Here is a 72,089-nt window from a genome sequence, read left to right on the forward strand (position 1 = left end):
TCCACCCATTTGGTGAAGTAGTCAATAAACCAGGATGAAGCGATGTCCATTCGAAGCAGTAGGCTCAATCTTCCCAATCATATCAATGCCCCACATGGCAAACGGCCAAGGCGAGTTCATGACATTCAACGGGCTTGGTGGTACATGCACCTTATCAGCATAGATCTGGCACTTATGGCACTTCCGAGCATACTTGAAGAAATCGGACTCCATAGTCATCCAGTAATAACCGGCTCTTAGCAGTTTCTTCGACATTGCATGACCACCAGCGTGGGTACCAAACGAACCCTCGTGCACTTCCTGCATCAACATGTCTGCTTCGTGTCTATCCACGCATCTGAGCAAGACCATGTCAAAGTTCCGCTTGTACAACACATCATCCTGATTCAAATAAAAGCTTCCAGCTAGCCTTCTCAGGGTTTTCTTGTCGTTCTTCGAAGCACCTTCAGGATACTCCTGAGTCTTGAGGAAGTTCTTGATGTCATAATACCACGGTTTCTCATCAATCGCAACAACAGACTCGGCTGCAAACACATACGCAGGCCTCTCGAGTCGATTCACTGCAACATGTGGCACATGATTCCACCAATGAACTTTTATCATAGAGGATAAAGTAGCCAAAGCATCCGCCATCTGATTCTCATCCCGGGGGACATGATACAACTTCACCTTCTTGAAGAACGTCAGTATTCTTCTGGTGTAATCTCTATACGGAATCAAATGCGGCTGGTTTGTATTCCAATCTCCGTTGATCTGATTGATCACTAGGGCTGAATCCCCAAATATGTCAAGAGTTTTGATCCTCAAATCAATGGCTTCTTCTATCCCCATGATACAAGCCTCATACTCCGCTTCGTTGTTGGTGACGTCAAAAGTCAATCTGGCAGAAAAAGGTATATGAGCACCTTTGGGATTGATCAGCACTGCCCCAACACCATTACCATTCACATTCACGGCCCCATCAAACATCAATGTCCACTTGTCATCAGGATCCGGTCCTTCCTCGACAAGAGGCTCTTCACAATCTTTCATCTTAAGATACATGATGTCTTCATCAGGGAATTCAAACATCATAGGCTGATAATCATCGATCGGTTGTTCGGCGAGATAGTCTGACAAAACACTACCTTTGATAGCCTTCTGAGACGTGTACTGGATATCATACTCAGTTAAGATCATCTGCCAACGGGCAACACGTCCGGTGAGAGTCGGCTTCTCAAAGATGTATTTCACTGGATCCATCTTAGAAATCAACAAGGTAGTATGGTTCAGCATATACTGCCTCAGTCGGCGAGCAGCCCAGGCCAAAGCACAGCAAGTTTTCTCAAGCTGTGAATATTTGATTTCACAGTCGGTAAACTTTTTGCTAAGGTAGTATATGGCATGCTCTTTTCGACCAGACTCGTCATGCTGTCCCAATACACACCCCATCGAGTTCTCGGTAACTGACAGGTACATTATCAAAGGTCTCCCCGGAACTGGAGGGATCAGGATTGGAGGTTTCTGTAAATACTCTTTAATCTTGTCAAAAGCTTTCTGACAATCATCATTCCACTTGATAGCCTGATTTTTTCTAAGCAGTTTGAATATTGGTTCACACGTGGCGGTTAGGTGAGATACGAACCTTGCGATATAATTCAATCTCCCTAAAAACCCACGAACCTGCTTCTCTGTTCTCGGTTCAGGCATCTCTTGAATAGCTTTGACTTTTGCTGGATCAACCTCAATCCCTTTCTCACTGACAATGAAGCCTAACAGCTTCCCTGATCTCACTCCAAACGTACACTTGTTCGGATTCAGCCTCAGTTTGAACTTGACCAACCTGTCAAACAACTTCTGCAAATTTATCAGGTGCTCTTCTTCTGTCTGCGACTTCGCGATCATATCATCCACGTACACTTCGATCTCTTTGTGCATCATGTCATGAAAGAGAGTCGTCATTGCCCTCTGATAGGTAGCACCGGCATTCTTCAGCCCAAATGGCATCACCTTATAGCAAAACGTGCCCCAAGGTGTGATGAATGTCGTCTTTTCCATGTCCTCTGGCGCCATCTTGATCTGGTTATAGCCCGAGAAACCATCCATGAAAGAGAATACCGAGGATTGAGCCGTATTATCTACCAATACATCAATGTGAGGTAATGGGAAATCATCTTTCGGACTCGCCCTGTTCAAATCCCGGTAGTCGACACACATTCTGACTTTGCCATCCTTCTTCGGCACAGGAACGATGTTGGCTACCCACGGTGGGTAAGTTGTTACTGACAAGAAACCGGCATCGAACTGCTTCTGAACCTCTTCCTTGATTTTCACTGCCATATCAGGACTCGTTCTACGAAGCTTCTGCTTAACCGAAGGACAATCATCTCTGAGAGGTAGTCTATGAACCACGATATCAGTATTCAGCCCAGGCATATCTTGATAAGACCAGGCGAATATCTCCACATACTCTCTCAGCATCTCAATCAATCTGCTCTTGACCTCTGGTTTCAAAGCAGCCCCGATCTTGATATCCCTTCTGGCGTCCTCAGTACCAAGATTCACAATCTCCAATTCCTCCTGGTGAGGTTGGATGACCCTTTCCTCCTGCTTCAACAATCTAGCCAATTCTTTCGGGAGTTCACTGTCTTCATCACTCTCCTCTTCAGCTTGGTAGATGGGATTGTCGAAATCATACTGAGCCATAACAGATTTGTTCACAGTGGATGCCATAAGATCAATTCTGCATGTTTAATGCTTTATTTTAGAAAAAGAGTTCAAGAAAGTCACAAAAACAAAAACATTGCCATATTTATTTTTTTGAAAAGTGAAAAACAAAAATAGAAAGACAGGGATCACAAAATTGTTTGCAAAACGTCCTTTATTAATGATAATCATTGAAAACATGAGGCCCTACAATGAACCACTACGCCTTGGGCAGAACGTAGGGTTTTATGCAGAATGAAAAAACAAAAGAAAATTACTCTGTCTGAAGAGTAACTTGGACTATATCCTCGGCAGTCCAGTTGTTGATCACTTCCCCTGGCGCACTCGGGCGGACCCAGCAGTCGAGATCAATATCACTGTCGACATCTTCACCCTCAGTAGCAAAGACATCACCATGGTTCATCAGCCCAGCGCTGGTAAAAGTACTCGGACCTGCTGCCCCCTGCTCTGCTCGGAGAGGCTCATAACCAATGCCAAATTTATCTTCTTTGACAGGCAAGTCCACCATCTTGCCCCAGCCCTCGGCCTTACCAGAGTTAACCACCTCCTTAGCTTGCTTGTAAGAAGTGATCGAAGCACCTGGCTTCCTCTGCTCAGCATAGGCTACCTTCTCAAGAGCCACAGTCTCAAACGCCTGGCATAGAGTCTCGTGGATCTCGCCATCCACCTCGACATATTTAAACGAGGACAGATGACTCACCAGGATGTCCTCTTCACCGCACACGGTCACAATCTGACCGTTCCAGACGTATTTGAGCTTCTGGTGGAGAGTCGATGAGACTGCTCCTGCTGCATGGATCCATGGACGCCCCAGAAGACAACTATAAGCAGGCTGGATGTCCATGACATAGAAGACAATGTCAAACTCCTCAGGACCTATCTTTATAGGCAAAGTGATTTCACCAAAGACAGAGCGCTTGGATCCATCAAAAGCACGAACTATCAGGTCACTCGGCGTCAGCACAACCCCTTCAACCGGTATCTTCTTCAAGATCTGCCTAGGCAACACGTTCAACGAAGAACCGGTGTCAACCAAGACATGTGACAGCACAGCCCCCTTGCACTCCATAGTGATGTGCAAGGCCTTGTTGTGATTTCGCCCCTCAGGTGTCAAATCAAGATCTGTGAACCCCACGCCGTGTCGGGTACTCACATTAGCAATTACACCTTCAAGTTGATTGACAGAAATCTCCTGAGGTACATACGCCATATTTAACATTTTCAGCAAGGCGTCTCTATGTGCCTCAGAGCACAACAGCAGAGAAAGAATGGAGATTTTGGAGGGAGTTTGATTGAGCTGATCTACGATCTTGTAGTCACTCTTTTTGATTATCCTCATGAATTCCTCCACATCCTTCTCAAACGAGCCACCAGGCACATTCGCTTGAGCAGGAACTTCATCAACAACGGCTTGTTTGCCTTTAGCCTTAGCAGATGCCTCAGCATTGGCATCCCTCAACTGTTGAGGCGCAAACAGCCGTCCGCTACGGGTAAAGCCTCCTGGTCCACCCACATTGTCCACAGCTGGACTCACGACCACAGGAGCTTTACTGGCAGGCACACTGATGGTTACGGGCGCTTGATTCGAAGGCTTGACCCTGTTTTCAGCCCTTCTGTTGCTTCGGTAGGCATCGTCATACTTCCACGGCACAACATTATTATTCACGGCCCTTCTAACCGGAGCAACAATGGTTGTCGGAGTGTTGGTAGAAACCGGTGTAAAAATGGTAACTGGATTACCACTAGTTGTAGGCGCACGCCCTTCAGATGGCTTGAAGAAGATAGTGACAGTAGACACTGCCCCATGATCTCTATTGTCAGCCCTACCAAACTGAACACAGCCTCGATCCATCAAACCCTGGATACCAGCCCTCAACAGATCACAACCGTTCTCAGCTTCTGCACAGCCCACACAGTCTTCATCACAGCCCGGATGAACACCACCACTCAGCAGACGACCCTTAACAACCAACAATGGAGTCTGAATCTCATTGACATCAACAATCAAATCCTCAGATTCAACTCCTTCAATACAATTTACCCGGTGAGCACCATGCGCGGGCATGGGATTATTCACAACATTGGGCACGGGAGCAAAATTGATCGTCTTGGCGTCGATCAGGTCTTGGACTTTATGTTGGAAGGGCCGACATTTCTCAATATTATGCCCTGGTGCTCCAAAATGGAAATCGCACCGGACATTTGCATCGTACCCTGGTGGCAAAATAGTTGGCGGAGCCATGGTTCTCAATTCTACAAAACCCAATCTGAGCAACTCAGGCAGAAGCTCAGCATACGTCATGGGCAACGGGTCAAACCTTCTATCAGGCTGCAGCCTCTGCCTCGGCTGATAAGGACGTTGTTGTTGTTGTTGTTGTCTTGGTTGTTGCGGAGGTTGACGTTGTTGCGGTGCAGGAATGGTCACTGCAGCAACATGTCTATACTGATGCTGATTTCTGTTCTGACCTCGGCGGTGCTGAACAGCATTGGTTTCACCTTCTCTACGGCGAGGTGCCCCAGAGAAAGGTTTCTTTGATGAAGAGGAACCCACATCGTTGATCTTCCCAGCTTTGATCAAACTCTCGGTTCTTTCACCGCAGATCACGACATCAGAGAAGCTTCCGAATGGGCAACTCCCCATTCAGTCCATGAACACTCCCTGAAGTGTGCCAATGAACATATCCGTCAACTCCCTTTCCAGCATAGGGGGTTGAACTCTGGCAGCAAGCTCACGCCACCTCTGGGCGTATTCCTTGAAGCTCTCGTTATTTTTCTGGCACAGACTCTGCAGCTGAGTCCGACTAGGTGCCATATCCATGTTGTGTTTATATTGTCTGAGAAAAGCTTCTCCCAGATCCCTCCAACACCGGATAGAATCCCGCTTGAGTTCCATGTACCAATCCAAAGATGCCCCAGATAGGCTATCTTGAAAGAAGTACATCCACATTTTCTCGTCATCTGTATATGCCGAGATCTTCCGATAGTATGCCTGCACGTGAGTGCGAGGGCAAGAAGTACCGTTGTACTTGTCGAAGGTGGGCGCTTTGAATTTATGGGGGATTCTCAGACCTTCCACTAACCCCATGTTCGTGACATCGAACCCAAGAGAGTTCTGGCATTCCATCGCCCTTATTTTTTCAGCTAGGGCATCGACCTTACGATCCCTATCCTCCATTCTGGCAACATCGCCATCGTCCTCACTCATCATCGTGAACATGTCCTCTTGTCTGTCGACAAGAGGAGCTGGATGACGCACCGGAGCCCGGGTAGCTCTGGCATTGACCTCTGCAGCAAGAGGCTGACCATTGATTCTTATACCTTGGAGTTCTTCTCTCGTAGCATAACCATGACCGGGAACAGCAGCAACATTAACAGTCTCATAACCAGGTGGAGCAACAGGTGAACCCCGGTTAGACGCATGAATAACCGTTTCTTGTCTCTGGACCAAAGCACGGAGCTCCTCCTGACCCTGAGCAACCCCTTGCATCATCGTCATGAATTGGGCCATGTTCGCCCTCATCTCAGCTAGTTCAGTCTGAACCTGATCCATGCTTCTGCGCTGATTAAGTCTTGTAGAATACCGGTGTGGTCGCTGATCCGCTATCCTGCCTCACACAGGAACCAGAGTGAGAAGTTGGCACAAGAACACCTGTTATGCAAATGTTATGATTATGATGCTAATGCATATGATGCACATGAAATGTTCATTTCTCAGGCATTCAAAGAGCCTGATCCATCTCAAGAAATAACAACCTGCAACAACACAAAGCAACAGGGAGATACAGAGACAGCATACAACAGAGCAAGGAATACAGAGAAAATCTCATCTATAAATGAGCAACTGGATCATACAACACAGATCCAAAATATCCAACAAGGTACAACAAAGAATCCCACCCAACAAGCCTGGGGGTGATTCTCAACATAAACATCAGGAAATACAAGCTAAGACAAGTTACTTCTAGGAATGAGCGTCTTCAAGTAGTGACACTGGTCTATCAACAGTTCACACTCTGAACATTCTGGCAAGGGAGTGATCTTCTCCTTCAACTGTCTTCTAAGCTCGACAACTTCTGCCCCAAGCTGGGTCTCTGATGCAGATCTCTGGTCGACTTCCTTCTTCAACTGGATATCTTTGTCTCTGAGTTGCTTCTCCAAGTCTCTGATCTTCTTCAGATAACTGGCTTCGGATCTCTGCAATCTCAAACACTCTCTGTGCTCTGCGTCCAACAAATTCTCCATCTCTGAATAAGATCTCTTCTTGCTCCTTACACCACCAACACCTGCACTCTGGGCATCTCTGAGTTGATGAGTCAAATTCAGCCTGTCAGCTTTGGCTTGATATAACTCCATCTGGGCATCTTGCTCTTTCTCCTTCAGGCGGCGATTATCCATCAGGGCTTGCTTATACTGCTCAGCAGGCACGGTATCAGCAAGAATCAAGGGTGGTTGCACTTGCAACGGATTCATCCTATCATAGGACAACAGCAAAGTTTCCACTCTCTTCTTCACCCAATCAGTGTAATCAGGCATAGCAATGGCAAACTTCTTCCCTAAAACGGATCCATCTCTGACACCAATAGATTTCCAAGCTCTTCCAATCTGCTCCAATCTGACAGGGTCAGTACGCTTCTCAAAATACACACTCTCAGCTATCTCAGCTTCAAGCGGCCTTCTACTCATAATGAACTCCAACTGGCGAAGAGAAAGAACCGGGTTGTAATTGATGCAACCCTTGGTCCCCACAAGTGGCACGTTCCGGAATTCTCCACAACTCATAATAACATCTCGCACATCCATCCGGTATGACTGCCATCTGATGTCATATGAAGTAAGAGACATCACCCTCTGAGTCCACCTATAAGTGCTCTGAGCATCAACAAACGGCCCACTGACTGGCAGGAGAGACATGAACCATCTGAGCAAAAGTGGGAGACAACACCTGATAGCCCCACCCTTACCATGCCTACTATGGATAGCATAGTAAGTGTCAGCTAACAGAGTAGGGACTGGATTCCCTCCAATGAAGATGCAGGCTGCAGCATAGTCAACAAAGTTGGGCATACTTGGAAACAGGACGATCCCATAGATCATGACAGCGAGCTGGGCATGAAAAGTTTCCCAATTCCCCTTCTCTGCTTCTCCTCTGGCAGCTCTCAACAGAAACTTCAAAGGTAGGCCCACAACATCTCCACTGGTCTTCCAACTATCACTGATCTCTCGAATACTCAGATGAAGAGCTCTAGCAATAACCCTGAAGTTGACTTCCTTCGGGACGTCCAGGAAAGGAATCTGATACTGAATCGGGACACCCAACAGAATGGAGTACTCCTCGAGAGTAGGCGCCAACTGATAGTCCTGGAAAGTGAAACACCTAAGCTCTGGATCATAGAACTGAAGAAGCGTCTGCAACGGCACCGGGTCAACTACCATCTTCAACAAAGTCAACAGATCCCCATACTGGTCAACGAACCCCTTCAGATGATCACTGGTCACAAAACTGCTCAACTCAATCAGGGACGTCAGAGGCTCACGGTGAAAGCTATAGGAACAGGTCTTCCGCTTCGGCTCGGGAACTGTTGCCATCTCTGTCAATGAATCAAGCTCTGGAATGTACCTGAGAAATGATATGCATGCAGGGGTTAGTTTTTTTTCTTTTTTTTTATTTTTTATTTTTTCAATCAATTTTTTTTTTTTGCATTTCTTTTGAAAAATAAACATGCTATGATGCACATGATGCAGACACGACTGGCAAGCTGTGCATCTCTGAACACAGGATCGAAACTTCGGCTTGAATTCTGATCACAATCATCTGAAACCCAAAGTCAACTGGTCAACTGTTATCTGAACCCAATCTGAGAAACTGAGTCACCAACAGGAACACACTGAGTCACCAACAGTCACCAACCGGTCACCAACAGTCACCATCTGTACCTGTTAAAATGATCATTCCCTCCCCACTCACGGGTGTCATCTAGGCCAGGGTAAGGTCGAAAGAAACGCAGCATAAATAACCTTTCGCAGAATACCATCATATACACACCTGAAGTATGCAACGATGATACCCCACTAGGGTCTGAACTGCTCGTGACGTCGATGTTCCGCTAAGTGGCGCATACCACCCGCTTCCCATGACTCACTCTATTCCTAGGTTTCCTAGATTGCACTCATAGCCTGGGTATTGGGCCTTTTACCTCGAGTAACACCCACCCCCAAACAGAGAAACACAGCCAGCACAGCAGATGAATATGAATGAATGCAAACATTAATGCAAACAATAAATGCAAACAATGAATAATGAATGCAATAAATAAAGCAGCAAATAACAACCAAAGCCCTAACCTAGAGAGCGCTAGGAGAGACTCGCTTAGGGAAGGAGGACCAGCACAGGTCAACTTCTCTATGTGTCCCCAGTGGAGTCGCCAGCTGTCGCATTACGCGAAAAACCGGCGGGAAACGAAAACAACAGAGCCGCCACCGTGCGTTATTTATCCCAAAAGAGGGAAAGGAAACGCTCAGAGTAAACCTGGAAAAAAGCATGGTCTCGCGACCAAAGAGAGTGGGATCGGGAGTCGGTTATGCGAAGGGAAGGTATTAGCACCCCTACGCATCCGTAGTACTCGACGGGATCCACGCACAATAGGAAGGAAAATGGTTGCTAAACACTGCTCAAACACACACAGATACGGGCTGAAAGAGACACAAGAAAACATACAAGGCTGACTCGGCAGGATATCGCATCCTGGGCCTACTTAGTCTATCAGGCATAGACATCAGAGTCTAAGTAGTTCGGACTGGGGAAACGACACATGCTCGCTAGGATATCGCATCCTATGCATACGTATCTCCTTTGGACGAAGGAGAATCAGAGCATCCGTAGCTCGGCTAACACGCACACAAACAAACACAGGCAAAGGCAAACGTGGAGCCTGAATGCCAATCACTGGACTTACATCAGCATCCGAACCAAAACACACACAAGAAGGCAAACATGGAGCCTGAATGCCAATCACTGGGCTTACATCAGCATCCGAACCAAAACGCACGCACACTGGAACCCAGATGCCACTTGATGGACTTACACCGGCTTCCAAGCATACAACAAGTGCGATTAAACATCATCAGGATACGGACAGCCAATCGCTGGGCTTACATCCATATCCTGACACACAAGCTTTAACAAGCAAACACACACAAAAAAGGAAAAAAAGTGCCCGGAGAGACCTCGCACGGTCTCCTGCCTACGTACCTCATCTGGTATAAGGATCAGGGCGACGTAGTTCCCCTACGCAGGGATACAGGACTAGCTTAACCAGATAACAAAGGGTGACACAACTAGGGAGACTACGACTCGAGCCTAGATGTTATCATGCAAAATCGTCCCTAAGTCAAGGTTTCTAGCTAACTGGCACAGGGAGCCAACCTATCCTAAAGCACAAGCAATATCAAACAATCAATCACAAACAGCACACACTATATGCACACAAGTGAGGCTCAAACAAAGGGTAAGGCTGCAGAGGCAAGCCAACTGTACAGGTGAGGTTTCGCTCTTAACCTTGCCATTGAGGGGCTAAGGTGAAGCAGATGAAAGGAGAGTGAAGATAAGACTTCACAGCTCTTATCCCTAACCAGGGAGAGCTTCAGACAAAGGAGCGTGGATCCAGAATGGAGGGACCCTTCTACGCTCAAAGACTCTGACACAACTGTACAAAGTACAAGATCTTGGGTTTGTGCCCCGATGCATCAACACACAGCCGTGTGAGCAGAGGGACGACTCAACAGAATAGTGGGGGATAGATTGCATATCCCTTGGCTTCCACCAATTGCCTTAATCAAGGACTTTACCTGCATGGGCACAATATTAAACAATCACAAACATCGCCTCTTAAGGAGGACTTCAGACATTTGCCCGGCCGAGTAACAGGCCGGGTCTCCCAGACTACATGAAGAATAGAAGTCCTACCTCAAGTGGTTTAAAAACCAAGCAGCAGCAAGCAAGTTCTTAAAGAACTGTAAGCAACTAAATGTACCTGAAATCAATCAAGTATCATCAGTACTCAGACAGACAAACAATAAACAGCAAATGTTAATCAGTTAATCTGTACAGACAACACAAGTTAATGCACACAAATGCAAGCTATAAGCTCAAGCTCAAGCTTCACAACCTACAAAACAAATTCATGTTAGTTTTCAACATCAAACAATCTCAATTCAAATTGCCTTGAAGCAATCTCCTTAAGCATTGTGCATTTCATCCTGAAAAGTCAAACCAAATGTGAGAAACTAGACCACTAGGCCAAGCCTAGGGTCCAAAAGGGAGAAAAAATTCTAAACAGCAAGGGATTCTCAATCAAAATCAAATTCTCACAAATAGAAAGCAAATGCAATTGATCCCATACTCATATCATTCACCATATTCATTTCATGACCAAAACAAGTCAAACTAGGTCAAATGCAACACCAAATATCCAAACAGAATAACTTTAATCAAAAGCATACCAAAACAATTCCAAAAATCCTCAAATAATTCACACCTAAACAGGACATATTCAAGGTATAGCATGTCAATTTTCAGCTCAATTGGACAAAAGGAACTAGGTCAATGAAAATCAAGAAATCCAGACACAATTATTCAAGCCAATTCATAGCATCAACACATGCATTCACTTCAAAAATTCATAACAGAGTGAAAACAACTAAGAAATGAATGGGACCAAAACAGTGATGTCCTACAATGTGTCTACAATCAGCATACCAATTTTCACATTCATCCAAAACCATATGAGAATTTCACACAAGATATACAAACATGTGTCACACAAGCTTGCACAATGAATCAACAGAGAAGAAAATTATCAATCAAATGGAAAATGCCACAGAAAATTCCAGCAAAAATCACATGTTATCTTAACATCTCAATGATCATTCATGCAAAATTTCAATCCATTCCAACAATCATAGGCCAGGCAAAAGAGTTCATGAAGTTGACCTAGCTAGGTGTGACACAAATTGTCACACCTAGATTCAAAAAATCATATCTCACTCCTCAGGTATCCAAAAATCACAAACCTTACATGAAAATCACCATCAACATGTCCAGAACAAGCACAAAAATTTTCATTCATTTATTTGCAAGCATCATCATTTCATGGAGTTTTTGGCAAAACATGTACAAAATGACACATACAATCAAACCTTAGGCATTTTAATTTTCTACACATGCAAAAAAATCCACAAAAATCATCATAAAATTCTACACCTCATCAGGAGTATTATGAAAAAAAGCTCACCAAAATTGGATAAAAAATGAGTGAGTTATGAATTTCTAAAGATCAAGCATCAAAATGAAATGAAATTGTGAACAAAAAAATGAAATAATTGGTGCCAGTGGCAAACTCGTAAATCCGGCGAAATATTTGAATCTGGCGCCTCTACGAAACGGTGCGTTTCGACTGGAAACCTTCGCTAAGCGAACCGGAAGCTTCGCTAGGCGAGCACTCATCTTCTTCACCTTCGCTAGGCGAACAGATCATTCGCTAGGCGAATGCGCGATTTCTTCGCGAAAAAGACGACGGAACAGTGAACACAACACACACTTACGAACAAATTTTCACAAAATCATGCAAGCAATATACCAATCGAAACGTCTCATCATGTAGAACATCGAAACAATAAGCATTCATCCTAAATCTACTCATGCTAACCGGATCAAGCAAAAGAAAGTTTATCATCAAAAGTTCAGATCTACATATCTCATTCAATTCTTAACGAAAACGCATGATTCAAGTTGCAGTGTGTTCTACGTTGCAAGATCTACCTAAACCACATGTCAATTTCAAGAATCGAAAGGTTTGAATTCTGACCTTATGAAGCAACAGTTGAGAAATCGAGCTCCTCAAGGCTCCAATGGTGAAAACAGATGGACTAGGATAATGCAGGAGATGAATAGAAGTGATAGCTCAGCTCAGAAACGCTTAATGATGGAGAATTCTCAAATTGCCATGGAAGCTCAAAGTTGCTACAGTCCGGATTCTTCACGATTCTTCCGATGATAGCTTCAAACAGTTCTTCAATATCACTTGTTAATGCTAATCAACACAAGAGAAAGCAGAAAAAGTGATGAATTCTTGATGAACAAGTGCAAAAAAGTGTGAGAAAAGTGTGAGAAAATTGAGAGAATTTGAGAAGTTTTTGAGTTTAGATCTGAAAAGTGAATTGTCATTATCAATTCTGTTACAATTAACCTCTTATACCAATGCTTAATCCACTTACTAATCATAATTAGCAAAATGGAAAGAGATTAGCACAAATGCAATTTTATGTGAAAGTCCAAAAAGTCCTTTTGCAAATTAGGCCAATGTAACAGTAAAGACCAGCTGGAGTAAGTCACTTTGATCATTTGTGATGTGTTGGAATAGGCTTTGTATGCAAAATCCATGTAATTTGAAATTTCACCATTTTTCCCACCAATTTTCAAATAATCCACCTGAAAAATGACTTTCTGCCATGATTATTTTCGATGAAAGATGATGATGCATCATGAAAGTATATGTCAAATGGAGTTTGTACATAAAAAGATCACTCAATTTGGACACTCCATGTGGAAGTTATGCCACTTTGATTATGGGCATTTTCTGAAAATGACTGGACCATATCTTGCTAACCACACATGGGAATTTCAAGTTCTTGGACTTTTTGGAATGGTGAGATCAATATCTTCAACTTTCATGTTGGACAAAATTCAATTTGAAGCTCGTATGATGAAGTTATTTTGAGGAGAAAAAGTTTCCATTTTGGGCAGTTGAAATTACAGGTCACCTGCCATTTTAGGAAACTTCTTGTCTGACCTCCAAATCTTCAACCTTGGTCTTTGATATGTCAAATGAGACTTGTACGGACATGAATGAGGCCCTTCAAACCATCTCACACCTTCCAATCCATAAAATCAGGCACAGTTGACCACAGTTGACCACAGTTGACTTTCTATGGTTCCAGCTGAACTTTAGCTTGACTGATGACTTCTGAGCATCCAATCTTTGGCCAAACCACTTCAAAATGATCCTTGGACCATATGAAATTGATAAATCAACCATAGGGCTTTGTCTCAATGAAAATAGCACATGCTTGCTGGTTTAACTGATTCTCCTGACCAGTTTGACCCAATTTGTCTGTTGAGCTTGCACCTGGGCAAATGGACAATGCAATGTTATGCAGTGGACATTGTTAATGCTATGACCTAATATGAAATGAATGTACAAAAGGTAGGGTGCAAATTTGAGGTGCTACAGTAATCATCAACAGTTTTCTCAACTTACTCAGTATCTTTAGTATCTTGTGCTTCTTCTTTGAATTGGTCTGGGATAAGCAATTCAGCATCGACATGCTGCACCTCAACAGGAATCTCTTCACGTTCAAGCTCTTCTTCAGATATCTGTGCACTTCGACTAACATTATCAGTTCTCTTGAAAGTCATCTCAGCTTAATTGAAAACTACATTTCAACTAGTGATACACCTCTTGTGACCTGGCTCTAAGCACCATAGCCTATAAGCTTTGACTCCTTCAGGGTATCCTATGAACATGCATCTCAAAACTATAGGTTCGACCTTGTCTTGCCTAATGTGAGCATAGGCTATGCAGCCAAATACGTTAAGTTTGTCGAGATCTGGTGGGTGTCCCAACCAAACATCTTTAGCTTTTTTCATATCTAATGCAGTCGAAGGACATCTATTTATCAGATATGTTATTGTCGAAACAACCTCTACTCAAAACACCCTTTTTAACCCAACACTAGTCAACATACATCTAACTATTTCCAAAATGGTTTGATTATACCTTTCAGCCAAACCATTTTTTGGGGAGTACCTACAGTAGTTCTTTGCCTTGCAATACGAGAGGCTGCATAAAAAATTGTCGAACGCCTCATTGTAAAATTAAAGGCCATTGTCGGTTCTCAACCTCTTGACCTTTCTATCAGTCTGATTTTTGACCAAAGTCTTCCAACTTTTGAAGTTCTCAAAATTTTCATCCTTAGTCTTCTGTATGAATACCCATAACTTTCTGGAATAATCATCAACTATGGATAGAAAATACCTTTCCCCAAAGATCAGCATGGATATAATTAAGGGATTCATGTATTCTTTGTTTTCCTTTATTGAACTTCACTCTGCAAGATTTTCCAAGTACATAGGGTTCACAAAATTTCAGCTTTTCGACTTTGTCTCCACCAAGTAGATTTTTTTCCCTAACTCGACCATACCGCTTTCACTGACATGGCCCAATCTCATGTGCCAAATTGCTATCTTCGACAAAGGTTTCTTGGATGCAACATGTGCATAACCACTGACAACTTCAGCCTCAAGGGTATACAAGCCTTATTTCTTCACGCCTCTTAAGACTTCCTTCGACCCCTTCATGACTTTTAAAATACTTTTCTCTCCTTGGAAAACATAACCTTTCTTGTCGAATTCACCAAGAGAAATCGACAAGAAAGGTATTTAAATCAGGTATATAGCTAACTTCAGTCAACAACCTTATTGATTCATCATTGAGCTTGAATATCACATATCCAACACCTGCATCTTGCAAGCTTTATTGTTTCCAAGCAATATATATCCACCATATTGATCACATAGTTCCTCAAACAAGTCTTTATTTGGTGTCATGTGCCAGGTGCAACCTGAATCTATAATCTACTATTTACTTGAGTCGCCGCTTGAAACCACAAGAACATCAGATGAGTCGAAATTATCTTAAACAATGGTTGTGTTTCCATTATCGTTACCTCCACGATCTTTCAGGCATTCAGGGTACACTTTCTTGTATGACCTTCATTCTTACAGGGATAACATTAAATACCAGATGCATCACCACTATAAGACTTTTGCTGACTTTTACCCTTCTTCTTCTCGAACTTGCCATCTCTCTTTGTGAATTTTTCCTTAATCGACATGCCTTCACCAATCGAAGATGGCTTGTGCTCCTTTCGTTCATTCAAATCCTTAGAATACAAGTTTGATTGAACTTCTTCAAAGGTCACAACTCTCTTCCATACAAGAGAGTTTCTTTGAAGTGAGCATGTGATATGGGCAAAGCATACAACAACAACAATGCTTGATCTTCACCCTCGATCTTGACATTGATATTTTCAAGATCAGGAATCAGCTTGTTGAACATATCCAACTTCTCAGCCAGAACTTTTTCTTCACTCATCTTGAATGAATATAGAGCTTGCTTCAGGTAGAGGCGATTGACCAACGATTTGGTCATATACAAACTTTCGAGTTTCATCCATAACCCCAATTTTGTTGTCTCCTTCGAAACCTATTGAAGAAACTTATCATCAAGGCTCAATAAGATGGTGTTGTAGGCTCTCTCTATCATAGTCATTTTTTCTTTGTCCGTTAACGCAACGTCCATGGCTTCGGCTCCCTTCAATGCTTATAAACAACCCTGCTAAACCAGTAGGGCTTTTAGCCATAGACCGAAATTGTTCACTCCGGTGAACTTTTCAATCTCATACTTTTTTTACAACATCTTCTCCATACTCACCGCACAAATTTTTTGTAGTAGTGGATAGTTAATTGAGTTTTGCTAAGTATAATTTGTGTAGACATATATTTCCTTTTGCTTACATATTCACATATAGCTCAAAAGGGTAGTTTATTGTTAAATTGTATTTCCTAGCTCATTTAATATGATATTATTGTGAAAATGATACCGGAATAACAAAGTATAATCAGTTTCTTGATCGATAAGAAACCCATAAGGGTAGAAAAAAGGGAAGCAAGAATAACATAACAAGTTCGTTATAACTTTCATTCTTTACTTTCTCCTTGAAACAAGATTACAAGTGCTACAGAATAACAAATAACTTTTCTCACCCTAATTAGGACTTGTGTTATATAATGATGAGAGACTAGTATGCTATTTATAAGAAAAATAACTCACTAAACTAATATGCTTTTACACACAGGTCCATTACACAAGCTAACTTAGAGAATAAGCTAACTTAAAATATTGGACATAATAAATAGGCCCAATTCGACATGCTAACATTCCTAGCATACGAATACAACATGTGAACAGATTTCGACGACATTCTAATGATCTTGTTGGATTGTCGAACCAAGAAGCTACCCTTCGACCATACTAGAGTTCGATCCAATATCATACAAGTGAGAATTTTGTTTGAATTTCTTTTTATTATTCTTCAAGTGGATGATGATCCCAAGCCTTATAAAGAAGCAGTAGCTTCAATGGACTCTATTTTTGTAAGGATGTTATCTAAGGCTAAATGAATTCAATTGTGTCAAACCACATCTAGGAACTTGTCGATCTAGCTAAGGGATCAAAGCCCATTAGATGTAAGTGGGTGTTTAGAAAGAAATATCATAGTGATGATACACTAAACACCGACATGGCTAGATTAATAGAAAAGGGCTTTAGAAAAAAAGAAGGTGTTAATTATTTTGACATATATGCAGTAGTAGCAACAACGATAATAATTATATAATTTTTTGCATTATCTTATTTGCATAACCTTATAGTTCATAAAATAGATGTCAAAATGGAATTCTAAATGTAGATCTCGATGAGGAAATCTACATGGAGAAACCAATAGGTTACGTGCTTCTTGAAAACGAATAAAAGGTATGCAAAGTTTTCTCATCCTTATACGGATTAAGATAAGCACCGAAACAATAAACATGAAAACTTTGACTATTTCACACTTTCAAATGGATTTGTTTCCTATTATTGTGACAAGTGTTTGTACATAAATGCGCGTGAAAACTGTTGGGTTTGGCCTCCATTCCTATGTGGAGAAAAACCCAAATATGATTAACCTATTTTTTGCACTTATTTAAGTGGAGAGGATCAATTTATGGTTGAGAGAGATAAAGAGAAAATAACGATTCAAAATAGAGAAAAAAGGAGAGAAACTCATTCCCATTTTTCTGCAATCAATCTCACTAAATCAGTGATCCCCGATTTGTTAACCGTCAGATCGAGCTCAAATTTGGAGGGAAGGTTTGTAACACATATATATAACTTTTGGTCGTTCGGAATTTTAAAACAACGTCTCAGGTGTGAGTTATCTGCTTCACACTGAAGCTGCATATTTTGGAAATGTTTCAGTTTTTTTATTCTTATTTGTAAGCTAGTTTTATTTGTGATTTGCAGTTGTTAGAACTAGTTTGTGAATCAATTTAAGACTCTCTTATACTCTTAATTGATTATAGTGGAGTTATTTCTTTGGTCTGGACGACTCGTGGTATTTACTCTCATATTGAGGGGTTTTCCACGTTAAAAATATTAAGGTTCTTTTGTGCCTTTATTTGTCGTCTTATATTTGTTGTTGGTCCTCAAGGTTCCTACAAGTATGGGGAATTTTATATCAGCTGTATATTGGTATATTATTGTGTCTTAATTTTCCACCTGAGTGGCATCAGAGCTCTTGGTTAAGGGTTATTTTACTTGTTTGAATGATGGAGTCAAATACAAAGATGAAGATGGTATTGTTGAATGGTTTTAATTACCATTTATGGAAGGACAAGATGAAAGACTTACTATTTGTGAAGAAATGACATTTACCGATTTTTAGTTCCCCAAAGTCATATTCTATGTCTGATGAAAAATGAGAGTTTGAACATCAATAGGTATGTGGTTTTATTCGATAATATGTAGAAGATAATGTTTATAATCATATTGCTAATGAAACACATGCAAAAACTTTGTGGGAGAAGATAGAGTCCTTTTATGCCTCTAAATTAGGGAATAATAAATCATTCCTTGTTGAATAGCTTCATACATTTGAAGCATAAGGAGGGGACTTCTATTTCATGTCACTTGAGTGAATTTCAAGGGCTCCTTGATTAGATGTCAGGAATGAGTATTAAATTTGATGATGAGATTTTGAGACTATTTCTATTTTTATCTTTACCATAGTCTTGGGACACGTTTCGGGTTTATATCACAAGTTCTGCTCCAGGAGGTGTTGTTTCTTTGGAAACGACTAAGGGTGGTATTCTCAATGAGGAGATGAGAAGGAAGGCACATGGTTCTTCATTTAAACCTGAGGTACTTGTCATTGAAAATAGGGGGATAAGTCATAAAAAGGAACCAAAGGGTGGTAGAGAGAATAGCAGAAGCAAGTCTAAGTTGTGATACAACAATATGGAATGCCATTATTGTCACAAAATAGGACACGTACAAAAGTATTGTTATATGTGGAAAAGAGATAAAAAAGGCAATACAGGTAAGTCTAAACAAAGAGACCATGAAGATCATAATGATGAGCGTGTTACTACTGTTACTAGTGATGATCTTATTATTCTCCGTAATCATGTGCCTGTTAATCTTGTATCAGACGAGAGCATGTGGATAGTTGACTATGGTGTTACATTGCATGTTACACCAAGGAATGATTTCTTCACATCTTATACTTCTGGTGATTTTGGAGTGTTGAAGATGGGTAATTATTTTGTATCTAAGGTAATTGGTGTTGGTGATGTTTGCTTGAAATTTAACATGGGAATGCAATTGTTGCTTAGAGGTTCCAAACATGTTCCAGATGTCCACTTTAGTTTGATCTTTATGTATATGCTAGATGATTATGGTTATGATAATCACTTTGGTTCTGGAAAGTGGAAACTCAAAAAAGGTAACTTCGTTGTGGCTAGAGCGCAAAATCTTTCTAAACTGTATTAGACAAAAGCTTTGGTTGCTAGGTACGGTGTGAATGCTATCGACATGGAAGCATCTTTGTGGCACTAAAGACTTAGTCATATTAGTGAAAAAGGACTGAATGTTTTGGCAAAAAAGGATGTTCTTCCTGGATTAAAGAATGTAGATTTGGAGAAGTGTTCTCATTACATGGTTGGTAAACTGACTAGAGTATCTTTCATGAGACATCCTCCCTCAAGGTAGTCAAAATTGCTTCAATTGGTGCATTATGATGTTTGTGGTCCATTAAAGGTAAAATCCTTTAGTGGTGTACTTTATTTTGTCACCTTTATTGATGATTTCTCCATGAAACTATGGGTTTATGTCTTGAAGACAAAAGACCAAGTGTTGGAAAAGTTCAAAGAATTTCATGCTTTGGTTGAGAGGCAGACAAGCGAGAAGATGAAATGTGTTCATTCTGGCAATGGTGGAGAGTATTGTGAACCATTTAATTCCTATTGCAAGTAGCATGGTATTGCACATGAAAAGACTCCTCCTAAAACTCCTCAATTGAATGGTTTAACAGAGAGGATGAATTGGATATTAATTGAGAGAGTAAGGTGTATGCTCTCTGAAGCTAAGTTGCCTAATCATTATTGGGGCAAGGCACTTTACACGAAAGTACATGTTCTTAATCTCACTCTTACTGTTACTTTGAACAGTGAAGTTCCGGACAAAATTTGGTTTGGAAAGAATGTCAAGTATGATCAAATGAGAATCTTTGGTTGTAAGGATTTTGTGCATATTCCAAAGGATGAAAGATCCAAGTTGGATGCAAAGTCAAAACAATGTATATGCGTCATCTATGAGCAAGATGAGTTTGGTTACAGATTGTATGATCTTGTAGGGAATAAGCTTATTCTAAGTCGCAATGTGGTGTTCATGGAAGACCAAACTATTGAAGACATTGATAAGGTAGAAAAGGCTACACCCAAGAAAGATATAAATTTGTCTAATGTTGATCGAGTTCGGTTACCTAGTCATAATCTAGATGATATTGGTGGTGATGATCACAATGGTAAGCCATATGATTATGTTGATGGTGAAAAACTTGAAGATGAGGTAAATATTCCAACTAATGATGGTGAGTGGAAAGCGGTATTTCACAAGATGAGAATCTTGGTGAATCTCTAGAATCATCTCAAGTTCAACTTATGAGGTCTAACAGAAAGAGACAACCTTCTACAAGGTATAATTTTAATGAGTACGTGACCTTGACTGATGAGGGTGAACCCGAGTGTTTTCAAGAGGCCATGGAAAGTGATGAAAATCAAAAGTGGATGGATGTAATACATGATGAGATGAAATCATTGCATGATAATCACACTTATGATTTAGTGAAGCTTCCTAAAGGCAAAACGGCTTTGGAAAACAGATGAACTTATAGAGTTAAACATGAGAGAAACTCTAAGTCTCCAAGATATAAAGCCATATTAGTAGTGAAAGGTTTCCGTCAAAGAGAGGGTGTTGATTTTAATGATATTTTCCCACCTTTTGTAAAGATGTCATCAATTAGAACCGTGTTGAGTTTGGATGCTACTCTTGATTTAGGAGTTGAGAAAATGGATGTGAAATTAGCTTTCCTTCATGGTGATTTGGAGAAAGAGATCTACATGAAACAACCTGATGGCTTTCAAGATAAAAGTAAAGAAGATCATGTGTGTAGATTGAGAAAGGGTTTATATAAATTGAAGCAAGCTCTAAGGCAATGGTACAAGAAGTTTGATTTTGTTATATGTGATCGAGGATACTAGAAGACTACTTCAGATCATTGGGTCTTTGTTAGAAAATTTTCTAACAATGACTTCATTATCATGTTGTTCTATGTTGATGATATGCTTATTGTAAGGAAAAGTATTTCTAACATTAACATGTTAAAGAAGCAATTAGGGGATTCATTTTCCATGAAAGACATGGGAGTAGCTAAACAGATTATTGGCATTAGAATCATGCATGATAGAAAAGAGAAGAAATTTTGGATGTCACAATAATACTATATCGAAAGAGTGCTGCAAAGATTCAAAATGAAAAGTTCTAAGGCGGTAAGTACTCCTCTTGCTACTCATTTCAAGTTGGGTTCTAATCAAAGTACTTCAAGTGAAGAGGAAGCGTTTGATATGAAATGTGTTCCTTATGTGTTTGTTGTGGACAGTTTGATGTATGTAATGATGTATACAATACCAGATATATCACATGATGCTGGTACAGTTAGTATGTTTTTGTCAAATCCAGGTAGAGAGCATTGGAATGCTGTAAAATGGATATATGATATGGCTAGAGACATTGATTATATAAAGTCCACTTCAAGCTACATGATTAAATTTGCAGGGGAAGTTGTGGCTTGGCAGTCCAAATTGCAAAAGTTTGTAGCACTGTCTACTACAGAGACTAAGTTCATTGCAATTAATGAAGAATACAAATAGTTATTATGGTTGAAGAATTTTTTGCATGAGCTTGACTTTGTTCAATACAAATATGTGTTATTTGTTGATAGTCAAAGCGCTACTCATCTTGGTAAGAATTTGACTTTTCATAATAGGTTCAAACACATTGATGTGAGATATCATTGGTTACATGATATTTTGGATGCTAAGTTGTTGGAGTTAGCTAAAGTTCATACAGATGACAATGGTTCTGATATGATGACTAAAGCATTACCAAGAAGGAAATTTCAAGCTTGTTGTGATATTGCCGGTTTGGTGATTTTTTCGACATAGTTGCAAGGGGTAGATTTGTTGGGTGTGGGCTCCCTTCCTATGTAGATAAAGACCAAAGTATGATTAACCCACTTGTATCACTTATTTAAGTGGAAAAGATCAATTTAGGGTTGAGAGAGATAGAGAAAAAATAAGGATTCAAAAGAGAGAAAAGAGGAGAGAAACTCATTCCAGTTTCTTTGCAATTAGTCTCACTAAATCAATGATCCCTGGTTCTTCAACCATCAGATCGAGCTCAAATTTGGAAGGTAGGTTCGTATCACATATATGTAACTTTTGATTATTCAGAATTTTAAAATAACTTCTAAGGTGAGAGTTATCTGCTTCTCACTGAAGATGCAGATTTGGGAAATGTTTTAGTTTTTTTATTCTTATTTGTAAGCTATTTTGCTTTGTGATTTGCGGTTGTTAGCACTAGTTTTTGAATTACTTTAAAACTCTCTTGTATCCTAAATTGATTATAGTGGAGTTATTTCTTTGGTCTTGACGACTCGTGGTTTTTACTCTCATATTGAGGGGTTTTCCACATTAAAAATATTAGTGTTCTTTTGTATCTTTATTTGTTCGATTTGTCATCTTATATTTGTTGTTGATCCTCAAGGTTCCTATAATTTTTAGGAATCTTATATCCGCTGCATATTGGTCTGTTATTGTGTCTTAATTTCCCATCAAAAATATTGTAATATTTCTTTGTCTTTTTGTTGACGACATATTGATCATTAGCAACGAGATGAATGCAGTTTTATAAACAAGGAGGTTTCTAACATCCACATTCGAGATGAATAATCTTGGACTAGTTGACAATATTTTGGGGATCAAATTAAATCAAAATAACGGGGGTTATGAACTTAGTCAAACACATTATGTTGAGTAAATGCTTGATAAGTTCAGACACTTACGTTTTAAGAAAGTGAACACTCCATTTGATCCTATTATCAAAATTTAAAAGAAAAATGGAAGAGTTGTGACTCAATGAAATATGCAAGTGGAATATTAAAAATATATAAAAATGATATATTTATTATCTAACTAGCTATTATTGTCTTGTTTTTTCATTCGTAAAAATTTTAATTTGTTAGAAAAGTACTTATTTATTTCAAATATATCAATATATTTCTTTGGCTTAATATCTTTTTTGGTCTTGTATCTTAATCTCGGGGTTCATATTGGTCCCTTAACTTAAAATATGTCCATAGTGATTCATTAACTCTTCAAAACATATAATGTTAGTCTTTTTCATCTAAGTAACAACAAAAAAACTCAAAATTTAGTCGATAAATTTATCACTAATTTGACGAAAATGACTAACATCATATGATACGTTCAGAAGAGTTAAGCGATAAATATGAACATTTTTTAAGTTAAGGATCAAAATGAACCTCAGGGTTAAGATAATGGACTAAAAAAATATATAAATCATTTATTTTTATCTCTATAGAATAATGAACACAAATTATAATTATATTTTAAAATATTTTAATCAAAAATATTTGTGTTTTTAAAAAATTATAATAGTTGTTAAATTAAAAAGGTTAAATACTTTATATATTTTTTATAAATATATCCGTTTGTATTTTTTAATTATAAAATAATTATTTTTTAACTCTTTAGAATACATTATAAATATTAAACATATTGTTGTGTTTAAAAAAAAATAACAATACTGATTAAATAAAAAAAATGACTATGTTATAAGAGTGAAATCATATAACTTATTTGATAGGTAGTCGACCATATAGAGTTATACTAAAGCTTTGTTTGGGAATTTGAAGGAGAAAAGAAAGGAGAATTCAAAACACAATTTTTAAAAAAACACAAGAAGGTTTTAACGCATGGAAAGCATCAACGAAGCTTAAAAAGTAAAAGACTAACCTACGAATATGAGATTTTCTCTGGCACAAAAAGGTAAAAAAAACTCTCCTTCTTTCTTTCGCCTTCTGATTCCGCTTCAGACTCTTTCTCCTTCCTTTAATTCTTTGCTTTTTTTGTTTGTGGTTGTGAAGTGCGGTTTGAGTCGGTGGTTGGACTTCACATATGGAACTCAGGATTTTAGGCTTTAGTTGTTGTTGTTCTTCGATGTGAAGAGCAACAATTTAGGATTGTAAATTTGTGAGTTGTGGATGCATTTTTATTATTATTTAAGATCCAAATAGTGTAAATATTAGGTCAAGAGTTAAATTGGATTTGTCGGAGGAAGATTTGTATGTGATTTAATCTAATTTGATATGATCTATTTCTTTGTGACCAAGCTAATGAATCCGAATGGATTTACGACCTTTATAAAATGTAACAGTAAATATTATATTTGATTTTTTAATATTACTTTTGGTATTTTATGTCATAATAATAATAATAAAGTAATAATTAAAAAAAAATCAGAACAACTAAACTTGAATAATAGTAATAACAACAAGAATAAAAAAAGTTTGACTTTTTTTTTTATTTTTTTGACTAAAATACATTAAAATAAATAAAATACTAGTTTTTATAATAATTTTATAAAAAAATTGAAAATAAATATATAAAACTAAAAAGTTCAATTTTTAATTTAAAAATACACTCCGGTTAAACACATTTACTACACTACCAACTGAGCTATCTTGTTAATTCGAAATAGAAAGCTCCTTAAAACCATACAACGTAAATCAGTCAAAAATTTGAGTATGACAGTTGTCCCTATTTAATTAACTTTAACTCTAGGGCATGATTGACAATGAGTCATCATGTGACTGTAATAGGAGATAATTAAATACAAGAAAACACAAAATTTTGCCTAATAAAAGAGTTGTGCAGGTTTCTAGGCATGTAGGAAATGCAGACTATGCTGGGGTATGAAAGAATTCAAACGTCACTGGTATAAAAACTAATGTCAGATAAATCATTATTGATAAGAAAACAAATGCTAAATGATAGCGGTGTAAGAATCGAAACTAACGATAATAGTATAAGAACTGTTGAATAAAAATGATAAAAGGTGTAAGAAGTGTGAAGTAAAAACGAGAAACGGTGTAAGAACCGGAAAATAAAAAATGGTGAACGGTGTAAGAACCGAGAAATAAAATTAAGAAGAATATATATAAAATAAAAAGGAAACCAGAATCTTGGATGGACTTAGTCCATATTCAAATCAAATTAAAAAAATAGTTAACATAAAATTCAATAACACATTTCAAATAGACAAACACAACAAAGTCTTAACGCATGCAAAGCATCAACAAAACTTAAAAAGTAAAAGACCAACATATGGAGAACAAATTTTCTCCAACACAATTTTTTTAAAAAAAGACTATACTTTAATTTCTCATTTTTTTCTTTTCCCTTCTGACTCTTTCTCTTTCCTTTAATTCTTTGCTTGTTTTGTGTGTGGTTGGGAGGTGCGAATTAGATTGGTGGTTGGACTTCACAAATTCCGCTTAGGGTTTTAGGCTTTAGTTGTTGTTCTTTGATGTGAAGAGCAACAACTTTAAGATTATAAATTTGTAAATTGTGGATGCATTTTAATTTTAATTTTAAGTCTTATTTATAGTGTAAATATTAGGTCAAGAATTAAATTGGATTTGTCGAATTAGGAAGATTTGCATGTGATTTGATCTGAATTGATATTATTTACTCTTTTGTGACCAAACTAATGAATCTGGATGAATTGATGACATATGTTAAATGTAACCGTAAAGATTGAATTTGATTTTTTAAATTATTTTTGGTATTTTATGTCATAATAATAATAAAGTAATATTTTTAAATGATAATCAAAATAACTAACCTTGAATAATAGTAATAATAACAAGAATAAAAAAATTTGATTTTGTTTTGTTTTGATTTTTTGACTAAAAATATATTAAAAAAATAAAATACTAATTTTTAAAAATAATTTAATAGAAAAATCGAAAATAAATATAAAAAATAAAAAGTTCAATTTTTAATTTTAAAAATACTATAAATGAAAGTAAAACAAAAAAAAACTCAAAAATTGGAGAAGGTGGGATTTGGACGAGGGACCTCATGCTAACACACTTACTACAATACCAACTATGTTATCTCATTCATTTAAAATGGAATGCTCTTAAAACCATACAAGAAAATAAATCAAAATTTTAGATATGACAATATTTTTAAATTTTCCTCTCTTTCGGTTTCTTCTCGGTCAATACCAACTTTTGTTGTTGTTTGGCTTTAGAGATATTCCTAACCTATAGAAATTATGCCTCTATGGGTACCTTTTCGGTTGATACTGACTCTCTTTAGTAATATGGCCTTAGGGTTTTTCATGACCCATCTAAATTGTGCCTCTTAGGACGACTTTTCTATTAATACCTATTTTCTTTGTTAATTTTGCCTAAGGTTGTTCCTGGTTCATAGATATTATGCCTCTTTTAGTTTCTTTTGGTTATTACTAATTTTCTTTGTTATTCCACAATAGGGATGTTCTTGGCCTAGGTAAACCTTTTGCATTCCCCATTGTGATATTCTCATATGAATTTTCTTCTCCTTGGTAGAGAATAAGGGAGTGAGGTCTCTTAGCTATTGATGGTGGCTTTGACGTCGCTTTGCATTTTTTAGGTGATGGATTCTTGAAGCATAATTTAGGAAGCGTAATAATTGATGCATTAGTAATATTTGGTGTTTAAACATGAGATAGTTTCGCATGACCTATGTCATCTAGTGACTCGTGTACTTATTCAACGAAATACTAACTGTGAAGAGCTTTTGAAGGATGACATGGTGTTCATGTGGATTCTTACTCATAATATTCAAACCATTGGGCATATGAACTATCATATGGACATTTGATCACAAAAATCATGTTGAATACTAGTTTTAACTTGGAAGGTAAAATTTAAATTCTCATTCTCATTATAATTATAAAAAATTCTCTAAGTTTGATAAAGGTTTGAGTTGTTAATGGAGACTAAGAGCATAAGCCATAAAACTTGGAAGAAAATGATACTAATTTCTTCAAGATCTATCATCTGAAGGAATGTTATCCTCTATCCTATCCTCTCAAGCTCTCAAGAGAATGCAAAGCTTTGCGTATATTATCCAAGCAATTCTACTCTCTAATAAATTTTTCGGTTAAGAATGGAATGCCTTATGTTACTGATGATAGTTACAACGAGTAGATGTCTTTGATCTATGTCTCGTTTCTTGATGAAGAATATTTTTTAAATCTTTTGCTTTTATTAGCTTATTGTAATAAAAAAAATTCCGTATGCTTTTTCATTGCAAGTTTGTTTGCTTTTAAATGTACCCTCCTTTTTTATTGTGATCTATGAGCTTGAGATATCTAATTATGTAGCCACCTTTTTGAAAATGTCAATGGGAAGTATACTTTCAGGGGGAGTAAAGTGTACCCTCTTTATCTGTGAGGGGGAGTTTGATCACTTCAAATCTTTATCCATCATTTTGTTTGTTTACCACCTCCTTGAGAGATGTCTTGCTATCGTAAACAAGGAGGAGAATTTGCATCTATGTGCTTGCATGTATATTCCTCAGTTGATTTTAATGATGATAACTAATGAAGCAACTTTAAAGATGACCACTCAATAAGTCAAACATATTTTAGATGTTGAGATTTCTTTGGGACATGGGAGTTAGTATCAACTATCAAGTAAAACTTTTTATGATGGATCCTGACCAAGAAGATATCTCAAGCTTCATTAGTCAGTCTATTCAAAATATCCAATTGAAGTGAGAATCAGTCATTAACTCAAGAAGTGTATCTTGAAGTATCAAAGAGAGAAAGTGTGAAATCTTGCATGGTCCTGCGCTTAACGTCTTATAGTGATTAATTTAAAAATTATAAAGGAAATCGCACACACATAGAAAAGTCTTAAAACCTTCTCCGATTTCATATATTTTTTTTAAAACCAATCAAAGCTTGAATGGAATTGACTATGAAGTTTTTTTAATCAATAAAGGAAGTTTACACACAACCTAGTCATTTAAGGATTTGGTACCATTGATAAGAGAAAGGTTAAAGACCTATTAATCCATTACAGTCGTATTAGGGTTCCATTTTTTGAAAAGGGTTGGCGTATTTTGAAATCTTTTAATCGATTACTAGCTAGGGTTAATTGAATAAATCAATTCATTTGCCCATGTATCATTTTGTTTTTTGAGCCAAAAAATTATTTATAGAAAGGAGGTTTCTCCTCATTTTTATTTACACCAAATTTATTAATAGAAATCTCTCTAATTTTCTTCTACTCTCTTTGTTCTAAATTTTCTTTTTCATGAGAATTATCATAGTGCCAATAGACTGAAAAAGTTCTTGTGAAAGTTGTGTTGTAATCAATGATGCGATTAATTTTTATTATTCAATAATGTTATTATCTAGTTAGTTTTATTTGTAAAGTACTTAAAATGTTGGAAGATAAACTAGTTAAAATCATTGTTGCGGTGTCTTGAGTTTGACTTGTGTAAAAGCTTTATTTCAAGGTTCCTAGGCTAAACTCGTGTAAATGTCGTGTCTGTTGGTTCTTGTGTGAAGAAGAGTTCTTATTGTCCTTTTTTATATTTTGATGAAGACAAACACATCAATAAAAAGAACTCAAGACTTGAAGACTAGAACAATCAAGTTTAAATTATCAGAGAATCAAGATGGTTGAAAATGCATTGCAATTCAAGTATATATATCTTAATTGATCATAAATATCATGCATATTTATCTTAAAACTTTCATGGATCTTTTAAAATGATTTTGAAACTAACTATTCTATTTTTGGTAAATTGTGGCATTTTAAACCACCTTAATAGTACCTTAAAACAACCACAATTTGCGCCGGTTACTCAAAACATAAAAATACCTTAATTTTTGAAAAAGTATCAGGTGTAACTGATTACACCGTTTATGGTAACCGGTTACACATTCGAAAATTTCAAATTTTCATGAAAAATTTGATTCCAACATTTTGCATCTTTCATACATTAAACATGGCAATGTTTCATGAATATACATTCTTTCAAAAGGGCATATTGCATGTATATAGACATGTGGTTTTAGCTTCTTTTTTTTAAACTCTTAGACATAAAACTCTCATATTTCAAAAGAGATTCTTTGACATACAACTTTCACATCTCATAATCCAAACATGTTTCTAAACTTTCAAATATGAACTTTCATACATATTCATTAAAGTTTCATTCATATTAATTCTGAGCACTTAGGCTTATATGTTTGGATTGTGATCAATACAAAGTGGAAACCAATTAATACATAATTGATTCAAGAGTTATAACTTTTGTTACAAACTCAGATTTGTGTTTACCTTGTTGTCCAGGATTGTTAGAAACGAGTGAAAAATATTTTTCTTTTTCTTTTTTCACTTGTGTTGCTTATGTTAGAAGATTGTATGATTGGTCTTGGTTGAATACTTGTACAAAGATCTGACATAATGGAAAATCTCTCATGGGGACTGAGGGAACTAGAGTAATCTCGGATTGTGAGGGGAACCAGTATACATCATTGCGTCCTTTACTTTCTACATTTATTTTTCAGTATATTTATTTTCATATCAGTTCTGAAAATTAACAAAATCAGTGTTAACGCTGCAAATTGAGAAAAATTCAATAAATCTAACTCACCCCCCTCTTAAAGATCACACATAAACTAACAATTTGTATCGGAACAAGTTCAAGTAATCTGCTCTTGTGATCCATAATGGCTTCTACAAACCCGGTGTACAGAGATGGTGCCAGCAATAACAAGCCTCCATTGTTCTGTGGTGAATACTTTTATTTTTGAAAAATTCTCATGAAAATAAAGTTATATATTTTGAATGTGGAAAAAGGGGACATGTCAAAAGTGAATGTCATACACTTGAAAAGAAAGATAAATTCAAAAGAAAAAATCACAAAAGGGAAAAGAGAGCATATGTAGCATGAGATGAGAATGAAATAAGTTAATCTTCATATGAAGATCATACAACCACGACGTTGATGGTCTCACATCATTCAAGTGGTGAAGAACATGAGGTTAGTAATTCTGAAACTGGTGATATTCCATCTTATGATGAATTACAAAGTATCTTTTATGAATTAAATGATGAACTTTTAAAACTTTCTAAAAAATGTTCAAGTCAAAACAAAACTATTTCAAATCTAGAAAGAAAAGCTAATAACTATCAAGTGGAGTTAGACTTAATCAAAAACTCAACATGCAATAACCGTGCATCTCTAGAGTTTAAAATTGTTGAATTAAACCAAATAATTATGAATTTTGAAAAGGGTCAAATTGATTTAGAAAATGTGTTAAGTAGTCAAAAAATTTCAAATGATAAATGTGGTTTTGGATTTACTAACTTTAACAAACCTAGTACAAGTCAAACCATATTTGTAAATGCTACTAACAAATTCAACAATGAAGAATCAAAGATAGAATATGTTGTAAATGATAATAAAAGTACTTATAAAAGTAATCATGTTGGTAGTCCTACTTGTTTCTATCGTAAAGAAAAAGGTCATACTATTAATGCTTGCTACATAATAAGTTATGGTATTCCTTATAGTGAGTATGTATGGGTGATGAAGGTATCTAACCCAAAATGACCCAAAGAAAATTGAATACCTAGATGTATCTAATTGTTTTGTAGGTACTTGAAGGTCATATGCTAGCATCGTCAAATCAAGATTGATCATTCAAGACACAAGACCATATAATATGGTTGTTCTAAAAGTTTCATTGATTGAAAATATGTTTTGAATAAGTATCAACATTGATATCAAATTTGACATAAAATCATTATGAAGGAGATAAGTGTCTAATTTTGTGCTATTAATTTTCAATTACAATAATATATCCTTCCTATGTTATCACTTTGCTTGTATTTTATTCTACTTTTTCTTCTTTGTTATGATATTAAAAGAAGGAGAAATAGTTGGTATTCTATTTGTTCTTGTTCATATATTTTTAGGGGAGAAAGTCTTGAGTTAAAAATGCAAGGGGTAGATATACAAGATAATGAGAGATTCTAGTTGCTACTCAATATTTCAAAAATTCACATATTGAAGCAACTCATTGATGAATAAGTAAAATTTTAAATGATGTTTTGTCATCATCAAAAGGGAGGAGAATGTGAAGAATAGTTCTTCTTGTCCTTGGTTATAGTTTTGTTGAAGACAAACACATTAACAAAAGGAAGTCAAAGCTTAAAAACTAGAACAGTCAAGTTCAAGTTATCATAAAGCTTTGGAAAATTAATGGAATAATTAAGATGGTTGAATATGCATTATAATTCAAGTATATATATATATATATATATATATATATATATATATATATATATATATATATATATATATATATATATATATATATATATATATATATATATATATATATATATATATATATATATATATATATATATATATCTTAATTGCTCATAAATAACATATATATTCATCTTAAACCTTTCATGCATCTTTTCAAATGATTTTGAAATTAACCATTCTGTTTTTGGTAAATTACGGCATTTTAAACCGCGGTAAAGTACTTCAAACTCCCACAATTTTCACAAGTTACTCAAAACGTAAAAATACCTTAATTTTTGAAAAATAATAATTACAAAATCTATGGTAACCGGAAACACATTTAAAATTTTCATGAAAAATCTGATTCCAACATTTTGCATCTTTCATACATCAAACATGGCAATGTTTCATGAATATACACTATATCAAAAGGGTATATATATATATATATATATATATATATATATATATATATATATATATATATATATATATATATATATATATATATATATATATATATATATATATATACACACACACACACACACACATGTGATTCAGTTTTTCAAAAATAAACTCTTAAACACAAAATTTCCTATTTCAAAAGAGATTCTTTGAGATACAACTTTCACATCTCAGAATCCAATACAAGTTTCTAAACTTCCAAATATGAACTTTCTGCATGAACTTTCATACATATTCATTAAAGTTTCATTCATATTGTTCTGAGCATTTAGGCGTATATGTTTGGATTGTGATTAATACAAAGAAGAAATAAATTAATACATAATTGATTTAAGAGTTATAACTTCTGTTACAAACTCAAATTTGTGTTTACCTTGTTGTCCAGGATTGTTGGAAACAAGAGAGTGAAAAAGAAAGAATTGTTTTCTTTTTTCACTTGTGTTGGTTATCTTAGAATAATGTAGGGTTGATATTGGTTGAAGACTTGTACAAATATATGACATAATGGAAAATATCTCACGGGGAGTGAGGGAGATGAAGTACTCTGGATTGTAAGGGGAACCAATATACATCATTGTGTCCTTTACTTTTTACATTTATTTTTCAGCATATTTATTTTCATATCAGTTCTGAAAATTAACAAAACTAATGCTAACGCTGCAAATTGAGAAAAATCCAATAAATCTAATTTACCCCCTAGAGACCGGGCATAAACTAACATCTTGAACGTAGCCAATATAAAAGTTTTATTTATTTAATGTTGTAAGTTCGTGAGAAATTCCTATAAAAAGATCAAGTGTGTTTTTAGTCGAACTCTCTAGAGAAAACTCTCGGAGACAAGAGTATGCCAAATGGTTATGTTGAACATGTATGAATCGCTAGTGCAATCTCTCTACATCTTATCTCTTTAATTTTTGTTGTTTATGTTATTTACGTTGTGTTTCTGTTACGTTGGATTTTCGATAATGATATTAATAGTAAGCAAGAGATGAAGGCATGCCATAGTGAGGTGAAGTCGAACATGGTCGATTGAGACCATAAGATTGAATTGATGACTTTGGTTTATCGAATGGTAACTTAACGATTATCATTCGAGTGCTAGCCAAAGACCAAGAGAATGTATGAAATTTGGACTTAGTAAAATTTCTAATATTTGGGTTGGTTGTTTGATCAGTAGAATGAATCATACGTGGATAGAACCAGGTGGTTATTCAGAAACACGTGGAAGTCCGTCGAAGATAACGGCTGCATGGGAATGAGGCGTGGTGCAATGTGTCTAATCGACCTTTGTGGATAGTTATTTTTAGGCTAGTATATAACGAAACTTTTATTTATGTTATACGAGTCAACATTGTACTAAGAATCCTGCAAACTCAAAGTGTATGTGTATTGAGAAACGAGTTAGGAAATATGTACGTATGAGTTCCACTTTTATAAACTCAAAGCATTTTACATTTAAGTTATTACTACATTCAAATTATTTTCTATCTTAAATTCTTATAATCTTGTTTTGTTTACCAAATTCACCTGTAAACATTATCTCTCTTCATCTCAATCTTCTTTCTATATTTCTTCTACAATATCCTGGTTGTTAATTAACTTAAATAAAATTGTTTTAAACACCAAAAAAATTATTATTTGTTTTAGATTTTCAAACAACACAATTTACCCCTCCCTTTTTTGCTTGAAGTCAATTGGTCAACATATCAAAACTATAATAATTTAAGAAATGATCTATTTTCCTTCTCTTTATGCTATTGTCCCCATCATATAATATTATATGATACTAAGTTCATGTCTTACATTTTTTATCCTTCTTTGCTTCCCCATTTTGGTCACATTCTTCCATTTTGTATATCGCTTGAGTTTGACTAGCCTTGTTACCATACCCACCACCCCTAATTTCTTCTCCATAGTTCTATATTTTTTATGTTACATCAATGTTTTACCTGCTCTAGAAAGAATTATTCCAAGATTTGTTAATGTTTGAATCATAAATTGAATCACAACACAAAATAGAACGCCCCCACAAAAGTTTGTTGAATTTTGGGATGAAGATTGAGAATATGCGTTTTAGGATAAAGATGTGAAAGAATTGTTTAGGGTTCTATATATTTTATTGGATATCCAAAAAAAAATGTTTCGTTTTGGAAGATGAATATTTTTTTGTGCGAGAAAGTCTACATGATGACTAAGGAGTTATGTTGGGATCCCTCATTAGGAATCGAATCGGGTTGAGCAAATTACACTTTTTCCAAATAACCTTGGATTGCATTATTATTCAATTCAAGCCCATTTTATTTTTGGTTGGGTAGAACTGAAATTAATCCTTGGGTAAAATTATCATTTAATTGTTTTGATGCATTGTCTTAATGTAAATTTATCGTATTTGAGTTCCTCATACAAGACGTACATATACTCTAGCTTAAAAAGTATTTTTAATACATATAATGATATTTGAATCGAATCATGATATATTTGACTCGGATCAATCATTTTTTCAACTTGACTCGAGTCATGAAACAACTTAAATTGGTTCATGGACAATTGTGTTTCAAAATATTTGAATTCGAGAAATGTGACTCGAGTCAATGATGTTTTTGAGTCAGGTCACACGACTCAACTCGTGATTGAAGTTATATCTTAAAAACCTCTAGTGTTTTCATTGTTTGACTCAATTCATTGCATGTGGTTGACTCGAATCATGGGAGATTTCTTAAACTAACTTTGTGTCATTTCTCAAGCACATATAAATAATTTTAATATTATTTTTTAAATGAGAGACTTTAGCTTTTGAAAATTCATTTTTCTCAAATCATCAAATATTCATCTTGTGTATGAGTTTGCTCAACTTAGAAAGTGTGAGTAAATTCATTAGTGTTCTAATATGTTGATTAAATTTTTCAAGCAAGTGAATCCTATAGGAAATCTTGTAGGGATTCTCCAAGGAAGAAAAATAAGCTTATTCTCCAAAAAGTTTTGGAGTTTCTTTTTTTACTTTTCATTCAAGGATCTTGTTCACCTAACTCCGAGTAAAGGTTGAAGAACAATTGTTGAAAGGAATAGCGAAGATCTTGAACGTTTTAAGGTGGTTCGTTCAGGATCAAGAAGAAGATTATAGTGACATGATTTTTGAGTTCTGTGTAAATTATAGCCGATCAAGAACAAAATCCCAAAATAAAAATTAAATCAAATGAAAACCAAATTCCTAAATTAAAGCTAAATCAAAGTAAAATCAAATCCCCAAGTTAAAGCTTTAATTAGGAAAAACAAATTCTATCTAAAAAAATTAGAATAGGTCCTAACTAAAGTTAGAAAAACAAAATAAGATAAGAAAATGTTATGTTCTTAGGAAGATAAAGTGCATAAATTCAAGTATTAAAAAATAAATAATACAAGAAATTATACGAGTTCCCCTTATCTTCCAAGGATACATCTAGGACCTTCACACCTTGAAGGATTTTCCACTATGTTAAATCATTCCACCAAAACCTCTTTTACAACCTTCTAACATAAATACCAAACACTATGGTGAACTTTAAACCACTACAATTCAAAGAACATTTTTCACAAAACACCAAACACTATGGTGGAATTTGAATTACACCAATTCATAGAACCTTTTACAACAAACAACTTATCACCACAAATTTGGTGATTAAGTTACAACACACTTTTTGAATAATCTTAAGTATTTGAATCTTGAATGAATTCAAATATGGAGATTGATATTCCCTTCCCTTTCAATGTTACAATTCACAATATATCTCTTAAGATGCTCAAGAAAATCATATCAATATTCATATATAAAATCCATGAACATCATGCATGAAAACCTTTAAAACTAAGCCATCAAAAGTTGAATTCTGCACTTTTTTAATTAGGTAATTGGTTACATGATTTAAGTAACCGGTTAGAAGTTATTGTTTCATACTTTTTAATGTTTGAAAAGCTTATTTCTGCACTTTTTTAATCAGGTAACCGATTACCTAATTTAAGTAACCAGTTGCAGGGTAATTTTGTGTGAATTTTTTTAAACATTACAAAGGTGGTAACCGGTTACACCTTTTATGTGATCGGTTACACATTGCGGAAATGTATCTTTTCTTGAACCATTTTCATTCCAAACCGTTGCAAACCTCACTACAACAAACAAGACCTTAGACAGCGCTTTTTTAGCCTTAGACAGCGCTTTAAAGCGCTGTCTAAACCTCCGCTGCTAAAGGTTTAGACAGCGCTTTTTTAAATCTTAAAAGCGCTGTCTAAGCCCCCCCCCTAGACAGCGCTTTGGCCAAAAGCGCTTTATAAGACCCTCTTATTTTAAATTTTTTAGGTATACCTTAGACAGCGCTTTTGAAAAGCGCTGTCTAAGCCCCACCCCCTTAGACAGCGCTTTGGCCAAAAGCGCTTTCTAAGACCCTACTATTTTAATTTTTTTAGGTATACCTTAGACAGCGCTTTTCAGAACTGTTAGACAAAAACGCACTCAATCATAATAACATATCCTGTGAAATTAGTGGTCTAAACTTTGTGTCTATATACTATTTAAGACTACATGCACAACAAAAACTTTTGTGTTTCTCCCAGCTAATTCATTCATGGAAAATATACTGCTATCATAAAGTAATCCTCACATTATACATCAGTAATAACAATTACAATTTTTTGTCAAGAGAAAGGACTTAGTTCCAAGGAACTCATTTCATATCAATTTATTCAATCTAATGTGACTCACTTACAAGGCAAAACATAACAAATATGAATAAATTAGACAATTTAGAGAGGACTGCAAAACGCATCTACTCATATATGAGGAAATAACATAGATTAAACTTACAATATGAATGTATAATGATGGCGAGATAGGAGCACGAGACAAAGATGAACGACAATGAGAGAGTATGGACTGAAAATGAAAACTAGTGTTAAAGAAATGATAAGTGTGAAACATTTGTAGAATGAGGAAGGAACGAAAAGATTAAACTTACAATATGAATGTCTAATGGCGGCAAGACAGGAGCCGGAGAGAAAGATGAACGGAGGTGAGAGAGTATGCGCTGAAAATGAAAACTAGTGTTAAAGAAATGATAGGTGTCAAATGCACACGCAAAACAGTTACAAGATTAAAATTGTTAATTTGTAGTAATTAAGTAGCCTAGCTAACTATTCCAATTCAGATGATATGTGACAACAGTTACTAGATAAAAAAACTCATCTACTCCTATAACTTGTTCAACAAGTTCTCTAACCAAGACAAGTCACCACTTCATTTATACACACAAGTTATCTTGCAACATTATATACTAAAATCATATAGCAAAAAAGTTGTATACTCCTTAAAAAACACATACACATATTTTAATTGAATACATACTAACTGTATAATAGACATCCCAAAGTATCTAATATATCAAACTGCACCTAAAAGCAAAATCTCTTTCTATTAATTCTACTTAACTCTTCAAGCTAGATAAGTAAGATAACTGTTAGAATTAAGTTGTTACATTGCACTTGGAGAAATTTAGACAACTCAATCTTTTCAATAAATTATATATTAATAGGTGAAAGTCATGTTGATCTCATTCAAATAAGAAGTTATCTCATTCATTTCATTATAATATTATTTGGGGAATGTATACAAATTATGAATCAATATCTTAAAGTGCCATAGCACGTTAAATGCCAACACAATAAACATACTTAACAAACAAACTTACACCTGGTCTCTTCCAACACCAACCGAAACATGCAATCTATCAATCATTCTTACATCTTTCAAATTAACTTTTTATTTATTGAAAAAGCCAAAAAGCAATTTATTAATTAAGACACAAGATGTGCAACCAGGACACCACAAACATCACAAAGAAACTAGTACAAGAACCAACAAATATGCTTCTATACCAGATACAACCAAATTAACAAAATAACACACTACCATAAATATAACTCATCTACCACCTCCTATTACAAACTTGAGGAAAATAAGCCAGCATTCAATATTCATTCACCTCTGTCGACGCAACAAAGATGAGAAAAGATACACTCTAAACGCCTTAGACCAACCAACAATTTTTCAATGAACCAAGTGCCAAGCCAATAATAAAATGTGCCTCAGAGCTAGACTCAAAAACACGGTCCCAAAACCGGAGCGCCAACATAACAACCCTGCAAACCCTCTACAAGTTGTCAACTCATAAACGGTCGAATATCATGCCTCACTGCACTGACAGGTTAGAGCTACACTAATGACAGCAAAAGCCAACAGGACCCTAATACAAGTCGGTTATACACCTCCAAAACTAAACTTTCTGCAGAACACACAGACCCAGAAATACAAACCAGAATGACATAATCAATCAAAAGACAACAGCCTGACATCATCGTAACAGCTGAAACCATAGGGGAAGCATTTGACTACAACTTAGCAACATTAACTAAAATACAACATTGCAGACTTGAAGAGATTATTATCCAAATCATTAGTTGAGCTTATTGGTTATTCAAAAGCCTAAGTATTGCTCCCCTGTTATCCCAAGTTCACATAACGTAATAGAAAAAATATATTTCCTTCATGATTTACACAAACAATAAAGTAGTTGTGATTCAGATTTCATGCATCTCTATATGTTAAACAATAAACCCTAAAGTTGAGTCAACAAGCCCAACTGTGACTCCCACAACACCAATTACTAGAAATCTTAAACCCTAAAAAATCAAAAATTCAAAGTAACATAGTTTCAATTTATGATGTGATTCCAACAATCATTAGTGAGAAAAATACAATAAAAAATTAAACCCTAGCAAGAAAGCAGTCAAGAGAGATGAGAAAAGGGTACAACAGAGGAGCCAAGAGTAAGTTACCGGTGCGAGCTTCGATAACCCCCGTTCATGAGTGACCGTCATGTTCTTTGTTAACCTTCGTTCTCGAGTGACCAGTGTGAAAAAGCTTACATAGGATATACAATCGGTAAGGACAAATCGTACAAACTAGAGAGAATCGGTAAAATGTTAAGAAATGACGAACAAAACGCAGTAGAAATGACGAACTGAATCAGAAATGAAAAAATGCAGAAATGAAGAACATACCGCAGTAGAAATGACGTTCTGAAACCGATTCTTCAAACACTTTCTGGTATTGAAACCGAATGATTACAATGTATTCTCGTTCGCTGTTAGGGTTTGCTGGAGGGGTTTAATCGCAGGAGGGAAAACAAAAAGAACTGAGAACGAAAATAGAAGTCTGAAATTTAATTTTAATTAGACCTTAGACAGCGCTTTTGTGGAAAGCGCTTTCTAAGATAAGCCTTAGACAGCGCTTTCCAAAAGCGCTTTCTAAACCCCCACCTTAGACAGCGCTTTTGGTTTTAATTTTTTTTTTAATTGAAAGACTTTAAACAGCGCTTTCTCAAAAGCGCTGACTAAGGTCTATATTTAAAAGCGCTTTCTAAAAGCGCTTTCTAAGGGGGGGTCTTAGACAGCGCTTTCTAAAAGCGCTGTCTAAGACCCCCCCTTAGACAGCGCTTTCATTATTTTTTTAGAACATTTTCCGTGTTTTATTTTTATTTTAACCTTAGACAGCGCTTTCTTTTAAAAGCGCTGTCTAAGATGCGCTGTTAAAAAACCTTTTTGGCGTAGTGCCTTCATGGAAATTCCACAAACTTATGCATCTATTCATAGTGGTTTCTTAGGGTATTTTTAAGGTAAGATACGTCATAATTTCAATAACCTCTTTTATACAAATTTTAATACAATTCAAATCAATTTACTAAGTGTTCATTCATTTTTAAAATATTGAAACTTTGTGCATAACTTTAAAATTATTCAAAAGGTTTCATAATATGTTATTAGAACTTAAGGTTTAGATATTATTAAATTGTAACATTGAAAGGGAAGATCAATATTCATTTTGGAATTCATTCAAGATTCAAATACTTAAGATTATTCAAAAAGTGTGTTGTAACTTAATCACCAAATTTGTGGTGATAAGTTGTTTGTTGTAAAAGGTTCTTTGAATTTGTGCAATTCAAATTCTCCCATAGTATTTGGTGTTTTACGAAAAATGTTCTTGGAATTAGGGTGAAAAATTTTCTTTGATTGGCATCAGAGAGTTAGGTAACTTGCTCCTAGATCTAGTAAAAAATGTCTTCATTAAAAGTGTTCTTAGAAGGAGGTAGCAACTTCAATAGACCATCTTGTTTTGTTTGTGAAAACTATAATTTTTGGAAAATTAGGATGCAAATATTTTGTGAATCACAAGGGTTGGAAGTACGGAAATCCGTTAAAATGGTCCCTGCATACCAACCACACTTGTAAATGGTGTAAGTCAACCAAAACCGAAAGCTTCATAAGATGATGAAGATAACAAGAAAAATATTCATGATAAGAAAGCCAAAAACATATTATCATCTTCTTTGGGAATGGATGAGCTTTAAGGGTATCGAATTGCGAAACTATTAAAGAAATATGGGATACCATGCAAGTCACACATGAAGGTTCAGATGAAGAACAAGTACACATATCAAATGTCAAACAAAAAATTCTCATCCATATATTTTTTCATCACAAAAAAGCGTAAGATTGTGAAGAAGATATCCATCCTCAACCAATTTTGTTTCCTGGTTTGGTTCTAAGTATCGAACCGTATTTCATAAGGCTGAAGACTCACCTTCTAACCAGGTTCCTTCACGGGAAATAGGCTCTACCAAATGTAGTTTTGATGAACATAAAATATTTATGAAGATTATCAAACAAGAAAGAGCTTAAAAAGTCACATGATGAATGCTTGCCAATTTGAAGCTTAAATCAAGATGTTTGGTCATGATTAAGATTGGTGAAGACAATGGTGATTAAAAGAGAGATATTGATGGACTTGAACTATGATGAATTTAATCAAGATAAGCGTCAAGATACATGATTAAGTTAAAAGGTTCATTATGATTCATGTTATGTTTCATTTGAAAGTTTCGAAACTTTAGATGCTTAGAATATTTCATACATTTTCATCTCTAAAGTTTCGAAACCATCATGTGTAACACCCTATTTTTCTAATTTATTTATTTAATTAATTGAAATTGTGTGTATTTAATCATTTAAATCAACTCCTATGTGTATTGAATGGTGTTTGACTTGTTAGTAGTAGTATTTGATATGTTGGGTTGGTAGTGCCTAGTTCTAGTTATTTAATTAAATAATAGAATTAATAATATTAGAATAATGAGAATTATTATTAATAATTAGAAGGAAGTTGTTTTGTTTAATTTATTAGGATAAAATAGAAGAGTGGAAAATAGTAGGGAGTAAAGGAAAATATTAGTAGTATTTTTATTAAAATAATATTAAAATTAAGAGAGGAATTTTGGTGATTAGAGAAATAAATGAGGACGATGTTGGAAGTCACTAATTGAGGAAGAATTACTAATAAAAAGGTTAGTAAAGAGGTTTTGTGATTTTCTATATAAAACAGAATTTATGGTGAGAAGAGGCAATGACTAGGGCTAAAGGAAACTCCATTCTTAGAGCTTGAAGGTGCATTTTGTTGGAAAACCTAAGGTACGGGGGATTACTCATAATAAGGTGTATATTGTATGATTGGTTAGAGGGAAATCCTTAATCCCATTATATTTTCCTTACTTTTTCCCTTTTGATGAATGTTGGATGAATATGATATTTAATTACGTAATTGTATGGTATGTGTGATGTAATATGTGAAATTCGTGTATTGTTATACCATGAAAATCATGTGTTCTTATTGATAAAATTTCTATGAAAGTGTGTTCATATGTTATTGTGAAATTGATGAACGAACTATGTCAAACCCATGATTAAATGAGTGAAATTGCATGTTAATTGATGGATAATTGATGTGTTGATGTTATATACTATGTTCCATGTTATTGTTGTTCGATTTGGGGTATAGGGAATAAAAATCGGAGTTCTTATTTAAATTCCAATGAATAAAGTGCATATTTTGTTATGGTTTAGGGTGACAGGAGTCACCCTAATTACGCCTTAGTCAACTGCCTGACGGGTTGACTGTCATGGCCCATAGGCTTAGTTGATTGGGACGAACGTCACAGAGGTGTCGTGTGAGATGACATGTAGGGTAACGGGCGTCACCTTGGTGACGGGTAACACGTCACGCTGTTAGAACGAATGTTATTTGCTCAGTTGTGTGGAATTGCTTTATTGTTCCGATTTTTGATGTGCTGCTATGAATTGGCCACTGCTTGGAGGTGTTTAACGTTGTTCATTATGTTGATTGATTTAATTCACATTTTTTGCGTGGAGAATGATGTTGTTGTTTATATGGTGATAATTTCATGGTGATCATTTTTTTTTAGATTGCATGTTATGGTGAATCATGCATCATGGTGTACGGGTTTCAATCTAGTTTTGGTGTGATCTAGTTCGGTGGTATGGATTAAGGAGAGAGTATCTAATTCTAATGAGGATTTAGTGAAGCAGAATATGCCTTTCATCATGCATAATGCCCAAAATATCAACCAGGATAATTTTTTGGATATACAAACAGACTGGTTGAATTGTTTCTCAAATATGCATAAAATAAATGGGCGAAAAACATTGAAATAGAGCTTGTTGACATCACTATTATTAATCTATAGTGCGCGTAGTTTAATTTGGTGTGCTCGTTTAATTTTTGACTACTTTTTCAGGCACATTTTGATCAGCTTGAGCCTGATCAACCTGACGTTTTTTACTTTAAAATTTGATGAAACCCTGTCTGTCTCCAAGAAGTTTATTTTAGTGCATTCATTTTAATTTTTTAGGCACTTTTGCGCCCGATTTTTATTCATTTTGATCCCTTTTATTTTTAATATTTTTGTCAAAATATTCAAAAAAAATAAAAAGAATTTTCCATGTCTTCATTTTAATTTTATTGTGTTTATTTTAAAAGGTATGATTTTTAGTTGGTTTAATTTATTTAATATGATTTTATCAATTAAAGCTTCTAGAAAGGGCATTCTTAACATTTTTAAAATTTGTTAGCATTTGTGTTTCTTTAATTTAACCTCGACCGTTAAATCTGGATTAATCAAAAGCCCATATGGTTATCCATGTTTGTCTCATTCATCCAAATAAAAATCAAATAATAATAATAATAGATAATAGAGAAAATCAGAAAAAAAAATGAAATATTTCCTTCCTTCGATTAGTATGGTGACACGCGTTCTATTTAGGGAGGATGAGAGACATCTAGAAAAAGGATCATATCTTATCTAATTCCATTGATTTTTTCTTAAAAAGAAAGGCCACCAATAACCATGGGACAAGTGTCACGCGGTGTGGAGAATTGGTGGGAGGATTGAAAGCCAGTGCATACACATGATACACGACCTCTCTCTTGCAACAAAAAAGACAGGAAAAGAGGTGGAAATAGGTGAAAAATCTTACGCGCACGCATAACAAATCTTAGACCTCATTTTAGGATTTATTTTTTGCATGTAAAAATTTAGAAAACCATATGAGAACCTCCATTCATCAACCGTTCTCTCCTCAAATCACCTTACCTACCTTTATCTTTTACAAAACCGATCTAAACTCCTCTCTGCCATTAACCTTCCATAGCCTTCAACTTCTTCCATTGTTTCACCATCAATCTCATCCACGACATAACTCCACACATACTCTTTTTTTTCTCCTCTGTTACAATTTCATCACCTTCGTTCCACCCTCAAAACACCATGAACTAAACCCAATTGTAACTAGTATTTCTTTAAAGTCTGGTTGTCACCAGCATCTTGTCTCAAATCCAATCGTAATTGGTACCTCAAGCACAGTTGTAATTGGCACTTTGATAAAATCCATTTGTAAATGGTATGATAAATCTTGTTGTAACCAGCATTGTCTGCAAGTCCAATTGTTATTGGCATCACTTGTTAAGACCAGTTGTAATTGGCGCTCAAATGTTAAAATCCAGTTGTAACTGGTATCTCTTTTAAGCCTGGTTGTCAGCAGCATCTTATCTCAAATCCAATTGTAATTGGTATCCCCGATCAGAGTAGTAACTGACACTATCTTAAATCCATTTGTAAATGGTATGATAAGTCTGGTTATCACCATTCTTGTTTGCAAGTCCAATTGTCATTGGCATTGTCTATTGAGTCCAGTTGTAACTGGCGCACATTTTGAAATCCAGTTGTAACTGGTATCATTTTTAAAGTCTGGTTGTCACCAGCATCTGTCAAATCCATTTGTAAATGGTATCTTTAAGTCTGGTTGTCACCAGCATTTGTCAAATCCAGTTTGTAATTGGTATCATTTTAAAGCCTGGTTGTCACCAGCATCTTTTGAAATCCAGTTGTAACTGGTATCATTTCGAAGTTTGATTGTCACCAACATCTGCAAATCCACTTGTAAATGGTATCTTTAAGTCTGGTCGTCACCAGCACCCTTGAAATCCAGTTGTAACTGGTACCTCTTTAAATCTGGTTGTCACCAGCATTTTCTGTCAAGTCCAATTATCATTGGCTTTGTCTGTTAAGTCCAGTTGTAACTGGCGCACATTTTGAATTCCAGTTGTAACTGGTGTCTTTTTAAATTCTGGTTGTCACCGGCACCTGCCAAATCCATTTGTATGTGGTATCTTTAAGTCTGGTTGTCACCAGCATCTGTCAAATCCATTTGTAAATGGTATCTTTATGTCTGGTCGTCGCCAGCGCCCTTGAAGTCCAAGTGTAACTGGAACTTCTTGGAAAGTGGTCATTTTGACTCTTTCGTTGATAATAATTTCCAGAATCTTTGATCGGATGATTTTCTTGTAAGAAATCTCCAAATTTGTCAAGAATGTTCAAGTTGTCATCAGGTCATGTATGAACTTGTTGATATACTCTTTTTGAATCTTTCTATTTTGTGTCAAGTCATGTTTGAACTTGCTATCAGAACCATTCTTGGTATTCCCCAACATTGTCAGGTCATGTATGAACTTGTCGCTGAACCTTTCATTCCAGCATTACTATGTCATGTCTGAGCCTATTTTTGAAGAACCTTTTCCTTTGATTATTCTAGTGTCGTCAAGTCATGTACGAACTTGTTGTGGAAACTTTCTTAAAATGTTCGGGTTGTTAGTAAGTCATGTGTGAATTTACTGTCAAAATCTCTTGTATTCTAAGTGTCATTCATCGAATTTCACTTTGAGTACTCTCCAGTGTGTGTCTGATTCTCCATCAGGATTGTTATCCCCAGCGAGTTGGTTTTTACCCTATTTGTCTGTCTCCCTGTGGACCATCAGCATTCCCCACAGATGGGTATGTCCAGTAGCATCTCCTGTTAAGGATTCATCGTGTCCCTAACAGATAAAACCAAAAAAATAAAGAATCATGCATCCATGCATATCATATCATAGCATTTTCACTTTTCAGGTTCAAAATCTGGGCATCCATGGTATTTAACCATCCCACATTGCGATCCGATGAAAAGTGTTGTTTCATTTTCCTCTGGCGGAGGATGTTTAAATAGGGGCAACTGTCATACCCCAATTTTGGCCCTGAAAATTTTTCCCCATCAATCACTCGTTTGCATTCTTTCTTCATGACCATTCCATCTGGTCATGATACTATCCAAAAAAAACGTTTGTTGTTGGACTCGCTACCACGACCAGTCCATGTTTCTCTTTTGGGCTTTGTTTCTTGAATTTTGGTATAAGATGATTAATCTCCTTAGCCATGCAAGATTTGAAAACTCTTTCATTTGTTAGAATCAAGTGAACCTCATGTTTCATCTTTCGTTCCAATTTCATCGAGGTGATTATTCATCTGTCATTTGTCTTACTACCAGTTTTCACCCCCCGTTCAAGTAAATCATGTGTCAAGTACAAAACATTTTTGTTTTAGGTCATCATGCATATTCATTTTCTCATTCATTCATAATTCAAAGAAATTCCATACATATTTCTTCATTCACATTTATATTCTCCATTTCACATTCGAGATTCTACATTTCATATCCAAAATTTTCATTCATATTTCTTCATTACATTGGAAATTTTTTCATTCATATTCAAGAATTTCCACATACTCATTCATAATTCGATTACCTTCTCACATTCATTCAATCATTTTCTTCCATTCGCACGGTATGTGATTAGTTCATAATTTTAAAAGTACCTCACATATACACATGAAAATTCTAAGGTACAATACATTGATTCTTTCGGTTGTTCTTTTGGCTCTCTGCCAAAAACAACAACACCAAATTCAAATATATCTTCCACAATCTCTCATTCCATTTCCACCTTTATTAATATTCTCTTCCACCTCAACAACATAGTAAAATATACATGATATTCATATTATTATAACACTGGAAGCTACAAAGATGAACATGAACATGGTCAGGTATGAATACACAACCACTTTACTAGTTATGTTTTTGTTCTGTCCTATGGTTTTCTCTTTCTTGTCTCAAAACCAAACACAAACCATGAACACTCTCTCCAATCTTCTTAACACCCCTGATTGGAACACCAACAAGCACCCCAATCCATGTATATGGAAAGGGGTCACTTGTAACCTTTCCAATTCATCTGTCATTAAAATTGTTCTGTCTGGATTTTCTCTCTCTTCATAATCTCTTCCTGTTTTTTTTTTTGCAAAATTGAAACTTTGCAGCACCTTGATGTTTCTAATAACCTTTTGTACTCTATCCCAGATGGGTTTATTTCCGCTTGTGGAAAAATTGAGAGTTTAAAGCTTTTGAATTTTAGTAGAAATGTGTTGAATGGTGTTTTGCCTGCTCTTCATGGTTTTGGTGGATTGGAATCACTTGACATGTCTTTCAATAACTTGAAAGGAAGCATTGGTTTGCAGTTAGATGGAATGGTTAGTCTCAAGTCTCTTGATCTCAGTAACAATACTTTCATTGGGAAAATTCCAATTAAACTTGGAAGGTCTATGATTTTGGAGCAGCTTGTGCTTTCAAACAATCGTTTCCAAGGAACAATCCCTGAACAAATTTTGAGCTATAAAAATTTGACTGTGATTGATTTTAAGGAAAATGATCTTTCTGAGTTTATTCCATCAAATATTGACATTCTTTCCAAATTGGAATTTTTGAGTCTTTCCTCTAATAAACTAGTTGGCAAAATCCCAATGACAATTATGAACATCACATCTTTTGGAAGATTTGCAGCTAATCAAAATCAATTTACCGATCCAGTTCCTTTTGGAATTACAAAATATCTCAATTCGTTGGATCTTAGTTATAATCATTTATCCGAGTCCATTCTCGAAGGCCTTTTATCTCCACCGCAGCTAGTGCTTGTAGATTTGTCCTATAACAGGTTGAAAGGGCCTGTACCTGTAAACATTTCACATAGTTTAGTCAGGTCAAGATTAGGTGGAAATTCCTTGACATGAGAGGTTCCTTCGAGTACTTGCAATGAAGCCGGACATAATTTGACATACATAGAGCTGGATAATAATCAGTTGACAGGTTTGATACCTCCTGAATCAGGTTCTTTTAAGAAATTGGCCTTGTTGAATTTGGCTGAGAATCAATTGACTGGTGCATTGCCACCAGAACTTGGAAATCTTATCAGTCTTCAAGTCTTGAAGCTTCAAATGGACAAGCTTAATGGTATTATTCCTATTCAAATTTCACAATTGCAAAAGTTGTCTACCTTGAATTTGAGCCAGAATTCTCTGGATGGACCGATTCCGTCTGAGATGACAACAAACCTTACATTACTTTACTTGCAAGGGAACAAACTTAACGGGTCTATACCTCCGTCCATTGGAAACTTGAGACAAGTTTTAGAACTCCAGCTTGGAGAAAAACAGCTAAGTGGTGATATTCCAAAAATGCCTTGGAGTTTGCAGATTGCATTGAATCTAAGCAGCAATCACTTTAGTGGAAATATTCCTTCAAGTTTCGGCGATTTGGTTAACCTGGAAGTTTTGGATCTCTCAAATAACAATTTCTCTGGTGAAATTCATGTGTCTCTGACCAAAATGGCAGCATTGACACAGTTGCAACTTTCAAATAATCGTCTATCAGGAGACCTTCCATCATTTGGTTCATACGTTAATGTTGATACAAGAGGAACCGATGTCAAGAAGAATAGTGATATCCCAGTCAATAATTTTCCAAGTGCAGAAAAGAGTGGGAAATCTGTTGTCGTTGCTGTTCTTATTGCGATTGCTGCTGCTATTTTTGTGGTTGGTGTGGTCACCCTGCTGGTTGTATTGCTTTCACGACACTATTTTAGGGGTAACAATGAGCGTGTACAGGCAAGTGAAGGTGAAAATTTTGACCTTAAGATCATCCAGAGTAATTTGTTAACTTCAAACGGAATCCGTAGATCGAACATTGACTTCTCCAAGACCATGGAAGCTGCTGCAACACAAACACACAGAGATCAGTTTACATCAAAAACATATCCTATTTCGTCTTAGTGAGTTTACAGTGGTAAATTCACCTGTTACCAACAGTGAATTTTCAAAATGGAGAGAATTGAGGGAGGGACCACCAAGCTGGGATGAAGACAAAATCTCCAAGCATCCTCCGTACGAAGGCTCCACTACTCTAAAAAAAACACAGCAGAGGAAAGAGATGAGTCCTATATAAAAAGGGATTACTATTCACGAAAAACCCTAATAATTTTCGGACGACGAAAATGGCGAATCGATAAAAAAAATCAAAGAGAGGATGAACCTTAGAAGAGGCGCAACAAAATCGATTAGGGCGATTCTTGAGAGCCCAAGCAAAGTAGCTAAGGCGTTGATTCCGAAGGAGCAAGAAGAGAGAGAACCGCATACTTGTCTATTCGCTTCCAAGGCATACCGACGGTAGATTTCTCGCTCTTTCATCATCTTGTTTTCGGATTCGAAAAATACGTGTATATCTTCCTTTTTTTTTTGGTAACTGTGAATCATGTTAGACGGTGTGGCTAGTGATCGAGAGGGGAGGGGTGAATAGATCACCTTTTTAAAATTGAACGGATTTAAACTTTTATCAGAGTTTTTAAGCTTGGCGGAAAATTTCAGTCCCGAATCGACTTCCGTCTATTCTGAACCGCTACTAGAAAACCGGACACGCGAGTTTAATGCTGGATTTGGATAAGAATGACAGAAATTATTAACACCAAAATCTTAGCTAATTGAATGCACTTATCATTAAAGTCTATTTCCAATGAATAAAACCTAGCTAACAATTTTGTCAAACAGTTGGTGTGTTGTTAGTTGAGAATTTAAGTGTCGGGTTTTTTGTTATCGTATCCACAGGGATTGTAAGATATCACCGCCGTTCGATGGTTGTATTAATCTTAGCTTAAGTAACAATAAGGTTTTGGTTTGTTGTCACGTTATCTTGCATAAAAAGGTAATAAATTGCGGTAAAAGTTATGGTTTGAATAAATGAGAAATATTGCCAAAGTTAGGGTTCGATGATCACTTTGCATGTATTTGTTCGGTCAACAATCTTATAAACTCCTTTAAATGATAAATCATTTCACAAAGTCCTCCCAATATGTTTCTCTCGAACACACATTGTGAGTTTTCCCATTTTGATCCATTGTTTCTCTCGAACACAATCTATCAAAATGACAACTTTTTGGTTCAACCTTATGGTGAACAAAATCATTCATTACTATCTCTAGCTAACAAACAAGATTGGATGAAAACCTAGGTCAAGAGTTGGTAAACATCTCTCGATCATAAACCAACACAAAGAGTTTTAAATAGAAACAAAGTTTTCATCATATATTCACCATTAAAGAGTTTACACATGAAGATCCTTACATCTACACACAAAGCTAGTAATCACCTACATCTAACCTTGACAAATGGATGACTTAGCTACTCATTTTCATGGTAGCTTGGTCGGCAAGTTTCGGAAGAAGGTTGATCAACATCCAAGTCGGATAATCGATGTTGGATGGGAATCCACCTTCTTTTTGTAGAAGATGGTTACAAGATGAAGAGAAATGAAATCTAGGGCATAAAAGATCCTAAGAACAATGCTGGAAAATATCTCTAAGAAAGTACAAAAGTGGAAAAATGCTGTAAAAACTAGGTATGGTGCTCAAAAGTGGCACTTGCTACTTATAGACCTGTGCTGGGCTGTCATGCTCGCTAGGCGAGCAGAATGGCTCGCCTAGCGAGGGTCTAATTGAGGCACCAGAGGCACCTGTGCCCAAAGAAACAGGGTCTGTTGAACTGTCATGTTCGCCTAGCGAACAAACCTTCGCCTAGCGAAGGACACGCTCCAACCTTCGCCCCAGCGAGGTTGAGAGGTTTTGCTACTGGAATGCTCGTTGGGGACTCGCTAGAGCCTCGCCTAGCGAGTGAGTGCTGGCTGCACTTTTCACCAAAACTGAACGAACTCGCTACCACCTTCGCTAGGATCTCGCCTGGCGAATTTATTGGCAATTTACTGGAGCTTTTCGCTTGAAACTCGCCTAGCGAGTAGCTTCGCCACAGCCCTCGCCTAGCGAGCAGGCTGATGAAATGCTTGTATTCATTGGTTCCTTTGCCAATTTTCTTGTGTCTTCATTTTCAATTATTTCATGCCTTCTTCCTGCACAATAACACACAAATCAAAGGCACCAAGCTCGTTTATCAATGTGATGCATTTCATCTAAAACAAAGGTGATTTAGACAATTTAGCAAGGAAATAGAGTGAAAGATGCCCACATATGATAGCTCAAATAAGCACTTTTGGGCATCTAACATGTGTATGTGCTTAATGATGAACAATGGTGGACTTTAGTTTGAAAGTTTTCTTGCCACTATTGTATCGCAAAGGGTACAACCGCACCACACAAACTGATATTGCAAAACTGATGAAAATGTAAAGAGAAGTAAGGAGAGAATACGATACGCAGAGTTTTGGTAAGGAAGTTCCCCACGTCGTCCTCGCGTGTGGGTACGTCTCCCTCTCAATTTCAAATGAAATTGAGAACTGTAATTATCAATAATGCCGAATCCGTTGATACAAGGTTTTAATACACAGACAGAATTCTAACATTCAAGAACTTCTTCTTGTATGAAACCTCCACTTGATCTGAGCTCGATCAAGAATTTCCTGCAAGAAATTGCAAACAATTCACCGGTTCCACGACCTGTTTGCGAAATCCACCGATTTCCAAACGCAACGCTGCGGCTGAATCTGTTCTGCAAACGTGACTAACAAACCCTCAAGAACACTCCAGTTCTTGAAGGACAAACCAGTTGGTTTTTCCTCGAAACCCCCTTCAATCTTCAACTCAGCTAGATCCTCGATCGTTCCACTGAACACCTCAGATAGATCCTTGATCGTACCACTGAACGTTATCTCATTGATCCTTTAATCCAAAGAACAAGAATGATTATGTGTTGATGTTCTTGAAGAAAAGTGATTGAGAAGATGGAGAAGATGAAGTCTCTTTCAGGTTTTTATCTGCTCAAACAATTGCTGCTACACACTCCTTTGATCTTGTGTTCAGCTGTTTTTCTCTTCTGAATTCGTATCTTTCACTGCTGTCACAACATTTCTTATATATGCAGACCAAAAGCTGTTAGATCATGAAACAAACTTATGTATTGATACATGAAGTTATGTATCGATACATACTGTAAGATTAATGAGTTTTTGGGGAATTTAAGTAAGCATGAATCGATGCATAATTCGTATGTATTGATACATAGGATTTTTCAACTAACATGAATCGATGCATAAGTCATATGTATCGATACATAGGGTATTTCAACTAACATGGATCAATGCAAGGCTCGTATGGATCGATCCATAGAGCATTTTTCCTGTCCATGTATCAATACATGACTCGTATGGATCGATACATACTGAACAAAACAATTTTGTGGTTTTCAACATGCTGTATGGATCGATGCATAGGATTATGTGTTGATACGTACTGACACAAAATAGATTTTATGAGTTCTTTTAAGAGATGTATCAATGTGGGTCTTTATGTACGGTCATGCAACACTAGAATGGAATAAAAATACAGATGAATCATGTAGGATAATGCACAGCCAATATTTGGATGATGATCACACAATTTGCTATCATTCAAAGTAAAGAATTTGCTCACAAACTCCCCCTTTTTGATGATGGCAAATTTTTGGCTAGATGTGTGATACTCCCCTTGAGTTTGTGCATATCTGCATTTCTCCCCCTTTGTCAACATCAAAAAGAGGAAGAAACAGGTGTAACAAGGCAACATGTTGTAGCAGGACATGGCAAAAATATTGATAAAACGCTAGAAATCACAAAGAAGGAAGCTTCAAAGTAAAGAATTACTCACAAAGAATGACAAATAAGGGCAATAACAAATAGAGGTAAACAGAAAGTGAAAAGCATTTAAGAAGTAGAACGAGTTTAAGAATTACAGAAGCTAAAGCATATATTGTGCAACAATTCAAATAAAACTTGAGCAGTATGAGATGAAATGCAGTGAAATGGAATGATGATGGGTTAATTGGGATTGTGGCCACCACAGGATTCCTCATCATTTCTATCAGGATCTCTGAAGCTTGGAGGAGGCGGAGGAGGAGGCATTGTGTCTGGATTTTGGCCCATGAAGGAGTAATGCCTAAACCGGTCCTGAACTTCAATGCTTCTAAATCTGTCCATAATGCCAGGATTTTGGCCCATGAAGAATACGTGGAGTTTTCTTAATCATACCAGACGTGACATGTTCATCCTCACTCAGTGGTCTGTCTAATTTTAAGATGGATGGAGTAAACTCCTTCATGTTAAATTCAGTATCAAAATGCAAGTCATGCCAGGACTTGAAATTAAGCGACGGAGGCGGAATTTGAAACACTGTTTCCCAATCAGAAGCTTCAAAAGTATATGTTCTGACACCGATAGAACACCTAAACATATAGCCTCTACCAGTTTGTAAACCAGCATAAAAGGCCCGGATGAAATCCTCATGGTAGTCATCCTTTGTAGACAAGAATGACCCAAGTCTTTGTGCATCTAGGAGTTCAACCACATCATTGAGATGCAGATGAATAGCATCATTTTTATCAAAGACATGGGGTTTCATAACTAACCTTGTCTTGAAGGAATCCTCAAATTCAGTAGCAATTGCTGGATACAACAAGTCTAAGGCATTTGGAGGAATGTCCGGTGGCTGCTGAGAAGTACCAACTGGTTCCTTTCCTTTTCCTTTTCCCTTTGCTCTGGCTGGAATGGTGCGTGGAGGCATGGTGATGAGATATTTAGGGTTTTAGAGGGAGTGATGATGAGGAAGATTAGGGTTAGCCGCTGGTTTTTGGGGTTTATGGGTACTGATGATATGAAGTCTTGAGATAGGAAGTGATAAGAGTGGCTGATGTGTCGATGCATGAGAGAGAAAAAGATGCATTTAATTCAAGTGGCAGTCAGTATGTGTCGATGCATATGGCCATGGATCGATGCAGAGCATGCAATTTTGTTTTTAAAGGGTCTATGTGTCGATACAAACGACGGATGTATCGATACATCCTGAACCATTTTTGACAAATTAAAAATGCAAAAGATATGGATCGATGCATATATGTTTTGTGTCGATACATACTGATGTTAAACTAGATTTTAATGAATTTTGGTGCAGTATGGATATGCATTATGAAGTATGTCATGACAGTTAATGTTCAAACAATATAAGCAGAGACATTTACATAAACACAAAAAAAAATTGTTCTAACATACATAATCACATAGTTCTAAATGAGATATAGAAAGGAGTGATAGTACCTCTGTTGGTGGAACCTTGTGAGGAATAAGTGTACTCTAAAACAAATCTCATCAAACATGGTGAGGCATAATATAAATAAGAAGAAACATGCTTAGGACATCAATTGAGAGAGATCTAAGATTCCTAATTCGCGACGAATGTTGAAGAATGGTTCCGTTGCCAAAGGTTTAGTGAATATATCAGCAAGCTGATTCTTTGAGTCAGCATGCTCAAATACAACGTCTCCTTTTTCAACATGGTCGCGAAGAAAGTGATGTCTAATCTCTATGTGTTTAGTGTGTGAGTGTAAAATAGGGTTTTTAGTAAGGTTTATGGCACTAGTGTTGTCACATTTTATTGGAATACGTTTGAGTTGAATGTTAAAGTCTTGTAGTTGTTGCTTTAGCCACAGAATCTGAGCGCAACAACTACCGGCTGCAACGTATTCTGCCTCTGCAGTTGACAAAGCCACAGATACCTGCTTTTTGCTATGCCAACTTACCAAAGAATTTGAAAACAGGTGACATGTACCACTTGTGCTTTTCCTATCTGATTTGCAGCCAGCAAAATCAGAATCGGAGTACCCTACTAAACTACAATCACTTCCTTTGGAATACCAAAGCCCATATTTAGGTGTTCCATGAAGATATCTAAATATGCGCTTAACAGCTTTTAGGTGTGATTCCTTAGGATTTGATTGATAGCGTGCACACATACAAACACTAAACATGATGTCAGGTCTAGAATCAGAAAGATACAAGAGAGATCCAATCATACCTCTGAACTTTTTGACATCTACACACTTACCATGCTCATCCTTATCTAGATTTCCGTTGGTAGGCATAGGTGTGTCAATTGATTTTGAGTCATTCATTCCAAAGCGCTTGAGTAGTTCTTTGCAGTATTTTGTTTGACATACTGCTGTACCCTCATCAAGTTGCTTAATTTGCAGTCCTAGGAAGTAATTCAGCTCCCCCATGAGACTCATCTCAAATTCACCTTGCATAACCTCGGAGAATTCTTCGACCAAGTGTATGTTAGTTGAACCAAAAATTATATCGTCTACATAGACTTGGACTAGAAGTATGTGCTTTCCCTTGTGTTGAATAAAGAGAGTATTATCCACCTTACCTCTTGAATATCCATGATCAATTAGAAATTTGCTAAGCCTTTCATACCAAACCCGAGGGGCTTGTTTAAGACCATACAAAGCTCGTTTTAATTTGTAAACATAATCTGGATTTTCAGCATTTTCAAAACCAGGAGGTTGTGAGACATATACCTCTTCATTTATGACACCATTAAGAAAAGCACTTTTTACGTCCATTTGGTAAAGCTTAAAATCATTAGAACACGCATAGGCAAGCAAGAGACGTATAGCTTCAAGGCGAGCAACTGGAGCATAAGTTTCCTCATAGTTTATGCCCTCCTCTTGGTTATACCCTTGTGCTACTAAACGTGCCTTGTTCCTAGTTATCACTCCGTTTTCATCAAGCTTATTTCTAAAAACCCATTTAGTACCTATGATATGATGATCTCGCAGATGAGGGACAAGTTCCCAAACGTCATTTCTTTTAAATTGATTAAGCTCTTCTTGCATGGCCATTAGCCAAAATTCATCAATCAAGGCCTCTTTGGCATTTTTAGGCTCTACTTGTGAAACAAAAGCGAAGTGAGAACAAAAATTACTTATCTTAGAACGAGTCATTACTCCCTTTGAAATGTCTCCCAAGATGTTGTCAATAGGATGGTCTTTTGAGGATTTCCAAGCTATTGGAAGATCATTCACTTCAGTTGTCTTTTCTTCCTCATTTTCTTCATGACTAGTATCTTCCTCCTTCTCATGGGCAGCTGTTTTGGACTGATCAGTTTCCTCAACAGCTTCCTTGAGTATGTCTTTTGTAGATACACCCGCGTCATCAAAAGAAATACCTTTTCCGACATTTTTCGAATAAGACTCATCAAAAGAAACATGAACAGATTCTTCAACAGTAAGTAAACGCTTATTATACACTCTATATGCTTTACTTGACAGTGAGTAACCAAGAAAGATACCTTCATCCGCTTTTGCATCAAACTTCCCAATATTTTCCTTACCGTTATTCAAAACAAAACACTTACAACCGAATACGTGAAGATGTGACAGGTTTGGCTTTCTTCCTTTTAAAAGTTCATAAGGAGTTTTATTTAAAATAGGGCGAATTAAGATTCTGTTTAAAACATAACAAGCTGTGCTAACAGCATCAGCCCAAAAGTATTTTGGTAATCCACCCTCATTTAGCATTGTTCTTGCCAACTCCTCTAAAACACGATTTTTACGCTCCACAACGCCATTTTGTTGTGGAGTTCGAGGAGCTGAAAAGTTATGCTCAATACCATACTTGTCACAGTACTTCTCAAAGTGATAGTTTTGAAATTCACCACCATGATCGCTACAATTGTAACTATTTTGGAATTCATTTTGTTTTGGGACAGATTTGCAAAATTCTTAAAAGCAGAAAAAGTTTCATCTTTGCTATGAAGGAATATAGTCCAAGTAAATCTAGAGTAGTCATCAACTATTACAAAGCCATAGTAATTTCCACCTAGGCTCTTTGTCCTAGAAGGTCCAAAGAGATCCATATGGAGAAGCTCAAGGGGCCGTGAAGTTGAAATTATATTTTTAGATTTAAAAGAGACCCTCGTTTGCTTTCCCATTTGGCACGCGTCACATAGGTGGTCTTTTGAAAATTTCATTTTTGGAAGACCGACTACTAGATCCTTAGATACAACCTTATTAAGCAAATCGAAATTAACATGCGCTAGACGTCTATGCCAAAGCCAAGAATCATCATTCAAGGTAACTAGACATTTAGTACTTGTTAAAGATACATCAAAAAGGTCAAGCATATAGATATTGTTTACTCTTATTCCCTTAAACACAACGTTCTGTTCAGCATGTTCAATTATGCAGCAAGTTTTTGTGAAAGAAACTTTATAGCCCATGTCACACAATTGACTTATGCTTAACAAATTATGTTTAAGTCCCTCTACTAGGTGGACATTAGAAATAGTAGTAGTGGAGGGATTACCTACACTACCTTTGCCGAGTATAGCTCCTTTGTTATTGTCTCCATAAGTAACATATCCCTTCTTCTTTGCTTTGAAGTCTATGAAAAGCGATATGTCACCGGTCATGTGCCTTGAGCAACCGCTGTCAAGAAACCATCTTCTATCTACGGAAGCAAGACACTCATCCTACAATATCAAAAGAGAGAAGTTGGTACCCAATTTTCATTGGGTCCAAGTGGGTAAGTGCTAACATGGTTGCCTTTTGGCTTCCATTGATAAATACCTTTAAGAACAAGAAATCTCCTAAACTTGCATTTCTCAATGGTATGGCCAGCATGACAACAATAATGACATAAACCATGATGATGTGTTTGTTGTTTCTTGTTCATTAAATCCTTTAGAATAAAAGAGTATTTTGCATATGGTGGATTTAATGACTTCTTAAACAACCTAGAGTTAACGGCATAAGTAACTTTAGGTTGTAAAGCTTTTTCCAATTTGACCTTGAGAGTGTTTACCTCTTTTTGCCAAATGTGACAAGCTTCACAGTACCTAACTTTACTACATCCGTCAATGTCAATAGCTTTTGAATTTTCTGCAATACTAGCTTTTAACCTTTCTAAATCTGTTTTAGCTTTGTATACTTTACCTTCCAAAAATGAAAAAATTTGTTTATCGGAAGATAATCTTTTAAAAGCATCTACAGCTTTGTTATGTAGTTTTTCAAAAGCTATTTTCAATTCGGAAAAAGACATAGAAGAGAAATTATTATAATAGGCTTGTTTCACCTTTTTGTCATTGATTTTCTTCTTGTGGTAGGACAGATTTTTCGTGTGAGCCATAAGACACAGATTTGCGGCTTCATCACCATCACTTGAGCTTTGTGTGCTTGATGAATCACTATCACTTTCCCATGCAATGTACGCTCTTCTTTGTTTGTTGTACCCTTTTGGTGAAGCTTTTCTTTGATCCTTATACTTCATAGGGCAGTCCGTTTTATAATGTCCAGATTTACCACAATTAAAACAAGATCCTCTTCCTCTACTCTTCTTGTTCTCTTCCTGTTTCGAATCTGTAGATTGTCTTCGAAACTTCATGAGATTTTTGTCGGAATGCTTGACTCCATTCTTTCGAATGAATCTATTATATCTCCTTACAAATAGTCCCATCTCCTCATCATCCAAATCTTTGTCACTACTTGAATCATTGTCGCTTTGCTCTTTTCGTGAGGACTTAGAGCTAGAGGCCACAAGAGCTATTGGCTTCTTCTCTCCCTCTTTGTCTCTTTTCTTCTCCTTTTCTTTCTTACTCTTGTTCTCAAACTTTTCAAGACTTTCTAATGCTTGCTGATGTTCTTCCAGCTTTCCAAACAGAGTTGTAATTGTAAGTCTCGTTAGATCGTTGGCTTCCTTAATTGCTGTTACTTTAGGTTGCCACTCCCTGCTAAGACACCTCAGAATTTTATTAGTAGCAATTTCATTGGAAACAGGTTTTCCAAGAGCATTCAACCTATTAGTGAGATGAGTGAATCTCTTTTGCATGTCGGAGATAGATTCTCCTTGTTTCATGCGAAAGAGCTCAAACTCTTGATTGAGTGTGTTAATGCGGGACTGTTTTACTTCAGTAGTACCCTCATGGGAAACTTCTAAAGCATCCCACATTTCTTTAGCTGTCGTGCAATGGGATACCCGATAATACTCATCAACACCAAGTGCTGAAATTAGCATGTTTCGAGCTCTCCAATCACACAACCACTTTTTCTCATCTTTCTCATTCCAATCATCTTCTGGTTTAGGAACTATGGCGCCAGCCGCATTTGTCATAGTAATTTGAAAAGGACCATTTTCGATGGCAGCCCATACTAGCCTATCCACAGAATTTATATGAACTCGCATGCAGTCTTTCCAGTAGCCGTAATTTTCACCGTTGAAAATAGGCGCTCTATTATACGCCCCCTTTGGTTCAGAATCCATACTGTTACAGGCAGCCACAGAGCACCAGCGAACCGGCGCTCTGATACCACTTGTTAGACGGTGTGGCTAGTGATCGAGAGGGGGGGGGGGTGAATAGATCACCTTTTTAAAATTGAATGGATTTAAACTTTTATCAGAGTTTTTAAGCTTGGCGGAAAATTTCAGTCCCGAATCGACTTCCGTCTATTCTGAACCGCTACTAGAAAACCGGACACGCGAGTTTAATGCTGGATTTGGATAAGAATGACAGAAATTATTAACACCATAATCTTAGCTAATTGAATGCACTTATCATTAAAGTCTATTTCCAATGAATAAAACCTAGCTAACAATTTTGTCAAACAGTTGGTGTGTATGTGCTTAATGATGAACAATGGTGGACTTTAGTTTGAAAGTTTTCTTGCCACTATTGTATCGCAAAGGGTACAGCCACACCACACAAACTGATATTGCAAAACTGATGAAAACGTAAAGAGAAGTAAGGAGAGAATACGATACGCAGAGATTTGGTAAGGAAGTTCCCCACGTCGTCCTCGCGTGTGGGTACGTCTCCCTCTCAATTTCAAATGAAATTGAGAACTGTAATTATCAATAATGCCGAATCCGTTGATACAAGGTTTTAATACACAGACAGAATTCTAACATTCAAGAACTTCTTCTTGTATGAAACCTCCACTTGATCTGAGCTCGATCAAGAATTTCCTGCAAGAAATTGCAAACAATTCACCGGCTCCACGACCTGTTTGCGAAATCCACCGATTTCCAAACGCAACGCTGCGGCTGAATCTGTTCTGCAAACGTGACTAACAAACCCTCAAGAACACTCCAGTTCTTGAAGGACAAACCAGTTGGTTTTTCCTCGAAACCCCCTTCAATCTTCAACTCAGCTAGATCCTCGATCGTTCCACTGAACACCTCAGATAGATCCTTGATCGTACCACTGAACGTTATCTCATTGATCCTTTAATCCAAAGAACAAGAATGATTATGTGTTGATGTTCTTGAAGAAAAGTGATTGAGAAGATGGAGAAGATGAAGTCTCTTTCAGGTTTTTATCTGCTCAAAACAATTGCTGCTACACACTCCTTTGATCTTGTGTTCAACTGTTTTTCTCTTCTGAATTCGTATCTTTCACTGCTGTCACAACATTTCTTATATATGCAGACCAAAAGCTGTTAGATCATGAAACAAACTTATGTATTGATACATGAAGTTATGTATCGATACATACTGTAAGATTAATGAGTTTTTGGGGAATTTAAGTAAGCATGAATCGATGCATAATTCGTATGTATTGATACATAGGATTTTTCAACTAACATGAATCGATGCATAAGTCGTATGTATCGATACATAGGGTATTTCAACTAACATGGATCGATGCAAGGCTCCTATGGATCGATCCATAGAGCATTTTTCCTGTCCATGTATCGATACATGACTCGTATGGATCGATACATACTGAACAAAACAATTTTGTGGTTTTCAACATGCTGTATGGATCGATGCATAGGATTATGTGTTGATACGTACTGACACAAAATAGATTTTATGAGTTCTTTTAAGAGATGTATCAATGTGGGTCTTTATGTACGGTCATGCAACACTAGAATGGAATAAAAATACAGATGAATCATGTAGGATAATGCACAGCCAATATTTGGATGATGATCACACAATTTGATATCATTCAAAATTTATTCAAAGTAAAGAATTTGCTCACAAATCGCTGTTGTACGTTCTTTTCTTCCTAAGGTTGAGTTTCGGTTAGGGTGAGGAGAAGTGTTTGTTTTTTCTTTGACGGAGAGGTTTTGTGTGAATGTATCAGAGTGAGGAGAGAAAGTTTGAGGTGGAGGGGAACATCTCATTGTTCATTTTTGTTTTGATGAGTTAAGGCTACCGTGGACAGTGCCTTTTTCACTGCCCGAGGCCGCCTTTGTGGTGTTTCTCCCTGGGTTTTAGTAGTCTCCTTTCTCGGTCACCGCATGCGACTGTTGGGATGGAAGATTCCTGTCCCCCACGTATTTTTCCGCGGAAGATGGAGGGTTAGCTGGATCGGGCCTGTGGATCCGGATAACCCGATTTAGATCCGGCCCCCTTTTGGGCTTCGTGGGGCGACCACACGTCCCCTTCTTTTTAGCTTGCTGCGTCCTGATGAGCCTTAGGGACATTCAAATCCCATTTAATATTTTTAATTTGGTTATTTATTTATTTTTATTTATTTTTATTTTTATTCTTTGTTTATGTATTTGAGTCGCTGTTAAGGTAACAACTAGCTGTCCATGGCCAAGTGGAGGAAGGTTTGTCTTGCCTCCCTCGAGGTAGTGGGTTTGATACTCATATACAACATTTTGTTTCTTTTAGCATTCAATCTTTTCATGTTTATGTTTTATTATGATTTCTCCTACACTCATTTGTTAATGCTTACCTCTTTTATTTATTTTATTGTTTAAATATCGATTTTTTAATCTATGGATTCAACAATTCTCATGTTGTTTATCCATGATTATTTTTATCGATACATTGATAGTATTTCGCCGCATTTTGATTAATGACATATGACATTTCGATTGTTGTTAATATGTGCAAACCGGCTTTGAGCACATTATTTAGGTTGTGTGTCCCTCAATTCCCGTCCATGCAAATCCCAATTTTACTCCTTTTGATTCGGTTTTTGATTATCTTGTAAATATAATTTTGTATTTGTTGCTTTCTTCACATGGCTTACTCTTGGGCCTTCTTACAATGAGACAGTTCTCTTGCACTTACACTCATATATTGCATTATTTGTTGTTCGGGCCCGATTTAATTATTTCATTACTTTGAGTCCCCGTTGGATAAAATGTACCCCCACTCCCCTGGCATGTAATAATTTTACTGCTTTCTATTTCTTTATTTGTTTGACTATTTAGTTAGCTGCTAACACAAGAATAAAATCAACCAACGTCGAGTATTTTCTCAATAAACAAATCAATCCATTTCTTCCTCCCATTCCATTCCATTTCTTTCAAACCTTTATCAAATGCTTGATCCAACTTCAAGCCATTTTTCATAATACAAACTCAAAAATATTAATTCATATTAAAGACCTTTTCAATAAAGATGGAAATGGAACGTGGTAGATACCACGACCTCTTGAGACTAGGGTTCGAGATGGATGTCTCGCCTATCCTAGCTATCACCATCATCCAAATTTATCTACTTTATTTCTCTCAAACACTCATTCAAATTTCTCAATCGCTCATCAATGCTTGATCCAACATCGAGCCATTTTCACAACAAAACTCAAAATACTTAATTCCTATCTAAATACTTTTTCAATAAAGATGGATGTGGAACATGGTGGATACCGTGCATTCCTGAGATTAAGATTCGAGGTGGATGCCTCGCCTATCTTAACTCTCGCCATCATTTAAAATTATTAATGCGGTTTCTCCAAACCCTTTCTCAATCAAACCTCAAAACATTTAATTCTTATTAAACATTTTGCAAATAAGATGGAAATGGAACGTGGTGGATACCACGCACTCCTGAGACTAGGATTCGAGATGGATATCTCGCTCATCCATGTTCTCGCCATTATTCAAAACACATTAAACCAATCAATTTCTTTTTGTCGCCGCCGTGCGATTGATCTCTTAAACCTTTTCTTAAATGAAAGGTACTTTGTTTCAAAACAATGTAAGACAATGTTTCTCCACCTGTTTTGGGTAGTCCAACAATATTTTCGTCAATTTGACACAAAGTAGCTTTCGCTAAAATCGACCAACAAACAAACATTTTTCTACCCAGAACTACGTAAGCCTTGATTTCTCTGTTGAGATACGTAGGAGCAGGATTTGTAAATCTTGTCAGGCCCACTAATAAAAAAAACTTAGGTTTAGTCCTTCGTCAAAAATCCAAAAAATATTCTCCTCTCTTCTATTCTTTCTTTCCCACCTAATAACTTGAAAAGCCGAACATTCCAAACTAACATTAATACAGACAACTAACCTAATGGTTCTCGTTGATTACAACGAACGTAAGGGGTGCTAATACCTTCCCCTTGCGTAATCGACTCTCGAACCCTGATTTGGTTGCGACAACCATAATCATTGTCGTTCTTTCTTGGGTTTTATCGATATTTCCCCTTTCCTTTTTAGGATAAAATAAAGTTCGGTGGCGACTCTGTTCAGTCCATCATTGCGAGCGTGCGATTGTGCTTCGCTAGGTCGTATCCCCATATTTTTCATGAGGTACGACACGTTGTGAACAAATTTCAGTCTGATCCATGACGTAACTAATCCAACACAATGAATGAACTCACACGCAAATCACCAACAACTCATCAACATTTTAGTTAACAGCTATGAAGCACGGACACTTATAGGAGTAGGTGTGTCACAGTGTCCGACACGCGTCGGTGTTCGACACTTGTATGACACCCGTATGACACATGTCGGAAAAGTCAAAGAAGTGTCAGAAAAGTCAGACAAGTGTCCACTAAAAAAATGATTTTTTTCTTTGTTTCGACACTCTTTGAATCAATGGTTGATACCCGTATGACACTCATAGCACATGTTAGATAATTCAGACAAGTATTTCAAAAAGAAAAATTCTTTGCTTCAACACACCTATAAACATATTTTAGACAAATCTCACACAAATTTAAAATGCTTAAACGTGTATTTAAGCAATGTTATCAATAAAGAATTAAAGACATTAATTTTTGATTAGAATATTTTCAAATTTTTTAAGCATATATGGATAAATAAATCTCAAATACTCTCTTATATATAGCGGTGTCGGTGCCCTATGTTTTAACATTCATCAGTGTCTGAGTGTCTGTGTTGTATCGTGTCCTCGTGTCTGCATTGGAATTCGTGCTTCATAGGTTAACAACAGGGATTCGATTTCACGGTAATAAGTTGAAATGACTTTGGGATGTACAATGTATTTACTACTGTGATACATATTTCGATTGTCGATTTTGTCGCGGTGAGAATTAAAGACCAAGCTATTAGGTTAACTTGACTCGCAAAACAAAATGTCACCACCGAATTTTAATTTATCCAAGGGAAGGGGAAAAGATCAAATAACCCATAAATATGCAATGCAAAACAGTGCAATAAAGAGATTGAAGGTTCAGGGGTTTTTTATGAAAAGGGAAGGTACTGGAACCTTAATCATCTATAGTATCCTATAGGAACCTCTTGAGATATTTGTGTTTGGTTATTGTTGTTTGCTAAAGAATGAGGAGATGATAAGAGAAGTGTGTTTTATTGCTTTTTTATTTGAAAAGACATAAAGTCTTGTGCCTACGTACCAATGAAGGATCAAAATTCCGTAGTTCGGGGTATAAATAACAAAAGGGTTTGTTTAGTTGATTTTATAAGAAGAGACAAGTTGTCATCTTAAGGAAAATACTCATCTAAACCACCACAAATATGAGAAGATGGATCTTTGCATCATTATGAAGGAAGGGCTTCAACTTGGATATAGAATCTACAAGTATGCCACTAACTCCTTCATATGAAAAGGAATCAACATCAATTTAAATCATTATTATGGGGTAGGAGATTTATATCTCAACTATACAGATGATTCATGTCTAGTCACTTTTAAGAAAGAGTTGAAAAATGAAAAGCCAAATGGAATTTTTTTTGAATGAGATTTATGTTTTTAGTCTTATAGAAAGAGTTTGATATGCTTAAAGTTTTTTTGAAGTATTTATGAAGAAAGAAAGTTTGAAAATTCAATGACCCAAAGTCAAGGTTTTTTTATGAAAGAAGTTCAAGTTTGAAAAATCCTAAGATTGGACTAGGGTTTAGAAGGTGATATAGGGCATAAGATGGGTAAAGGAAGCTACAAACACACACAATGAATATGCACATGATATTAAGTAAACTATAATCCATTTCCCTTGGATTGAAACATAAGCACAAGTATCATGCAAGAAATATCATGGATTAATAATATGCACTAAGCAAGCATATGAACAAAATCACTACCATGTATCAAGATTAAACACCCTAAGACACCAATCAAGACCATCAATAAAGAATAGAGCAAAAGGAATGGCATAGAGAATATTTTATAACACATGGATCATACAACCATACAAGCAAAAATGCCTCAAGAATAATTTTTCAAAGTTCATCAAGTCAAAACATCAAACAAGATATATCATGATATCAATCAACAAGACATGTAAAGCAATAGTCGAGGCATTTTAAAAGTGGACCTATAAAGAGCATTCAAACATATTAAACCTTAAACAACTATGACATGGATCAAGACTAAATCAATGTTTAGGAGCAAGTTCAAAGCTCATCAAAGTATCATTTTATGACAAAAGTTCACCTCATACAAGGGTTCAAGTCATTAGGATTCATGCCTATAAGGTTCATACATTAGGGTTTCAAAGCAAATCATCAACCATAAACATCCATGTACTTTAAGCACAAATAAATAAGAAAGTTATCATCAAGTCTAAGTCCAAGTATAGTCAAGGTGTTCAACACATATGTACCAAAATGGGAGCAAATTAATCATGGGGAAAAATGGAATTAAAGCATACTTAAATGAAAAATAAAAAGAAATAAATAGTAAAGTTTTTTTTGGATTTTTTAATATAAAATTTAAAACTAAATAACAAAATAAATGAGGTTTCTATGAGGGAGTTCATGGTCAAAACAAACATAATGGTAACAAGAATGAGTAAAAATGATACTTTTTTGAGGGAGTTCATAATGAGCTTTTTTACCTAACGGAGTGTGTCCGTTGCACCTTCAAAAGCACCTCCATATGAGAAATAACGATCCCTCTAGCTTCCTTGAGTGAAAATGTTAAAAGAGTGAAAGAATGATTCAATGTTATTTCTTGTTTGATGGTGGATGTTTTTGTGTGTGTGTGTGTGTGTGTTGGAGCATTATAATGAGGCCTCCTTTTATAGTGAATGAATTCAGATTTGGTCCAATGGTTATTGGCATTGTTTGATGGACTTTGGATCAAATCTAAAAAATAGTAAAAAGTAAGAATGTGCTTGTGATTTTGGTGTTTAGATATAGTAAAATCAAAGCAAGATCTATTTACAAAGCTCTAAGCAAAAGTGGTTGAGAAAAGTGATCTTTATGGAAATGGCAATGAAGCTTTATGGAAAAATGATCCATGAATGGTCTGTTGTTTGGATAATGGTTCAAACCCTTGTATAATGCATTAATGATTTGTGTAAAACACTCATTATGCTTAGGTTTAGAAGCATCATAGGCTTCAAAGCAATTCCTTGAGGTTTGGACATGAAACTTGACATGAAGATGAACTTTCAATTTGGCCTAACATGGTAACTTTCTTTCTTTGAAACTCCTAGCTCGAGTGTGATAAATTCATGTCAATGGGCTCTTTGGAAATAATTTCCCATCCTCTACAACTTTAATTTTGAACATTTGAAGAGACTCACCTTGGATCATGGAAATAATTGGCCATCAACTTTGACAATCTTAACTGCTAAACACTTGGAAAATTTTCCAAGTGTTGAACAATTTTAGAACTTTGAGATTTCATCTTTATCACTTCATCTCTTCCAATGCTTATGAGATCTTTGATTAATTATTTATACAAAGTTGAATTATGGAACATCATTTAAAAGTACAACATTTGAGCATGAAAAATGATGGCTTGAGGAAGAAGTTACAAACATGTAAAGTGGGCTTCATGCAATTTCATAACTAAGAAATTTTGAAAACCCTAGATTTGAAATTTTTCTTGGTTTTATTGATTTTATTTATAAAATGAATTAATCAACCATATTTTCATGATTCTGGACTTGAGAAACCCATGGATGACCAAACAATCTCAAAAGTCAAACTTTGACCTTGAGCAGTTGACTTTTCATCAGATGAATTCCAAATCTTCAATGATCAATGAATCAAACTTATTTAGCCAATTTAAGCAAATGAATGGATCATAATGAAGCACTTGAGGACCTTGAATCATATTTCAAACCATTAGATCATGTCTTGGTCAAAAATTCAACATCAGAACAATCTTGATCAAAGCCCTAATTTAGGCATAAGATGAATTTGGAACTTGTTGATCTTGAATGGATGCAATCTTGAACTTGATTATGATGAATGGAAATCACTTGAATATTGTGAATGAATGAGAAGTTTGAATTACTTAGGAATTCCCATAATCTTGACCAGTCAATCATTGGAGCTCCTTAAACCAACACACCTACCTTGTGAAAGAATTGAACAAGACAAAACATATTTTTGTATTTTCATAATGTTGGTAATGCATAAAAGACACACACATGAGATGTTTGATGTTATGAAAATCATGAAAATGAGATGAGATATTAGGGATAAAAATTAAGGCATATGACAGATTTGTCGCGTCGTGTTTGCGTTGTCTTGTTTGATATTTGAAGCTTTGCATTAAGTTTGTGAATATAGCCGCCGATTCATTTTAATGGGTTATGTCGTGTTGCTGCAAGGAAGATATTAAGCAAATATGTTTCACTTTTGTTAGATTTGTATAGGTTTTTGTCATGTTTTTTTCTTCTGATTTTATTCTGTACTAACATGGGTGTACTTTACCAGTTCAGGTTGGTCAATCTGTTGTTCTTTTAAAAAACTAATCACTGAACTTTGATTAACTAAATTCTTGGCATTAAGGATTATAGGGGATAGCTATGTATATTTTGGTTTTAAAAATGTATGCTTGTTGTTTAGATATGTGGCGTATTCTTTTGGTTATGATATTTTATTGTTAAATTGTGGAAAGTTTAATTTCATTTAGTTCATACCTTAGTTGATTATTTTGTAATGGTTTAATAATTGTAAACAATATTAGTTTCTGCTTATTTTTTAATTGTAAATAGTGCATATTGAAAATATTGTTTTTAATTGTAAATAGTGCATATTGAAAATATTGTAGATTGTATTGAATTGCTTCTATTTTACTACATTGAGTTTTAAATTGGATTTTTAATCCGTAGATTTAACAATTTTATACGGTTATACCGCTAAAATTTCAATACATCAATATGATATTTTCGCCGTGTTTCGGTTCTTACGTATGACACTTCAATTTTGTTGTCGTTATGTACAAACCGTCTTTGAGTACATCGTGTGTTAATTTGCTTCGATTATTTTACATCCGCTTTTTGTTTTTTATTTCACTTTTGTTTTAATTTAATTAATTAATTAATTAATTAAAGTTTGTTTAAATTATTTAATTTTAATTAACTCGATTATTTTATTTATTCAAATAACTTGGATAATCAACCTTAATTAACTTAATTAGTGGATCTAACCAAATTTTAATCAATTAATTTTTGTTAACTAAATTTATCGACTTATATTATCATCATTCCAAAACTATTTCAATATCATTTCAACAACCATTTTCAAACTATCAATCCAATTTCATTCATAATCACTATCAACTTCAATACACTACAAACCAATTTTCGATCCGTTCAAATGCAAAATTAAATGCTTGATCCAACGTCAAGCTCTTTTCATAATCAAATCAAAACATCTAATCAAACTCTTTTTTGCAATAACTTTGACGAAAAAGGAAATATGGGTGTAGAATTTCTCTTTCCCCGAATCTTTGGGTAATGTTGTAGAGCTCTCTGTCCGAACATTCGTCTTCCATTCTAAAACACGTTAACTATTAGAATTAAGTTTGGTTCTTCTATAGAAGGAAAAAGACTGATTGGGTTTAGACCTTCCTCAGTCACCGATTATTTGGACACTTCTGTAGAGCTCTCTGTGTGAATAATCATCTTCCGTTAATGAAACATGATTTTATTCGCCGTACATTCTTTCATGATAAATTAAGAATAAAAAGGATTGGTTGGGTTTACACCTTCCTCAATCTTCGATTATTTGAACACTGCTGTAGAGCTCCCTGTTTGTATAATAATATTCCTCCTAAAACACTTACAATACATCAAACCTATTTTCTCACTCCCGTGCGATCAAAAACCTTTTCAGAAAGAACATTGTTTATTCTGTTCTAATGTGAATACAAACAAATGCTTTAAGTCTTCAATTGTAACCACAAGCAACGTTCAGCCATTAGAATGCAATCTAAACATTTGTTCATTAAAACACGCCAACAAACAAACCGTAGCCACAAGAACTACATAGCTTTGAGTTCTCAATCACACCTGGAGATATGTAGGAGCGAGATTCACGTCTCGTCAAGCACTATAACAAAAAATATATTTTTTCTTGCCCAAAACTACGTAGTCTTAAGTCCTCCATCCCACCCGGAGATACGTAATAGCAAGACTCGCAATCTTGCCAGGTCCATTAATAAAAAACTTTATGTGGTTTCCTTTAATTTCTTTTTAATCTTTTTATAACTCGAAGAAAATAATTAACATGAGCTAACATTCAATTGCAAATTTAATTAAAAGGTTTTCATTGAGTACAATGGACATGAGGGGTGCTAATACCTTCCCCTTGCATAATCGACTCCCGAACCCGAATTTGGTTGCGATGACCATTTTATTTTTAAAAGGTTTTATCAATATTTTCATTTTCATTCATTGGCATAAATAAAGTTTGATGGCGAATCTGTTCGGATCATTTTTTTCCGCGACCATCGCGAAGGATCGTATTTTTCGATATGCGACGGTTGTGACATGCATTTATCATGTCGTTGTTACTGATGAACGAGGCAAGTCGCAATTCGAGCAGGATGGATTGGTAACTTGTCCCGAATTTAAGTAGGGTGAACCTGGTTCCTGAGTGAACCAATTGATGATGATATGGTATCACATGCATATGAGTCTAGTTGAGGTTATGAGTCTCAATGTATAATGTAAATGACGAATATGTGATTGTTGTGTATGTTGATGAAATGGGTGTGAGAATGTTGTTGATTGGTTGTGAATATGTACATGTTGTTATGAATGTGTGTGAGACCATGTTGTTGTTGATTGTGTAATGAAAGTGTGATTGTTGTATATTCTCTACCTTATCATTATTTACACTATTTATACTGAACATTGTTTCTCACCCCCTTTTCTTCATGTTTACCACCATTGACATCTTGCAGATAGTCAGGAGTTAGCATTGTCGTTGTGTGTGGAAGGTGGCTTGTTGGAGCTACTCTTTGTTTTCTTTATTTATCGTTTTATTATACATTAGTAGTTTCTAGTGCTTTGATAGTGTATCATCGGAGACAGAAGTTTGTTATGTTTTATGTTGATGTTGATTTTGTTATTCTTGATTTTAACACTTTAATCATGAAGTTGCTATGAAATGTTGTTCCGCTGCGTAGTTTCAATTTATTTGATATGTTTTTGAAGGGTCATCGTTGGTGACTGTTTACCGTGAAAATTGGTAAACAGCCGTTTATCTTCCAAATAAATTTTTTTTTGGTTACTTACAGGATCGACCAAATTGATCCTAGGACATGTGCTAATTGTTTTTAGGGTGAAGTCTGATGAATGATAAACACTTTAACAATGTTCATACTTAAAATAACTTGTTAAAGAGCGTATAGGAAAAATAACACACAGAAGGCAAGGAAAGTGCTGGAAAGTAAATGGCGATTGATCAGTGAATTTTGATGCACATTCTTCTATATTTATACTTATGCATTTCCATGTTTTAGTTTGGTTATTTTTCCCTTTTAATGTGTTTTTATAATTTATCTTATTTTTACACTTATTTGTTTTTCGCAGTTTATTTTCAGCATTAGCAGTCTGCACGAATAAATTCATAACTGGAGATAGCAGTATCGGATCGAGGCGTGCTACCAGTCGTTGGAAAGCTAAGAGAAAGAGCTACGACTTTCATGAAAAAGTAAGAAGCTAATTCAGACTGTAGCATGATTGAAAAATCCGTTGAAGCCTTCAGCACTAGATTTATATTTTGTGTTGGGTTATTTAGTTTGGGCCTGGGTTATGTTTTGACCAAATTAGGTTTATTCTACTTTTCCTATAACCTAAGCATCCGAAAATAGTATACGATATCACTATTCACGAAAATTTGAAAGCTTGTACGAATTCCATGGAGAACTAATCCCTCTGATTCGATCTGCCGTAATTCAGGTTCCAAAACTTGAGATTATTATAATGTTAATTTTAGTTTAATTCCTTTAAATGATATTTTGTGTTCTTGTATGCTTAATTCGATTGCATGAAATATATTGATTCAATTTGGTTGATTGTATGATCCTAATATAGACACGTCACGTTTGCTTAATTCGTTGTTGTGTCTGATCAATCATGTTTGCTTAATCCATGAAAACTTATCCCGTTTGCTTAATTCGGACAATAGGATCATACATCTCACAAACTTCACCGCGCTTGTCATTGAGTTTGTATCCAAATAGGAATAGGTAACCCGCTTAGGGTATTAAAATTATATTAATCGATGACAGTAGGAACTGAATCGGTAGATTGAATTATTTCATAATCACTTATTTCATAACAGCTTATTTCAATAATTACTTTTAATAATCACTTTTTCTTAATCGAACACCAAACCAAACAACCCCCCCCCCTTTAATTCGATTTACCTTTGGATAATAATAAACAAGAATCCTTGTGAGAACGATATCCGAGTTAAAATCGTCGTCGTACTACGTTTTTGAAAAACACTCGTTTTGACATGCGCGCGACAGCGGATCAAATTGGCGCCATTGTCGGGGATTCTTGATTATATTAATCATTTTTAGAGTCATAGGTTTCGTGTCTACGCGTCTAGGTCCTAGTTTCCTCACAGTTCTGCCCAACTCGCGTTTTAGAGTCCAAAAAGTGAAAAAAAATCGGTATTTGGGAAAATTGCGTCCGATTGAGAATCTGTTTCGACAGTCTTGTGTAAAAAAAATCTCTGATCATTTTTCCCTTACTACAAAGTAGTTAAGGGGCTTTGCTTTCAATTTCCCAAATTCCTCTTTTTTCTATTTTTTATGAATTTTTTAGAGTTTTCATAGAGTCGAAAAAATCGAAAAAAATCTCAAAATTATATTTTTAAGTCATTAGATTAAATTCGGTGTCACTTTATTTTTCTGAATTTATTTTGATCAATTCCCTTCTTTGTGTTTGCTTCTGATTCTGAACTTGTTTTTGAAATGGCTGACAATAGAACCTTAAGGCAATTGGTTGCACCTGATGTGAATTATAATGGCTTGTGTATTGAATATGATGTTGTTGTTGTTCCTTTTGAATTAAAATCGGGTTTAATACACTTGTTGCCCAAGTTTAGTGGTCTTGCAGGTGAGGATCCGCACAAACATTTGAAAGAATTCCAGGTGGTGTGTTCTACACCATTGAAGCCTGAAGGGATCACTGAAGATCACATCAAACTTCGAGCTTTTCCTTTTTCATTGCAGGGTGCAACAAAGGATTGAATATAGCCAAATTCAATTGCAAGCTGGAATGCCCTGAAAAAAGTGTTCTTAGAGAGATATTTTCCTGCCTCCAGAGTTGCCTCAATAAGAAAGGAGATTTGTGGTATTAGACAGAGTAATGAGTCATTGACCGAGTATTAGGAGAGAT

General features: G+C 35.9%; 1 protein-coding gene across 1 annotated transcript; it reads left to right on the forward strand.

Moving 5' to 3' along the window:
* Positions 1-21,454: 21,454 nt before the first annotated feature.
* LOC127122252 (LRR receptor-like serine/threonine-protein kinase FLS2) lies at positions 21,455-48,282 on the forward strand. Its single transcript, XM_051052617.1, has 4 exons — positions 21,455-21,852; positions 21,925-22,129; positions 46,498-47,187; positions 47,314-48,282. The coding sequence occupies exons 1-4, from the start codon at positions 21,455-21,457 to the stop codon at positions 48,280-48,282; spliced, it is 2,262 nt and encodes a 753-aa protein (XP_050908574.1).
* Positions 48,283-72,089: the final 23,807 nt, after the last annotated feature.

Source organism: Lathyrus oleraceus, chromosome 2, assembly GCF_024323335.1.
Source record: "Lathyrus oleraceus cultivar Zhongwan6 chromosome 2, CAAS_Psat_ZW6_1.0, whole genome shotgun sequence".
In the NCBI taxonomy this organism is placed as follows: Eukaryota; Viridiplantae; Streptophyta; class Magnoliopsida; order Fabales; family Fabaceae; genus Lathyrus; species Lathyrus oleraceus.

Excerpts from the sequence above, each read along its gene's own strand:
- LOC127122252 (XM_051052617.1), top strand. The coding sequence starts at position 21,455 with ATGAAAAGTTCTAAGGCGGTAAGTACTCCTCTTGCTACTCATTTCAAG. Across the intron at positions 21,853-21,924 it reads ATTAATGAAGAATACAAATA|TCAAAGCGCTACTCATCTTG; the intron begins GTTATTATGGTT and ends ATTTGTTGATAG. Across the intron at positions 22,130-46,497 it reads GTTGTGATATTGCCGGTTTG|CACCTTGATGTTTCTAATAA; the intron begins GTGATTTTTTCG and ends GAAACTTTGCAG.